This window comes from Mus caroli, unplaced genomic scaffold, assembly GCF_978045245.1.
Source record: "Mus caroli unplaced genomic scaffold, Mus_caroli_1 scaffold_15, whole genome shotgun sequence".
Lineage (NCBI taxonomy): Eukaryota > Metazoa > Chordata > Mammalia > Rodentia > Muridae > Mus > Mus caroli.
The window spans coordinates 83,726,372-83,797,988 of NW_028227270.1; the positions used below are offsets into that span (position 1 = coordinate 83,726,372).

The 71,617-nt window shown below is 46.5% G+C and overlaps 1 protein-coding gene and 1 long non-coding RNA gene across 3 annotated transcripts in view; one reads left to right on the forward strand and one right to left on the reverse strand.

The window, feature by feature from the left end:
• Nucleotides 1-32,195: 32,195 nt before the first annotated feature.
• On the forward strand, nucleotides 32,196-40,191 carry LOC147001021 (uncharacterized). The gene is made up of 3 exons (XR_015045441.1): nucleotides 32,196-32,362; nucleotides 37,178-37,292; nucleotides 39,091-40,191. It is a non-coding gene; the product is annotated as an uncharacterized LOC147001021 (long non-coding RNA).
• A 25,817-nt stretch (nucleotides 40,192-66,008) lies between these two features.
• The window catches only part of Ly86 (lymphocyte antigen 86), a 67,677-nt gene continuing 62,068 nt past the window's right edge, over nucleotides 66,009-71,617 (reverse strand). Inside the window, exons 4-5 of one of the 2 annotated variants that reach the window (XM_085830757.1) lie at nucleotides 69,435-69,487; nucleotides 66,009-66,472 (exon numbers count right to left, since the gene is read on the reverse strand). In XM_085830757.1, coding sequence (XP_085686883.1) covers nucleotides 66,365-66,472; nucleotides 69,435-69,487 — 161 coding nt within the window. In that variant the 3' untranslated portion in view covers nucleotides 66,009-66,364. Of the gene's footprint in view, nucleotides 66,477-69,434; nucleotides 69,488-71,617 lie in introns of both variants that reach the window. The other variant, XM_021180863.2, reaches the window with a different exon arrangement.

Sequence of the window (71,617 nt, forward strand, 5' to 3'; positions counted from 1 at the left end):
GACTAGCCTTAGGTCACCTGCTGTAGGTCAGGGCCAGGGCAAGGGAGCTCTTCTCAACAGGGTGGACATGAGACTGAGTGTTGGGAAGGAGGTGAACAGGGCACCTTGCTTCAGCCTGTGCGTGTTGGCTAGGCGAAAGCTCAGTGCTAGGATTTGGTAACCTGTCACCTTCAGCTTGACACTTTAATCTGCCCAGGCCCTTTGAACTAGAGCCTGTCATCTGAAGGTCTTCCAATCCGGTGACTGTGAGTCAGGGCTGTCCTCTGGGGGCTTGGGGAAAGAAATGAGTAACCAGATTGCACCAGACCCTCAATTGCTGTCTCCCAGTGACCTGCCCCGACCTAGGCTCTAATTAGAGTCCAGACGCCTTCTCCTGATAGAAGCCTTAGTAAAATATAAAGAGGCTCATTGGCAGGAGAGGCAGGAGAGGCAGGAGAGGCAGGAGAGGCAGGAGAGGCAGGAGAGGCAGGAGAGGCAGGAGAGGCAGGAGAGGCAGGAGACCACTCCTAGCTGCCCCTGGGTCCTTTACATTGTGTTCTATTTAAAAAAGAGAGAAAGAAACCAGGCGTGGTGGCGCACGCCTTTAATCCCAGCACTTGGGAGGCAGAGGCAGGCGGATTTCTGAGTTCGAGGACAGCCTGGTCTACAGAGTGAGTTCCAGGACAGCCAGGGCTACACAGAGAAACCCTATCTCGAAAAACCGAGAGAGAGAGAGAGAGAGAGAGAGAGAGAGAGAGAGAGAGAGAGAGAGAGAGAGCGAGCCAAGGACGTGTTTAATAAAGCCAGGTACGGTGTGGTGGGAGAGGATGTCTCTGCAGGCCTATGCTGAGCCATCCCTTTCTCCTGAGTGTAGTCTTAGGAGAGCTGGGTGCTTCAAGTCAAGGTGTTTACTCAAAATCTACATCCAGGACCGGTTCAGTGAAGTAACCTACAGATGTGCTAATCTACTCTCACAGGCACTGCTGCTTCTGCTGGGCCTACTCCTTCCTACTCACAGATGGGTCCACAGACCCTGGACAGCAAGGAAACAGCCAGCTTTCCTAAGACCAACATCCCTACACCCATTTTCTTAGGCTTCCCAGAGACATGTTGCCCCAAAGTCAGCAGGAAGCCCCTAAAAATCACGGCAACCCGATTCCTGCTTTACCATCACCCCTTTCTAGTTTTTTCTTTTAAAAAAATTAAATCAAATTGGAGGAATGTTAGTATTCCTTCTAGGCTCTGCCCCACAGTTACCTGGCAATAGCCAGGTAGGCTTGGCTTACTATAAAAGGGGCTGCTTGCTCTGTGCCTTCTCTTCCTGACCCCATCCCCCTCTTTCCACATGTTCCTGGCCAGCCTTTCCTCATCTCTCTTCCCTCTTCCCCTGCCCCCTCTACTCCTTTCCCAACTCCCCTTCCCTGCCCTAAATAAATTCTATTCCATCCTATCCTATGGCTGGTACCTCAGGGGTTAGGGGATGCCTCCGCATGGGCCTGCTGAGGCACCCCTCCCACCTCACCATACCTGGCTCTATCAAACATATCCTTGGCTCTCTTTTATTTATTTATTTTTTAATAAAACACAACACCTTAGAGTGTGCAGCTGCTGCTGCAAGGGACGCCCCAGTGACAGCTCTCAGTTGTCCGGGTGGAAGGAAGGATGCCATGGTCTTACCTCGGAGGCCGAGGGGTGTGTGAGAGATGCAGTGTGATCAGAGCCTAGCGGTCTGGTCTCAGAACTGGGTCACCTCACAGAACAGCACAAGGACTTGTCCCGTTGGCTGGGATCAGGTTTCGTCCTTCCTTGTCAAACCCAGTGATGCCCCCAGGCTGCTGGCAGCTCCCAGGCACTCCTTTGTCCTAGAGTTGCAAGAGGCCAAGGAGCAAAGTGACACAAAAGGCTGGGTGCCCAAGTTCCCCACCCTCTCTCTTCACAGCAGCGCTGGCTCTGCCAGGGTCCTCGACCCAGGGGGGTTCCGGGGCAGTAAGGGTGAGACCTGCACAGCCACTGCCCGACCTTGCCAAGAGGGGCCTGCATCGGGGATTGGAGGGTGCCTCCCCTTCCACCAGCCTGGGTCTTTCCAACTTGTATTTCTGCTGACGCTGGAGCCTGGTGCTTTGCCTTTAGAGACACCCTGTAATTGAAAGGAGAGAGAGAGAGAGAGAGAGAGAGAGAGAGAGAGAGAGAGAGAGAGAGAGAGAGAGAGAGAGAGAGATTCTTGCTGCCTGGGTTCCCAGACAGACACTTGCTGCCCTCTAATGGCTCCTGCCTGTGAGTTTCCAGGCGCAGGCCTTTCTTCCTGTAGGGTCTGTGGTGGGGGTTTCCTTCCCTCTGGTTAGCAGGCCCTTTCCCCTACAACTGCTGAAAGAGCCAGCCGTTTCTCATCACAAGGAAAAGATGTCAAAAGTCGAACCGCGCTGGTGTGGCTGGCTCAGAGAGCAAAGACTGGCTCGGTGTTTCATTGCTGGTCCCGAAATAACCCACAGTAGCATTTGTGCTGCCTCTGCTACCCTGCTGTCTTCGGAAGGGACAGCTCCTCCTTTCTCTCTCTCTCTCTCTCTCTCTCTCTCTCTCTCTCTCTCTCTCTCTCTCTCTCTCTGTCTCTCCCTCTCTCTCCCCCCTGTTGCAGTTCTTAGCAGCTTCCTATGTTGAGAGAGGAAAGCCACTCTGGCAAAAGCCAGCAATTGTCAGCAAGTTGTGCACACAAAGGGGCTTCCTTTTCCTGCCTGGATGGGGGTGGGGTGGGGCAAGAGCTGTGGACCAGGGTTCCCTCCCCTGACCTTTTCTGAGGATCCTTAAGAACCAACTCCAAAGGTAAACATGGACCTGTGGATAAAAAACATCTCCTGAGTGAACACTTGAAGACCTAGAGACACAAGTTGGACAGAGTCCAGCTCTGTGTAGAGAGGAACCAAGTCCTTAATCGAGGAACCAAGGTTAGAGGTACGGCAGGAAAACCTGGGACACTTGCCTATTTTGGTAGTTGGGAAGCTTGGCCCTGGAGGGAATGGAAACAAGCTGAAAGCAGACAGACAGGGTTTTGCTCCCATCAGCTGAGATCTGGCCCAGAGAGAATGGTGTGAATATATACTATGACTGACTGGGAAGAAAAGAGGATGCAAAAATTACAGCCCTGGAGCTTAGAATGTTGTGAGGAATGAGGTTTCTTGGGGGGTGGGAGCTGGGGGAGGGAACATCATCTTGAGATGGAGTACAGGGTGGACTTTCTTTGATTTTGGAGGGTGGGGGGAATTGAGGGTTGGTGGCCACGGAGGGATGAGGGTTACCAAGGAGCGAGGGAATGCCCTAGGGAGTTCTGTGTGGGGCTAGCAAACTACAGCGCTCCTCTGCAGGATGGAGAAAGGATGGGAGAGGCAGGAAGTGGACCTGCTGGGCTGGAATTTGAATGAACTGATGGAGCATCTTTTCACAAGAGGGCTAGTGGTCCACCCCTTCTGATTTTCCCTTGTGGGAAAGGAAAAGAAGCACCTGCCTTTTTTTTTTTTTTACTCTGGAGATTAGGTTGCGAAGGTTTGCTGTTGAGAAATGAGTGTAGTTTTATCCTTTGGCTGCTCAATCTCCCAGAATCATCTCCCCCTCTCATAATGCTGAACAAGTTTGAGAGAAGTCCATTAAGGGTCCAGTATGGTGATGCAGGCCTTTAATCCCAGCACTAGGAGGAAGGCAGAGGCAGGTGGATGTCTGTGAGTTCAAAGGTTGCCTTAGCTACATAATGAATAAACAATAAGCTCCTCTCTCAAAACAAAACAAGCCAGGCAATGGTGGTGCACACCTTTAATCCCAGCACTTGGGAGGCAGAGGCAGGCGGATTTCTGAGTTTGAGGCCAGCCTGGTCTACAGAGTGAGTTCCAGGACATCCAGGGCTACACAGAGAAACCCTGTCTCAAAAAACCAAAAAACAAACAAACAAACAAACAAAAAACCTAACAAACAAATGAAAAACACTAGAAAAAAAGCTAAATTTAAAAACAAAAAGTCCTCCTCCTCTTCTTCCTCCTCCTCTGTCTTTCCCCCATCTCTCTCCCTTCCTTTCTCCTTGTTTTCTTTCTTCCTTTCTTCTGCTCTTTTCTCTACCTCTTTTTTCTTTATAGAACTCACCTGAAATTCTGGTTTCTGGTGGCCTAAAGGCGCTCATTTGTCTACAGGTTGTTAGTAGCTTTGGAAGCATCTAAGAGCCCGGTGTGCAATTGCATGAACCTAACAGGCCCACAGCGTCTTGTTTCTCAGCTTGAGGGGTTGGTAAGTCAAGAGGAAAGCCAGCTCTTAGTGTTGTCTTACTCAAGGGTGTGGAGGGGAGAGAAATAATAAATATTATTTCCACGTGGAGACTTGGATTGTTTAGGATCACCCCCTGCTCCCAAGCCCCAGTTGGAACATGGCTGGAATATTGTTGTTCTAGGAAGTGGTTTTCCATCTTATTCAGCCAGGATCCCCTTTGTCTCCCATAGTATTTTACACAATGTGAATTTCAACCCTGAAGATGGAAGAATGTCTCTAAAAACTGTGTGTGCGCCCAGTGATACTTATTTGCTCTCTGGGTTTTTTTTCTTTGCAGGGTGAGACAGCATTTGTTTTTTCATTTTGTTTCGGGTAAAATCAAAAGTTGCTGGCAGGCCCTGGGCTTGTATACTACTTTTAAGGCAAATGCGTAAAAGCAGAAGACTCCAAGACGCTCTTTTATTTAATTATAATTTTTTTTGCCTGCAGCACTAGGATGGAATCCAGGGAGGACCTAGGCTAGTTCTCTCTCCCCTCCAGCCCTGGAGGTATCTTTGAACCTCTGAAATAGTATGATTCTTATTTCGTTGTTCTAACCATGACTAGAAGAAGCCAACACAATGAAAACACTACGTGTCCTGGGGACAATGGCACCTCATGGGAGGACTCCGCTTTGGCAGAGTGCATGTGCCTCTAGGGATGCCGGGCACAATGGAGAGCATGACAAACCTCACGTGCCGCCATTTGTTTGTGTTGAGCACAGTCTTACTGCGAAGCCCGGGCTGACTTCCTTGTGTCCAGTTCTAAACCCCATTTCTTTATATTTTCCACACTACAGGGTGGGCATGAAATTGATAATATTGTTGCATGTTGATGATAAAACTCGGGGTCTCTGGCTGGGCAGTGGTGGCGCACACCTTTAGCCCCAGCACTCAGAGGCAGAGCCAGGCAGTTGGAGGCCAGCCTGGTCTACAGAGCGAGTTCCAGGATAGTCAGGGCTACACAGAGAAACCCTGTATCCAAAAGTCAAAACAGCAACAACAACAACCCCTCAGGAGATCACTCACAAAATGGTTCTCATGTGTCGGAACATTTGGTGCCTGGGTGGTGGCAGGGCTTTGGGAGACTCTGAAACCTTTAGGAGGTAGGGCTTGAGAAAGTTGGGTGAGAAAGTTGTGGTCCGTTCCTCCCCTGTCCTCAGTCCTCTTCAAGGTGGCCACTTGTGAGCATCCTCTATGCGTCCCCTTCACCAAGAAGCACTTAGTTGGCTGCTGAGCCTTCCTGGCCACAATAGACTGTTTCCTTCAAACTGCGAGACCCAGTAGAGTTTTCCTCCCTTAAGATACTTCCCTCAGGTTTTGTTCACAGCATCAAGAGCTGTGACACCTTTGACAATCCCTCCGTTCCCGAGCCATACCCCTAAGTCGCTGATGGGTGATTGTTTTTATGTATCTGGGAATGCCACCTAGGGTCTCATTCACTCTAGACGAGCACTCTTCTATTGAGCTTGCACGTGAACTGTGTGTTCTGTGGGGAGTGTGCGAGTATGCCTGTAAAGAGCAGAACTCGGTGCCTTCCTTCTTCACTCATGCTAAAGCTAAGTCTCCACGTCTCAGCCCTTCCTACCTCCTCCTTTTTTCCTTTTGGCAGAGCTGGGGGTGGACTCCATGGTCTTATTTGTGCTTTAGAAATTATCTCCATCTGAGCCACACCCTCAACCTGACACGTCACTTTATTTTAAAAAATATTTTATAAAGATTTATTGTTTGTAATTACATGCAAAGTTAAAAAAGATGTACGTACGCCTTCCCATCGATACATGCACCTGCATGTAGGAGCCATTGAAGGGCAGAGGCGTCAGATACCCTGGAGCTGGAGTTACGGACATGACCACTTGGTGTGGGTGCTGGAGGCTGGACCTGGGTTCTCGGGGAACTGAACTTGGATGCTCTTGAATGTTGAGTCATCCTAAAAGCCCTATTTTTAAATGTTTTTTGTTTTTTGTATTTTTGGCTGGGTGGGTACATGTCTTGCTGTTTCTGTAGGCTTGTTGGGAAGTTAATAATCCTATAGATGGAAGCCTCTTTTCCTGGGTGAAGTTGGGAACGGTCTCTGACAGTGCAGACAATGCAGATCCCAGTATGTCAGTCTCAAAGAAGTCAGTACACTTTGTTTTCCTTTCTTCTCTTCTCCCTTCTATCTGTTAGTATCTGCGGAGATGGAACCCGAGTTCTCATGTGTGCTCAGCAGGTGCCCGTCTCAGAGCCACACCCCCACACCCAATTATTATTATTGTAAATAAAGGCTGGATTCAAAGGACCGAATGGGCCGAAATGTAAACTAGCTTCAGCGAGAGCTCTTGGCTACACTGAAGTCTGTGCTCAGGCAAGAGAGAAAGAATTTGGGATCAAAGCAGGAGAAGCTTTGTAAGAGAGTTGGGAGTGAGAAAGGAGATCTCGGTCTCTTTGTAGAGAAAGCAGCTCAGATCACACACAGCCCAGGAGTGTGTGAAAGGGTGGGTCGCAGTGGCAGTGGGTAAGGAGCAGGGATGCCAACTCTGCGTGGGGCATCTGGCTGAGAATCCACGCCCACAGAACCCAGGCACAAGGTGGGGAAACCTGCAGAGAGACATTTTGGCAGTGAGTGGAAAGCGGGGGTGGGGGGGTGGGGTGGGGGGTGGGCTGCAGGGGCCCCAAACTGGGAACCAGTCCAAGGCCATCAGTCTGCCAAGGAGAGAGAGAACTTGGAATAACAGCGGGTAAACTCCCGATTAATGAATAAGCTGGGGGCTGGTTCAGGTGAGGGCGCACCTGTGATTTACCTAATCCCTACAAAGCTGCACCCCGAGACCCCTCACACTCAAAACTGCAGGAAGAAAGCCTGGATTGTGCTGAATAGCCTTGAGGGGAAGGGACTCTGGGAGGGGGAGGCTTAAAAAGGAAAATCTGGCTCGTAGGTGGGGTGGGGCTTTCGGGAGGGAGGGAGGGAGGGGAGCTGCTCTCGGTGGGTGGGGCTTGAGGGAGGGAGGGAGGGGAGCTGCTCTCGGTGGGTGGGGCTTGCGGGAGGGAGGACAGGGGGTGCTGCTCTTGCTCAGGAGCAGAAGTGCCCATGGAGACAAGAATCAGAGCTGCTCTCAAACTTTGGGCACCGAATATAGGCAGAAGTGAACTGACTGTTGTTTGTACTTATAGACAAGTCTATCCTACAGCCTCGTGGACTGCCTTGTCTACCTTTGTTCCCCTTAGGTTGATAACACTTTCTCAGGCTTTCTAAGTGTGATATGCATTCAGAAAAAGGCAGGAATCCTATCCACAGAGTTTGCTAAAGGGTTGCAAAAGCTCACTGCAAACAGCACAAGGTTATTCTCAGCAGGAGCCTACCTCACACCTATCCTTAGGCCTTCACCACAGCCCAGTGCCTCTGTCCTGAGATCCAGCTATCACATATTAGGCAAATGCCCTACCACTAAATTAACACCACCAGCCTGGGGGTGGGGATTCAATCCAGCTACCTAACCTTTTTTTTTTTTTCTTCTTACTTCCAGAAGAGGCTCTGTACCCACAAACTCCATCTCCCGATCCCAGCTCCAGGCAGCCACCATTCTATTTCCTGTCTCCATGAGTGTGCCTACTCCAGGGGCCCCACTTTACTGGAGTCAGAGGATGAAACTCAGGCCACCAGGCTTGGTGGCAAGCATCCCTGTCCCCTGAATCATTTTCACCTTTGGAGAACCCACCTTCGGCTTCCCAGCATCTGTCTTTCCTTGTTCTTCAGAGTTGTGGAACTGTTCAGTTCATACCCTAGTGTTTGCCTTTCTCACTTCAGCAACAATTTCCACTTCAAACTGAGTTTGTGAAATTCGGTTTTTCTTGGTGTATGGGTGTGTAGCCTCCTCCTGTGTGTGTGTGTGTGTGTGTGTGTGTGTGTGTGTGTGTGTGTGATAATGCTAGAGATAATTCCCAGGGCCTTGTACAAGCTGGGCAAGTACTCCTTGTGGTGGGGCCTAGTCAGACAGCAAGCACCCTTCTCAGTTTGAAAATCAGCTCAGTACCTTAATAATAGAGTACTTTGATCTGTTCAGTTATCCAGATGATAAGCACCTGGACTGATAAGATAATCCATTTCCACACCTCTGAACTCACTTCTGGGAACCCTCTATTCACAACAATTCACCAAGACCGTAAAAATACAATCAGAATCTCCCTTATCACAACCCCTGAGTCCCCTGTGGGTTACATTAAATCCTTTTTTTAAAAAAAAATTGTAATTTCAGATTCCTGGAGAAAGAAAAATAACATACAAACCAGGTGATCTTGTTTAGTTCAGTCCTAGCTTTCATTCTCAACAGATCTTTTTGAAATGTTCCAGTGAGTTCCAGCTACTGCTCGGACAGCCTGTCCTAATGTGGTCTGGGGCGGAAACCGACTGCAGGATGGCCAGCCAGCCAGCACTTCCTCAGAGGAAAGAGATTATGAACAGAGGAGTAGCTGGTGGTCTCCCTGGCCCTCCCTAGGGCCACTAGCCCATGATGATCAGGCAGGGCAACTGTCCTTCCTGCTCTCTGGAATGTTGGGATTGAACGTGTGCAACAGGAGAACGACTGGCACACAGTGTGTGCCGGAGGAACCCGAGTTCTCGGTTTGAATTTTTATTCTGACTCTGGTACCTCAGAGCCTTCGTTTCTCCCCTGGTGGAAATAACTTACTTGGAATCTACAGAAAAACAGTTTTAAAAAATGGTCAATGTAGTTTCCAGGGGGTTTGGAGATTCTGATTGCTTCAAAGTTCTTTTTTTAGCAGATGGTTGTGGATGTTGTATTCATTAGAGAATCGAGTGCAAGAGATGTGGAAATGTGTTATCTTAAACAGCAGTCAGGTCTATGGCGAAGGCTTGAAACCACAGCTGCTCCGGAGGCTGAGGCGGGAGGGTAAGTGTCTGCCTGGGCTGCAGAGTTTTAAGTTGTTCTACTCTCTGCGTCTTTTCTGCACAAATCCAAACTCTGTGGGTTTTGTTCCGAACACTTTAAGTCATTTAGAAGATGATGAGCTTTGGCTCAAGGATGGTACATGCCCCTATGTGTGTGTGTGTGTTTGTGCATGTGTGCATGTATGTGTGTGTGAATCTGTGTGTGTTTAAAGAGAGGCAATTGATGTTAGTGCTTCTGTTTTAGTGGAGGGAACAAACTGCCCAACAGAGGCCAGTAGAAGTGCTTGCCTGTGGCTGGGTGAGAAGAGATCGGTGTTAACCCAGCTTCGAATCACTGGGACAAATACCTGAGATAAATCCTTCTAAGTAGAGGAGAGTTCTTTGGGTCTCTAAACCGCTTTCAGAGGTTTCAGTTCAGATGCTGCCCCATTGCTTTGGGTCTACAATGAGGTAGTATTTCCTGGCAGGGAACAAGGTGGAGTAATCGACTCAGCTGATGGAGTCCATGGCAGAGAGAGGTTGTGAAGGGAAGATGAAGGAAACGAAGGAAGTGAGACAGGGTAGCAGTATCTTCCCCAGGAGTATGTGCCCATGACCATAATCCATTCACCTGACCCCACCTCCTAAGAGTCTAACACCTCCCTGTATGTCCACAAGTTGACAAATCAGCCTTTAGTACATGGTTCTGGGAGACACCTACCCACATTATAGCAGATGGGACTTCCAGAGGGAGCAGGGCGGGGGGGGGGGTGGATCTGAGTCCCATGCTGTGATTTCCAAGTAGTCAAGACATGGAAGGTAGTGTCTGCTGAGAGCTTCGTGTGAGAAATACAGACTTCTCCCAAGGCAGCTGCAGTCCAAGACTGTGACCCATCAGACGATAAGTCCTTGGATAAGCCCTTGGATGCTTCCTTTGTTTTGTGCTATTGGGACCTTCCGATCAACTTTGGATCTGGGGAGAAACAAGACAGTAGCAAAGCAGGCAGAGAAGGGATACCTTTTCTTGTCATTGCTGTCAACTATAGCCTAGGCTGGACTTGAACTAACAGTAATCCTCCAGCCTCAGCCTCCTGAATACTGGGTTTCCCAGCTTGAGCCACCATGTCTGGATGAGACTGAATTTGATTTGTTTTGGTTCTCTATCTCTCTCTGTCCTTCTGTCTCTCTGTGTCTCTCTGTGTCTCTCTGTCCTTCTGTCTCTCTGTTTCTGTTTCTGTCTCTCTGTCTTTCTCTCTGTCTCTGTCTCTGTCTCTCTCTCTCTTTCTCTCTTTCTCAGTCAGGGTCTATATATGTAGCCCTGGCTGGCCTGGAATTTGTTATGAAGACCAGGCTGGCCTTGAACTCACAGAGATTCATCCACCTATCTCTGTGCTGGAGTGCAGGATTACAGACATGTATCATGGTTTGGCTTGTTATGTTTTGAAATGACTCATGTTGTCGGGCAGTGGTGACACACGCCTTTAGTTCCAGCACTTTGGAGGCAGAGGCAGGTGGATTTTTGAGTTCAAGGCTAGCCTGGTCTACAGACTGAGTTCCAGGACAGCCGGGGCTACACAGAGAAACCCTGTCTAAAACAACAACAAAACAAAGCAAAACAAAACACCAACAACAAAACAAAACCAAAAAACCCCAAAACAAAAAACAACCCAGAAATGACTCATGTAACCCAGGCCAGCCTCAAACTTGTTATGCAACCAAGGTGGGCCTTGAACTCCTGTCTTCCTGTCTCTATGTAGCTCTTGAGTGCTGTGCCACCATACGTGGCTCCTGAAGTTGAGTTTCTAACTGCTCTTGTAGTATTTGAATGGAGATATCTTCTATAGACCTAACTTCCAGGGGGCACGGAAGAGGGCCACAAATTTCCTCTTGTCTCTTTATTAAAAGAAGAAGAAGAAGAAGGAAGAAGAAGAGGAATAAGAATAAGAATAATAATAAGAAGAAGATGAAGAGGAGGAGGAGAAGAAGAAGATGAAGAGGAGGGGGAGGAGGAGGAGGAGGAGGAGGAGGAGAAGAAGAAGAAGAAGAAGAAGAAGAAGAAGAAGAAGAAGAAGAGGAGGAAAAAGAAGAAGGAGAAGGAGAAGAAGAAGAAGAAGAAGAGGAAGAAGAAGAGGAAGAAGAAGAGGAAGAAGAAGAAGAGGAATAAGAAGAATGCCTGGTGCAGGGCTCCTGCGGGTGTGGTAGGGAAGGTGAGTGAGGAACATGAGTAACATTTAGTAAGCCTTAAGACTCCATGCAGTCCTGCTGGGTTGGGTGCACCGTTTCCAGGAGAATAGAAACTTTACATGACTGCCCAGAGGCAGGCTTTGCAGGCTGCTGCCTAAGTGCTGGGCCTCTGGCATCTGCAGGCAGGATACTGACAGTGGAGCTGCTTCCTCTGGGATGGGCAGGATGTTGACTCTGGGTGCTGAGGCTGCTGCGTTCACTCAGTTTTTATGGGAGAGAAGAGACTTAGACACTTCTGGGGTGAGTGTCAGCTGTTTACTAACAGGCTTCTGTTCCTGCTACACTCTGGCTGGATGCAGAGAGTGCTGGAAGGTTTCTTTTGCCTGTAGTTACAGTTACAGGGGGAGGGAACCCGCTGAGCAGAGAGGGACTCTAGCTTGAGTCCCACCCCATGCTGAGCTGGGGAAATTAAAGGTGGCTTAGTATGAATAATGTGTTCTACTTCAAATTTCTCAGTAGCTACGTTATAAGAAGAAGAAAGAAAAAAAAAGTTGAGGGCTGATGAGATGGCTCAGTGGGTAAGAGCACCCGACTGCTCTTCCGAAGGTCCAGAGTTCAAATCCCAGCAACCACATGGTGGCTCACAACCATCCGTAACGAGATCTGGCGCCCTCTTCTGGAGTGTCTGAAGACAGCTACAGTGTACTTACATATAATAAATAAATAAATCTTAAAAAAAAAAGTTGAAATGAATTATAGTATTTTAATTTCCCTAATGAATTAAAAATCATTGCAATATAAACAAACATCAAATATAGACATACTGAAATATGTTAGTCTAATTCATAATAATTTACATGGTTTGTTTTTCATTTAAATATTTGAATTTATAATGATGAGATATCTCAATTTGAACTAGCTGGGTTCAAAATGACCACATGTGGCATCTAGCTTAGCCATTGCAGTTTACACTAAGGTTTCAACTAAAGATAATCTCCCACATCCATGGGATGTGTGGCAACATCAAAAGTCATTTTTGTTACAACTGGAGAGGGTTCTACTGGCAGCTAGTGGGTAGAGGCCAGGAACATCACCAAATGTCATGTAGTACAGAGGACAATCTCCACAACATGGAGTGCCATGTCCTGAGATACTGACAGCTCCCAGTTTGAAAAACATGGCTTTAGACCAAGCTCTTCCTTTGCCTAGTGCTGCGGCTACGGTAAGTCTTACCGAAATCTCTTGTGTTAAAGATTTGGTCTGCAGCGTATCGTGGGAGGTGTTAGAATCTTTAAGAGATAGAACTAGTGATGAACTTAGGGGACCCCCTAGATTGCCCTACAAAGAAGCCAGATCAATGGTTGGTTCATGAAACAACCATTAGAGTGCCTGCTACAGGTGGTGACTACTGAGAACGATGTACAGGAAGTGGACAGACAGCTCAAGGCGGGGTCTCCAAAAGTGGCAGCTGCAGAAAAGGGTTTGGTCCACTCAGTCTCCCAGCCAAGAAACCACTGACCAGTATGAAGCCATGCTAAAAAGGTAGGAGGAATAGTTATCCCTGTAAGGAGCTAAGGAGCGTCCCTTCTCAGAAGGAAACAAACCTCTCTGCCCTCTGTGCAGTCCCTCACAGCTGCAGGAAAGCATAGCTCTTCCTCCCCATCCCCCACCCCTGCACCCCGTTCCTACCTCTTTTCTGGGTGCATTTTCCTCAATACATTGGGTTGCACTCTTTCTCTAAAGCTCTCCTCCCCTCCATGTGTCTGCTTGTCCACCACGTGGCTGATCTCCATGGCCGCAGACATCCTGGCTTCCTCTCTTCCTTATCTCTGTCTTCTTCCTCCAGGCAGCTGCTGAGATTTACAGCCTGTCTGCTTTGGAATTTTTCTGTTAAACTCTAATAAAATTGTCCCTGGACTTTGGGAAAACAAAACAAAACAAAAGTGATATAGCACAGAGCCTTCTGCTCACACAGGTCTCAAAGGTTGCTTTCAGCCTGGGCACCATGATGTGAGCAGCCATCATGCTTGACTTTAGCATAGGCTCAACCAGTAAATCAGGGATTAAAGGCTCCAAAACAGTGAGCCCAAATAAACCTTTTCTCTTTATAATCTGACTGTCTGAGGTGTTTGCGACAGTACTGGAACGCTGCTAAATGCATCTTCCCACGGGCAAGAAACAGGGCACCAAGAGTCAGGAAACAGCCAGATTGGTGCTGGCATACAAGTCTCCTGAGCTGAGCATGGGGTGTCGGAAGGGGGCATCTTGTTATAAGAATGTGTTTCTTGCCCATTTAGGAGAGGACCCCCCAAGTAGTATTCTAAATGTCCTAATAAATATTATTCTTCTCTGCCAATGGAAAGTACCTTGCAATAAGAGGAAGCGATATCTTAAGTTGACAAGAACCAATGGTGTTGTTTTTCTCCTGTGTCCCCTTAAAGAGTATTCCCCCCCCCCCCTAGTTGTTGTGGAATTAGAAACTTCTGTAGAGCTGGGCAGTGGTGGCACACACCTTTAATCCCAGCACTTGGGAGGCAGAGGCAGGAGGATTTCCGAGTTCGAGGCCAGCCTAGTCTACAAAGTGAGGGCAACCAGGGCTATACAGAGAAACCCTGTCTTAAAAAACAAACAAACAAGAAACAAACAAACAAAAAAAGAAAGAAACGTCTGTAGAAAGTAGCAGGGAAATCGATGATGGGCCCATGGAATGAATGAATACCAGAAGATAGCTGGAGGTGTGAACCAGAGTTTCCTCTTGCTTCGTTGTTCAATCACCTAGCTTTGGGCAGATGCTCTGGACTGATCCTTGATCTTGCTGGTATCTCCCTGTTCCTCTTGTCTCCTCTCTGGGTCCCATTCCGCTTCCTGCATTTTGATAGATCCATTCTGCATGGAGATTGTCTGGGCTGTCTCCTTGGAAGCCTTCCTCTAGCTAAATCCCATGAATTGGGGTTTGGGTTGCACTCTGAAAAGGTCCTTTCTGTTTCCCTGGGACTTTCTAAGTCTGTGCCCTCTGGGCTGTCAAGGAAAGCGCCCCTTTTATGTTCCTGCTTATCTCCAGTCCTTCGGCTTATTCAGGGGCAGACTTTACTCCCGTGAATGGGCCTGTTGATCAGCAAACCGCGGGCAGTGGTTCAATCAGTTCCTGTTTTACTGGGAGACCAACCGCTCATCTTTGCACATCATCATGTGCTTCCCTGTTTGCTACCCCAGTTGGGGATAAGGAACCAGGCTCAATCCATCTTGTCATTAGTGTGTGTTAAGATCAGAGCTGGAAAGGAAGCAGAAACTAGACGGCAAACTGGATAGCTTTCACGCTGGCTCACACCCCAGCCCCATCTGTGTAATCATAGGTTAACAGTCCCAAGGTGCATATGTCTCAGGAGTGGAGAAACTGCTGGGAATTCCCAACTGACCCACGAGTGCAGTTTTCCTGTTTTCTCTCCACAGATCGTCATTTTGTCACACTGTCAGTACGAGGCTGAGATTTTTCTTACTTGATGGGCTATGGGTCAGCTCTTTGGATTTCAGTCAGCCCCTGACAATGGGAAAGACGGGGTCATAAACCAAGCACTAAAGGATTGTCTAGGGGAGAAGAGAAGCCCTGTGTAGAGTTATACACAGCTGAACAGATCTCCACAGTGTGTCGGCTAGCTGTGGGTGTAAAATAAACTCTTGTTTCCACGGGGTGCTAGATATGAGGCCATGACCAAGCTCCAGCAACAGAACATTTGATAGTGGCCCCTGCAGCTTCCCAGAGACAAGTGCAAGTCTTCTGTCCCCCGCCAGCTCTGGATTAAACTGTCTGTGGTGCAGGCAGCTTCCTTCCTCACTGACTCCTCCTCTCACTTTAAACCATATACCTCTGAAGAAGACGACACCCAGAATCCGAGGATCTATCTGAAAGGCCAAGGGTCAGCCAAGACATCTGCCCCCAAACTAGGTGATTGTCTAGGGGATGCCCAAAACTAGGTGATGGGACAGTGAAGCAAATAGAAACACTGGTCCACACTGTCTTAGTCAGGATTTCTATTCCTGCACAAAGCATCATGACCAAGAAGCAAGTTAGAGAGGAAAGGGCTTATTCAGCTTACATTTCCACACTGCTGTTCATCACCAAAGGAAGCTGGCTTCTCCAGACTTCAGGACATGGCTGCTGAATATTGTGAAATGTTTCAATGTTATGGATCTTTCGTGTGTATGTGTGTGCATGTGTGTGTGTCAGAGAGAGAGAGAGAGGGAGAGGGAGAGGGAGAGGGAGAGGGAGAGGGAGAGGGAGAGGGAGAGGGAGAGGGAGAGAGAGAGAGAGAGAGAGAGAGAGAGAGAGAGAGAGAGAGAGAGAGAGAGAGAACATCTGTTACCCCCCTTGCTCAGCATCTTCGAGACTTGGCTCTGTAGAGCCATGAAATGGGACCCAGACGAGAGGGTGTTTGCTGAGCACCTTCCCATACAGGCAACTCCTGAACCTGCATGTCACTGCATGCTCCTGGGTAGTCTGGCCTTTGGCTGCATTCAGAAGTCAGGACAGTTGTAGAGTCTGCAAGCAAGGGTCGTAATTCATAGCAGGGGAAGGGCTCCTCTTGTCTCTGGGACCCCGATTTTTGCAGTTGTGTTTGTTAATCTGGCATACCCTTTAGCTAATCTAGAAGTGAACGTGGATGACCTGAGATGCTGTCTGCGAATGCTTCATGAGACATCTTCAGAACATGATGGCCCGGATTTTTCCAGGCTTCCACAGTCCGTATGGGAGATCTCTGTTCTGGCTTCCACAGTAGAAATGGAGCTGGAACATCCCAGGATAGCACAGCTCTTTTTTTTTTTTTTTCCTTTTTCACCCACAGTTTCTGCTGCCTTTTGTTTGTATTTTAAAAGTCAATGCCACATTTTAGTGGAAGGTGCACGTGCCTGGGGGGGGGGTGGTTTTTTTTTTTTTTTTTTTTTTTTTAGTGGAAACAAAGAAAACCTGATGTTCTGACTGTGTTTGTTTTTCTGGGCTTTTTCCTATTGTTGCTTAAGAAGCTGGGAGTACAGAAACCCTTAGAATTCCTATCTGGGTGCTTTAATGGCACACAAGTGGATCTTAAAGCCACCCGCCCTCCAACTTGTCTATGTTTGAGGACTGTGAAGCCAAATAGAGCTATAAAAAACCATTTTGTGCAGTGACCCGCCCGATGATGCCACAGCCAGCCAGCATCCCCACCCCATGCCCCCTTCAGAGGGGTGTCTGCTGAGCCCTGACTGCCCGGGCTCCTGCAAGCCGTCACTGTTCACTTTTGCACGCCTCGAAGCATCTCCCCGAAAAGAAAACATACTCAAGACTCCGGGCCTGGCCTCTGTCTTCCAGGGCAGCTTCCAGACTCTGTCTGGCCTATCTTCTTCCTCAGGTCTTCACCCCAGCCTGCTGGTGTGGGCCGCAGGGGAGGGTGGCGATGCGTGCTTGTGCTTGAGCCACAAGTGGGGAGCGCTGGGAGGCTGCAGAATCTTCCCTGTCGTCTTACTCTGTTTTTCTCCTCTCTTGCCTTCTTGGCATTTATCTTGTTCTCTAACAGATTTCCACACCGAGAGTTTAATTCAGGCCAAGAGAGCAGCCCCGAAAAGGGTGTGGGAGGTGGGAGGTGGGAGGTGGGAGGTGGGAGGTGGGAGGTGGGAGGTGGGAGGTGGGAGGTGGGAGGTGGGAGGTGGGAGGTGGGAGGTGGGAGGTAGGGGTCAGGACATATGCTAATGAGGCAGGGGCTCCAATTCCCAGCAGATTCTCCCTGTGGAACTCTGTTGGCTCCCAGGAAGGCCTCCCCACTTTTGCCCACTGCGTGCACGTAGACTAAGAGGGGCCTGCCCCTTCCTTATCTCCACCCCACTGGCAAAGCGGCCTGTTTGCCTTGCTCTTTCAACGGGTACAACTTTGTCACGAAACCAGAAGAGGCCAGATGCCAGATACTTGACAGCTTTCCTGGGGTTAACTAGACTCCAGCGCCCCCCAGAGGAGAGTTAAATGGAAAATACCATCCGATGCAAAGGACTTAGAGCTATTTAAACTGGCAAGTTTATAATCTTTTTTTTTTATAGTTATAATAAGCCTTTAAAACACTAGGGCTGGGCAGATATCTACCCTCTAAGCTATCAGTATCTAATTTCCTATCAATAACCCTGAGATATGACTTGCCATGTTCCATTTGGGTTACTCTTACTCCGTTTTTATTGAGGGCCCAAGAGTCACAGGTGCATAAAGTTGCACTGTGGGACCAAGAAGACCGATGGCAAAGTACCTGGACAGAGTCTCTGCCAGTGTGCTTGTGGTGGAGAGATCTTGATGGGCACCTGGGAGAAGCTCCCTGCCCACTCGACTCTAGGCTTTCCTTGAGTGGATGCAGAGAGGAGAAAGGAGAGAAGATAACAGGGAACTGAATGGTATGGAAATGGAAAAGGTTGACGTCTCTCACCAGCCTAAAGCCAAGGATCCCAACAGGATTGGCATTTACTGTTTGGGGGGGGGGTGCCTACACAGAGACAGTGTTACCTTTATGTACTTTATATATATTTCAAAGAAGACCGTTAAAACGTCGGAGCATCATGTTTAAGGGCAATGCATATATGACCTCCAGTATATTCATTTATATTCCAGTATATATCCACTATTCCTTTCTCAGTTACAAACTTGCAGTTTACTAGGACTCTCCCAAGGACCGCCCCAGTCCCTCCATTTACCTAAAAGACATGCCTTTGCTTTCTTGTACAACCTTAGTCCCATGCCTTGCCTTAATCGATTGCAGCCCTGTCCCAGGCACGTGCAGAGCCCCTCTGTGATCTCATGATCTATAAGGAGATAAAGGAATCCTTCTGAACAACGCAATTCCAAAAGCTGCCCAAATACTATAGACTGCTATTGCTGGACATTTAAGCAACACTGTCCCTTACGAAGCCCCCACCCATTCCTGGGTGTGTCCCATCTGTCCCCAGATGACCCTCTTTCTTCAGCCCCAGTGCTGAAATCTATGTTAATAGTTTTTTCTTCTGAATAAACTCCAACTCTGCTTCGTACCGGCTCTGGCTGAAATTCTCTGTGCAAAGTCAAGGGTCTCTATGTACCAGGTAGAAGTGTGCAAGAAGAACCTGGATGCTGCAGATGGAGCCCTGTCCCTGGCTCTCCTCGGCTGATGACAGGGATGTATAACCCAGACCTCTGACTTCTTGCTTGGCAACAAATATATATATGGAAGAGTTCCCAGGGTGGTGAAGGGTGAACTGTTGCCACAAGTCAACCTGGCAGAGACTTTCGAGTGAGGGGGAGTGATCTCTTTACTCATCTCTCTAGTTCCCTGACTAGACTCCTTTCTCTCCTCAGGTTGAGCCTTCAGCTCTATCTGGGTCTCACTGTCTCTCTCACTGTCAACTACAGATTACAGCCCCTGGGCTACCCCCTGCTCCCCATATATATTTTCTTTACTCCCTTTCTCAGTAATTCTTTTTAGCCCCTCTGGTTCTGATAGCAACCTCTTTCCTTTCTTCCCTTCCAGGGGGCCAGTGGGAGGCTTCAGGGAGAAGAACACACAAGGGACCACACCCTAAGAGTGTGAACATCTCTTTACCCCTGGGGCAAGGGTTATCCTCCAGTCTTGTGGGGAAAACTCCCACCTTCCGTGCTCCTAGGAATGACACCATGCAAGGATCCACTTTCCTCTGCATGGTTAGATAAAAGCCTCTGTTGTGGGTTAAGTTATGGCCCCAAAATGTATATGCACAAGGTTTGATCCTCCACTTCTATAATGCAGAATGGCTGCGAATGAAGACAGACCATTTGAATGTGAAATTGAGTTAAAGTGGTCATTTGAGTAGGCATTCATCCAACCTACCTTTATAGGAGGACATTAGGACTCTGACACACAGGGAGATCAGCTACAAGCCTCGGAAGCAAGCCAGTCCACGACTTGGCCTTAGACAAGCGCTGTGAGGACATAGCTGTCTGCTGTTTTAGGTTGTCCTCTCTGTGGTATTTTTTTATGCAGCCCCGGAAAACGGGTACACTCTCAAATGGTGTGCATGCCATGTGACACCCACAAGACTCCCAAATAATTACCCTTATTTACCTCTGACAAGCCTAGAAACAGACCCTACAGTTATCATTCCGTGTTATTCAACTGTCTGTCCTGCAAATGAGCTAAACACAGAAAGAGGGCTGTCTTGTCCAGGTGACTGATGGCTTTCTCACATAGCAAAAACATGGTACCTGTGTAGCAGCATCCTCAGATACAAAAGTCTAAATGACTCCCATCTGGGGTGCTCTTGCCTTTGGATCTAGTTGCCCTTTTGATCAAAATCCAAGGAGTTCCTCCCCACCCCTGTTATGACTTAGAAGGAACCAGAACCTTGACCTGCGTTCTCCAAGGCCTCGAACTGCTCCCCCTTCTGTACCTGATGATAGCAGACTCCACAGGGAACTCACTTCCTCCTGCCTGAACATCTTTCCATGGCAAAATAGCAAAGATTTGGTTTTCACTCTTAACCTTTAGGCAGGTTGTTTTGCTTTGTTTTGTTTTTTACTTTGTTTTTCCTTGAGCACCTTCTTGCTACATCATAACACAGCAGAAGAGAAAAGTAGCCAAACACATCCTTTGTATGCAGGAGCCTGTTTCTGACATAACTAACCCATTCTCTTGATAGCAGCGTTAACCTACGCATGACTTAGAACTGTCATCACTCAAACACCTCTGAAAGGCCTCAATTCTTAATATTGTTACCATGGTAGTTGATTTCCACAGACATGATGGAGGATGTACTGGCTAATTTTGTGTCAACTTGACACAGCTGGAGTTATCACAGAGAAAGGAGCTTCAGTTGAGGAAATGCCTCCATGAGATCCAACTGTAAGGCATTTTCTCAATTAGTGATCAAGGGGGAAAGGCCCCTTGTGGGTGGTGCCATCTCTGGGCTGGTAGTTTTGGGTTCTATAAGAGAGCAGGCTGAGCAAGCCAGGCGAGGCAAGCCAGTAAAGAACATCCCTCCATGGCCTCTGCATCAGCTCCTGCTCCCTGACCTGCTTGAGTTCCAGTCCTGACTTCCTTTGGTGATGAACAGCAGCATGGAAGTGTAAGCCGAATAAACCCTTTCCTCCCCAACTTGCTTCTTGGTCATGATGTTTGTGCAGGAATGGAAACCCTTACTAAGACAGAGGAGATGTTCAAACCATGGCCATCATTAATTTTGCTAATGGCTAATGATTCAAAAGTAGACATATTATATAAAAATATAATATAGTGTCTGTTTTCACAGAGTACCTTCTTAACAGCATGAAGCTTCCATCATAGAGTGGTCCAAATCAGCACAGTACAAAAGAATGCCTTGTAGGACATAGCTAAGTACAGGATATCAAACCGGGGCAGCCTGTTCCTCCCAGAACCTCCTGAAGTAAGAGATACTCAGAGATGTTGTAAACAAAAAGAACATTAATCTCGATACATGAAAGTGGAAAAGGCCCATTTAGTCCATCGCTCTTGTGCCCTTGTCAAAGGGACCCTTTGTCTTATGTCCACACTAGTGTGCAAGAAGAGACAACTAGCTCCGCCCGTGGGTGCCCAAGGCAACACAGCCCATTGTTAAGTTACCGCTTTTGATTTCTCAGCATCCTCCCTAGGGATGCACGAGCCATATCTATGGTGAAGAATTTGGTCATTGGTCATGGGAAGCCTATATCTGGAGCTGCTTCTTGCTTAGGAGAACCCCAGGCTCTGTAACACAGCTTTCTGCTTAGTTCAACTCGTTGAGCTTCTGAAGAAAAGGCTTTTCCACTGGCCTGTCAGTATTCTCTGTGTCCCTGAAGAGCATTTGGTGTCTCTTGCTTCCCACCTTGTGTATTTACCCTTTTATGGTTGTCATTGGCCATCTAATTGTTCTTGCTTGCCTCAAAATGTCCAACACCCCCCTCTCAAGTACAAACTATGTTACCTAAAATACCTGATTCCCATATAGCTCCTAACTCCATCAACAGACCAAATCTGAGAGTCTGGATTTCTTTAAGTGGAGCTAGAGCCTTCTACCCTGCTTGCTGATCACCTTGCCAAAGCAAGACTCTTATAAAGTCTTCAACCTATAGTGCTAGGCTTCTTTGACAAGGAACACGGAGCACCCCTGCCTAGCTCCTGTAATAGTTTCGTCCTCTAGACAGACGAGCTAAATGAGATACAACTGGTGCAAGGTCTGTAAGCAGTAAGCACAACAGTCAGTCTCGTGTTTCTCCCACTTTCTGAGGACTTAGCACTCTCCCGCCCTCATCTCTTCCTAAAGCCGTTCACTTTACAGTCCATTTAGATTTTGGTTTTTTTTTTTTTTTTTGAGTACACTTTCAAATTCTCCTCATACTCCCCTTGGCCTTTGCATGGAAAGGTGAGTATCTATTTGGAGAGTCATGCTTCAGGACTCCATTGCAGTCATATTTATTTCTCTGGGATCCCAGATGTACAAGATGACCTGAGTAAAGGAAATCCTATCCCAGACGTTCACAGTGCTGAGACTGAAAACCTCTGGTCTTGACAGCAGTGCTAATTCCAGGTCATTCTCTAGTTTAAAAACCAAATGACCACATATATTTCATTTTGCTGATGGGGAATGATTTTTACAGTCCTAGTCTGCCTGTGAATATTATGGGGTACAACAAGGAAATGAAGACAGAATAGTTATCTCATGTTGTTTCTGGCTAAGAATTGGTCTTCTTGGTTGTAGAAATGTAAGTTAGCCCAGTGACTATGGGAGTTAGTATAAATCTTAAAAATGAATACAAGAACTACCAAATGGGTTGGTTACACTGCTCCTGGGTATGACCTAGGAGGATCAAACCATCCCATGAAGTAGACTCTTGTACACCCATCTTTCGCAGGGCACGATTCCCAATAGCCAAGTTATAGAATTAGCCTAGTACTGGTTAAAGGAAATGTGGAATATATATACACAATGGATCTCTATTCAGCATAAAGAATGAAATTGTATCATCTGTAGAAAGAGGGGTGAGTGTAAAGATCATTGTATAAAATGGAATCCATTAGACTCAGAAAGTCAAATGCTACATGCCTTCTTTTCCCCTCATATGAAGAACATAGATGTGAAAAGGAAGACATGAAAGAAAAGAGGGGGCACTATTTTAATGACTCTTGTACTACAGCTGCAAACATGACAGAAATAACTTCTCAGGAGGGTGATTTGTTGACCCGTGGTATCTCAAGTGTTGCCCCATGATAACAGGGGAGGCATGGAGGGACTCAGTCTCCAGTGGTAGAAGAACTTGGCAGGGGTCATTCACATAGAGATGACTTGGAAGCAGAGGAAGTGGGACCTGAACCAGAAATGTGTATAACCTTCAAAGCCCTACTGCTGGGGTCTACTTCTGCCAGCTAGACCCCACTTCTTATGGGTTCCACAGCCTCCCAAACCATAACAGGGATGATTTGAATAGAGGAAGATGGCCTATGGTTTGGAGGAGAGGGAGATAAGAGGCTTAGTGGGGTTGTAAATATGATTTGAATACACTGTAATATATATGGTCACCTTATAATAAAATCCACACAGTGTATGAACAGTATATACTAATTTAAAGGTCTTGAACAATTTGGCCTTGTCACATCATGAAGGGTGACTCTGAGGAATAAGGCAGTGTCGCTAAGACAATACACGAGCACGTTATGAGCATGGTAGCCTGCGTCTTGGCTCTGGCTTCCACAGAGGTTTGCTGAGTAACTCTTTGGGAGTGTTGCTACCCTCTTCGGATGGAACGAAAGCACCTTCAGGTCTTTGCTGGCTTAAACAGAATTTATTCTAGAGCAGGCCCACTCATGAATGTGTTTGCAGAATTACTAAATCGTAAGAAAGTAGGCAGGAGAAACCATCCCAGTTCTGTCCTTCCAGGGCCTGCTGCGGGTGTGCCTACCCCTGACATGTGCTTGCCGTGTGACCCACTTCCTTCCCTCTGCATGAGCTGCAAAGCTAGTTGTTGGGAAATGAGGAGGTCTGGCAGGCAGCAAGGCCAGCCAGGGGTGAGGCTCTGGGTGTGTGAAGATGGGGCTGGCAAAGGCAGTTCTCTGGCATTTGTTCTCAGAATGAAGGCTGGAGATGAGCAGCGACTCAGTACTCTGTACTCAGAGGCTCCACATCTGCGCACCCAACCAACCGTGGATTGACAACAACAACAACAACAACAACAACAATAACAAAAATTGTCTGTTGCCATCATTCATTAAGCAATGAAGAGGTGATCTGAAGCAAATAAGTAGACATGGTAGATAATAGGAGGACACATCATGAGCCTACATGCTTATGCACCTAATGTGTGCCTTGCCTCTGGGGCCAGATGAGGGCACTAGATTCCCTGGTACTGCACTATACCGGGCTATTAGCTGCCACATGGGTGTTGGAAATCCAACCAGAGTCCTCTGGAAGAGCAGCCAATGCTCTTAATCACTGAGCCATCTCTCCAGTCCCCCACCCCCAACTACTGAAGTTCCAATCAGCCAATCAGCCTTTGTAGAATGCTCAGTATAGGCGTGGCTTCTTTCTGGGAACTTTGGTTTGTAGGGAAAAGAGTGCACCCTTTCCTCTTGTTTTGTTTTTATGCCATTTATACTGTTTTGGGTGAGATAAGGTCTCCCTATGTAGCTCAGGTTGGTCTACAGCTTGCACCCTGGCTCTCAGTTACCAGATTATATGTGTCTATCACTGTGCCCAACTGCGCTGTGTTTGACAGTAGTGGATAGGCTCTGCTGGGAGCCATATAGGTAGCCTTAATACCACTTTGGAATGCGGCAGCTAAAGAAGACTATAGGGGCCGAGGTGGAAGTAGGTTGCACAGTCAGATTCCACATAGCATGCCATTCTGAACGACTACCTAGCTAAACTAACCACTTAGTAATTAAGAAGCAATTCATGACCTGGAAAAAAAAAGAAAAAGGAAGAAAGATCGGTCCTATCTCACCTAGGCTAAAGTTAAGCCCAGAGTCTCATTATCTCTCTGTGTTAATTCTTCATGGGTTGAACTTTGTTGAAGTATGCTGAAGAAAGACCTGGCAATGTGATCTCAGAAGCCGTTGGCTTGGCTGTAGGCTGCAGCAAGCAAATCCTTGCAGATAATTCTATCAGCCTGCGAATTTGCCTTTCCCTAGACTTGGTAAGTGCCCACTGGGCCAGGATTGCTTTAACAATGCATAGCACAAAGGCCTCTTGGAGCAGAATGGCTTAGGCTGATTTTACAGACTCAAAGCCAACCCCTCACAGATCGTAGGATCTGTCGGGTCTCAACCTCACCCCATGGCCTAAATCGGTCATGTGTGTCTCAGCTGAAGAATATTTATAGGTAACAGGCACGACTGGATAATGCCAACACTCCGATTTGATAACAATGCTATCAACATTCTCAAGTGCCCACAGTTTCCAGAACCACAGAAGTGTACGGCTGCAGATGCCCAGTGGACGGTACCCGGCCTAGCCCTTCCATGGTTAAAAGGTCTGATTTGCTCGCAGTCATGCAGTCACTGATGACCTGGGGTTAGGGTTACCCAGTGCCCTCTTGGCTCACCACCCCTTAATTCATTCTAAGTTATTGCAGGTCCTCTGGCTGTGGGGCCTTTTAATTGGACCTAGTTACCCTCTAGAGAATAAGATTACACTTTTATTTTCCCCTTATTTACTTCCCACTCCTCCCTCATCTACAAAGCCCGGACGCCGACGCCGACGCCTTCAGTCCCAGCCACTGTGAAACTCTGGCTGAAACCGGTCAGAAAGGCTTCCTGCCAAGTGACTTTTGGCCAGGCAGCGGGTGTGATGAGCTGAGTGCAGAGGAGAGCCTCTCTGGTTTTCTCATGGATGTTCCACGTCAGCCTCGAGCTAATTTGATCCAGCTCAAAAATGTGCCCCAGTTATCCCACAAATGCTTAGAAGGACCGAATTGGCAGGTCTGGAAAAAGGCAATAGAGAATTCAGCCCAAGGCTCTCTTAACTGCTTCAAAGGACTCTAGAAGTTTCCTTGGGAGGGAGCTGTCTGTCTTCCATTCAGCTTCTAAGCATGGGTGAGCTGAGAGTGTGAACAGAGGCTTCGCACGGTTGGTTTATTTAACCAGGACTCCTTGTCAGAGCTCTTGTGTGTGGAGACATTGAGGATGAAAACAATCATGGACAGTTGCAATTGTAAGCCAGCGTTTCCATTTGAAGGGTACAGAAAGAGCGGTTTATTCAGGTCTAGGGGAGAGACAGCGACCACGACCACTCCGTGTGCTGGGCACACCTTGTTGGGACAGGATAGAGCTGGAAGCTGGTTGTAGATGCTGTCCCCTGACTACTCAGCAGGGATGGCCTGGCCCTTCAAAGAACCTTTACTTTGGGCTTCACTGAGATTCCAGCTTCAAGAAATAACATGAGGCTGCAGAGGCTGCTTACCTGGCGAAGGGAAGGGACACAAATCAACACTGAGTGACTTTGGTACCATGGCCACAGACAAGGGCAGATTCTTCAGTTTGAAGGGTTTCAAATGAAGTGGGTTTGGTGTTTCCTTCCTTAAGCCCCATAGGAGCCTGAGAATGTTCTGCCAAGTTTAAAGAGGGGAAGTGACTTTTAGGGCAACTTGGCTCCTAAGAAGAAGAGCCACCTTCATGCGGACACCCTTTAACTCCATCCATGTCTGCTATTCCAGGCACCATCTTGCATTTTTTTTTCTTTTTTCTGAAGACCCAGAAGTCAGCAGCTGCACATAGAATCAAAATGGAACTTGAGTTACCCTATTTGGAAAATGGCTGAGCCCCCCCTGCACGCCTGTCCTCTTGGGGACACAGTCTTTGTTAAGTACGTTTCCAACCTCTTCCTTTTCAGCTTCTCATGGTCCGCTGTTTGCAACCTTAGCCCTGCCTGTTTTTCTTTTTGCTCGAAGTGGAAAATACTATTCATCTTGTCGCTCAGCTGCTGGGTGGATCCTGGAGCAGCTGTCCCTCGGGGACATGGGTGAGACTCAGTGCTGTGCCTGCAAATGCCAGGGATGGAGAGATAATGAATGTGCCTCGGAGAGAGAAACCATCCCGACATTATGATGGCAACCTTCACCCGTGTCAGACATCTTCAGTTGCCGCTGTCCTTCAAAAGACCCTGTGTCTCACGAGGGTGACAGTGGTTCCCAAACAATTTCAGGTCTGCCTTTTTAAATCCCGGGCTGGGGATTTACCCAAGACTCAGCTTCTAGTTATGTAAATCTTCCTCCTAAAAACAAGGAGTCCGTTTTGAATAAACTGGACTGATGTTAAAGACTGAGACCCATGGGCCCATGGGATGAGACTGTTAGGCTAAGTGTGGAATTGGTGGCACCTCTTGCCAGGACCCTGCGGCACATCATCTAGGGCGTGTTCCAGCTGATGTCTTTCATCGGGGAAGCAGGGTGCATGCTGTCCTTTTGAATCGTTGTGTTTTCAGCCTGTTTCAGCCCCTGTATCTGTTGCTCTTAGAAGAGCAAAAGTCGGTGGTAGTGAAATTGGTTGGTGACTTTGACTTATTGTGTAATCTGAATATTAAAGTTTATTCTCAAGGCTTTAGAAAAAACCATTTTTGCCAGCTTTAGAGATAAATCAGCTTCTAGTGTCAAAACTAAACCAATTTTTAAACATTTGAATCTAAATAATAGAGTGAAGAAATTATTTCAACTGTTGTTTTTGTTTGTTTGTTTTAATTTTTTGGTCTTTGTTTTATTTTAGGCACAGAAGTGATAAATTAAAGCCACAGATCACTTGGCACATTCCTCGTTGACCTTAGGGTTATTATTTATGGTAATATTTACATCTGCTTTAAAGGAGTATTCCTCTGCATCTTACTTTTAATTTTCACTTATTCTTAGAGAAAAGGTCTCACTATACAGGTGGCCTGGGCTGGCTCTAGGGACCAGGCTGGTTTTGAACTTTTAGCGTTCTGTAGTTTCTGCTTCCCTGGTGTGAGATCATAGGTGTATTTCACCAAGCCCAGCCTCTGTATTATTTTTATTTATTCATTTTTATATTACTTTTAAAGAAGAGCTAAATACTTTCCTTTCCAAAGCATTTGAATCTAAATATTACTTTAATTATCATTTTTTAGTTCTATAGCATATTAGCAAACATGAAACAAAGGCCAGCAAAGACTCTTTAGGCAGAGAGAGGATCAGTGTCCCCCCTCCTCTGAATGCGAGGACACAATGGGCAAGCACTCTGCCTTCTCACTTGGCGTGCACCTTATTGGAGGGGCGGAGGGGAAGCCACTTCACCCTGTGAAGGGCACCATCCTCACTGCCTCACATAAGGTGCCTCTGGATGCGTTCTCACAACGGAGAATTCCAAGGAGCATCCTGGGGCTGACAGAGCAGACTGTGTATCCGGAGGGAGGGAGGGAGGGAGGGAGGGAGGGAGGGAGGGAGGGAGGGAGGGAGGGATGTCCGTTGAGAGTGTTGCTGCTGTTCATGGGCCACTTCTGATGCTCTCCCCTTCTCTGTAGTTGTAGCGAGCTCAAGCATCTCGCCAAAACAAACGAGATCCAGGGATGACCCATGCTTTCATGGTGTGCTGCACACCCGGGAAGGGTTTTCTTTGTTTGTTTTAGGAGAGATTGGCTCTCCGTTCTCCGCTGATTTGTGATCTGTGCTCCCTCTGTCTTTGAGTTCTGGGAGAGCCATTTTAGATCACAGGATGGAGACGGTGGAAAAAGAACAGGCTGGAGCATCGGGAATAGGCCTAGAACTCTAGGGACAACATTCTTCATGCTCTCTTAAGAGCTTAGAGGTTTGGAACTGGTGGCAACTGGTAGTTTTCAGTGTTTGGTAAACAGCCAGTATCCGGAGCCCTGGGAACAGCTCGCTTAGCTCTTTGTTTAAGTTTTGGGATAGAGGCTCTGAGTAGTTGGTGCAGGGGAGAGAAATTAGCAACCACTGCTCGTTCACAGCTGGGCAGCCAAGTGGACAGCCCTGAAAGACCCAAGCTGACAGGAGAGAAAGAGGCCCCTACCAGTCTTGGACCAATAGCTCTTAGAGAAGGACACTCCCTCACCCCAACCCCCAACTGCTCTGCATCTGCCTGGCCTCTGGCCAAAGATCTGTGCACACTGCAGTGTTGGTATGCTTTGGGTGAGGCTCGTGGTCATGGCAACAGGATGGGAGAGACCCAGTTCCTGGGAGTAAGAACTGTGGCCAAGATACAGATTGGGCAGGCTAGGGGTAGGGAGGGGAAGTCAAGGTTAGTTTTGCCTGAAGAATGGAGCCCTTTACTGTTGTGGACAGAGCCACTTCAGCCAGGGGCTACTAATGGCCCTTCTCAAGTCTCTCCTTTCTCCAAGTAGGTGTGGCTCAGGCTGAGAGTTTGTTAAACTCTGGTGAACGTATTCAACCCACTGACCTGATGATTTTTAGAGAGAATTAAACACTGACCTACTTGCTGGTGGTACACAATCACATTTAAATATGCATGCACCTATTCTTTCCACAAAGGAGGTTTGTTTTTTTTTTTTTTTTTTTTTTTGCTTTAGGAAAAAGAGATGTTCTGTGCACATGTGGCCTGTGATCAGAACCGTGGGCTCACACTGGAGGAGCTTAGTTCTAATCCCAGCATCGACTCTTCTCCTCTCCCCGAGGGACTTCTCTGTGCCCTGTTTTCTTTATCTATGAAATGAAATGATGAGGTAAAAAGCGAGAGGACTGGCTCCAGCTCTGAGCTTCTCTGTCTATAGACCATGGGGTGAAGGATAAGGGCCGTTTCTATTGCTGAGTCTTCTGTGTTTCTGGCTCATATTTCTTTGAAGCCAGCAGGTATAGCGAAGGACAAGAAAAGTCAACACACTCCCTTTTCAACTTTTGATCTCTTTAAATTCTTTATTTCTTTTAGAGCCATTTCGAGCTCACACACAGTTGAAAAGGGGCACGCACAGAGGTTCCCCACACAACCCTCAGGCACCCTCCCCCATTATTGCCATCCTAACAGGAGTGATTGATTTGTCACAACTGATAAATACATCGACAGACTGTGATCACACAAAGGCCATAGTTTACAGCGGGGCTCTGTCTTGGTGTTGTTCCGTTTATGGGTTCACAGAGAGTGAATTAAGCTACGAGTCTACCAGGGCTTAGGGGATAAGAATACTTGCAACGTAAGCATGAGGCTCTGAGTTCAAATCCCCCCCAGCTACATAAGAAGCTGGGGGTAGTCACATGCTCTCCTAGAGCCCTGGTGTGGTGAGGAAGCAAAGACAGACAGACTTCTGGGGCTTGCTGGACACCAGCCAAGCTCCAGGTACAGAGAGAGGACCTGACTCAAAGGAAGGAGGCAGAGAATGATAGACGGCTGGGTACTCAGCAGGATGCCCTGGCCTCTGCATGTAAGTGGGAACATGCAGTAACACACAGACATGTACACACAACACACACACTCACACAGCATAACAACTTAAAAGAAAAAAAAAAGATACCCATCCCCGTTAAGCTGCAGTCGCCCCTCCCCTGCTTCCCCTAAGCCTCTGGCAATAGTGGATCTTTCCTGTCTCCTTGGTTTGGCCTTTCTCAGAACATCGTGTGGCTGGAGTCACACACAGTGTGTGGCCTTCCCCGACTGGCTCCAGATAAGTTTCTAGTTTATTGTTACTGTTTGTTTGTGGTGATACGGGGGTCTCGAGGACCTGGGGCTTCTTCTCTAGCTCAGGTTGCCCATGAAGGCAGCAATCCTCCTGCTTCAGCCTCCCACAAGTGCTGGGAGAGGAGCATGACTCAATTACCCCTACCCCCTTGTCTCTCTTGCAAGTGTCACCTGGCATCGGCATTGCAACTCTCTGGTGGCCTTGTTTTGGTGGCAATTGTAACAACTTCCTCATCTCTTGTCACTCTTTATCTGCTTATCCCCCAAATATCCCAGGATTCCTTAAGGCCAATCTCTCCCTCTCGCTCTCCCTCCTCCCTCTCCCTCCTCCCTCCCCCTCCCCCTTTCTCCCCTTTGCCTCCCCCTCTTCCTCTCCTCCCCTGCCCCCTTTCCCCCCTCCCCCTCTCCCCCTCCCCTCTCCTCTCTGCCTTCCCCTCTCCTTCCCTCCCCCCCCCCCTCTCTATCTCCCTGGATTCTTTTCCTTTTCCCAACTGGTCTCTCACAGAAATCTAAGCTGCCAGGCCCTACATCTTCTCCCTCAGTGACTATCACCACAGGCCCAACAATTATTTATCATTTGGGTTTTTTTTTTCCATCTCACCCCCAACTGCGCAAAAGAATCAGGCAGGAGATTTTAAAAGAAACAGAAAAATCAAGCAAATGGCCCACACCTGCCTGGTTCAAGGGTCTTGGGTAGGACGTGGGCATTTGTTCTTTTTAGTTCCCTGGATATTCTAATGTACAGTCACTTGGGAAGCCATGGTTAAAGGAGAATCAACGTCCTGTTACAGGTTGTAGGACATCCTTGGCTGTGACAGTGGAGGTCATGCTCTTGTATGCTGATGCAGTTGCCTTGTTGAGGCATGGCTCTAGCTGTGACATCACTCCCTGAAAGATGGTCCTGTGAGCCCCAATTCCTGGCATTTCGGATTTTGTGTTATCCTCTCCCCTTAAGCCTGGGCTGTGCCTAATGACTCAGACCTAACCAGGAGCATGTGTCAGAGTTGATGGGAGGGTACTTCCAAGCTTTTATGTCCTGTTTCTCTTGCTTGGCTTCTGGGTCCCTTCCCCAGCCCTTGCAGCGTTCTTGCTCTGAGGGACAATGGCTAACAGTGATGGATGGCTCAGTGACAGGGAAGTGAGGTAGTGATGTCCTAAAGCCTGCCGACTTCCCGGTGAGTGAGCTGGAATTCACACAAGCTGCCCTCTGGTACAGCCCTGCGTGACTAAGGCCCCAAACCTATGCAGACTGCAGCCTCTGTCAGAGGTCTCCAGCTAAACCACACCTAGATTCCTGACTCATAAAAGCCAGAAGATGGAGAAATGCTGTTAATTTTGAAGCATTCAGTTTTGGGGTTTTGTTATAGTTTAAGCCTGTAATGTCCCCCGCCATGCCCGCTCCCCCCACCTCCGGGCTCCTATGTTGAACACTTGGCCCACAGCTGTTGGAGGAAGCTTTAGAACCGTTGAAAACTACGATTCAGCTGGAGGATGGGGCAGGGGGGACCGGCCTGGAGAATTGCAGCTCAGTCCTGTCTTAGGCCTGTCCACGTCTGTACCTCATCCAAGATTATCTGCTACCTTGAGTCTCTGCCATGCCTTCCTGTGGAGATGGACTGTCCTCTGAAGATGGGCCAAAATAAACCTCCCCTCCTTTAAGGTGTGTCTTTAAGGTCAGATACTTTGTCACAGCCACAAGAAAAGTAACTAAAGTCACAGCAAAAATAACTTTATAATTCTTAAGAAAAAAACAAAAGCAGAAACAAAATAACCAAAACAAAACCCTAGCTTCTTAAGATGAAACACCTTCCTATTGGAAAGGACAGACTAAATGTTGAGTTTAAGCTGTGGTAAGGTCTGAGAGAATGTTCTTGGGGGTGGCTGCTATAGAGGCAGTGCCCAAGTTGTTGGGGGGGGGGGGAGGAAAAGGCAGACAATCAAGAAATAGCACCTTGTTGGCGAGGCCATTGCTTCTCCAAAGTGGATTTGTATAGAGAGGTCCCAGGAGAACCTTGTTAAGATGTTGATAATTTCAAACAGAAGCCTGTCGGGGTAGTGGTGGGGACGCGGCGTATTCTGCAAGCTCCTAGTTGGTGTTACCGTTGTTCCTGTGAGGACCGCGTGTAAGGGGCTAAGGCATTAAACTGTATTTTTGTTTCTTTCTGTGCGTGTTCCCCTTTAAATGTCTGCAGGAACACTGAGGGCGAGGCCTCCCAAGGGCATCAGCTGCCTTTGGGGAGTTTAGGAAGTGAAGCAGCGCCCTCTTGAGGCCATCAGGCGGAGGTGCTGGGGAGGAGGTCTGCGGAATCAAGCCAGGTAGCCATGTCCTAAGCCAAAGGATCTTCTCAGCTCGTTTTCTTAAACGGGCCTCATCATGGAAAGACATGAATCTTGGGAAACAGCTTCAGAAAAATTTTTGCGAGCTTTTGCTGCTGCTGCTGCTGCTGCTGGTGGTGGTGAGTTTTTTCTCCATTTCTTACAAATCAGTAGAATGTGTTTATTGCCATATAAATCTAATTTCCCTCTACAGTAAATTTCTACCTTAGCAGGATGCAATTGGTCTAAGCAGTGTGCTCATGGGAGTATGCCCTCCCTCGCTTGATGGGGACTACCTGCCTATCCCATCCCCCAATTCCGAGATTCCACCTCCTCCCCACTTCTTCATCTCCCCTGGCTCCTCTGTCTTGACTTTGCCCATAGCCTAGCAGAACTCTCTTGCCTTTGGTCTCTGCTATGGGTGGTCCAAGGTCAAGCATGGCGAATGCAACATTCCAACCACACCACTCTGGAGAGACCGTTCTCTTTCATAGTCCTGTCTGTCCTCCTTTGGTTCAGTTCCATTTTCCTGGCTAGACACCATCCCTCACTGGACTCCCTCGCCGCCCATGCTATCCCTTCCAAGACCTTGCCCCTTCTGGAGACTGTGTTTTCTGCCTTCTGACTCAGTTCCACCCTCCTGGCCAGGCCACACCCTATTTGCTAGGCTCTGCTGCCTTAGCTAGATCACTCCCTTCCGGATATACCTCGCCTTCCTGGGCAGACCTGGTTAGACTCCTCCCTCCTGGATAAATACACAGGCACACAGTTAACCCCCACCTCTGGTTTTCTTCCCTACAGCTTCCTGGTGGAGGAGTTTGGCCGAGGCAGGGATTCAAAGCGATCCCTCAGGGTCATGCTTCCCAGTTGTTTATGGGTCTCCTTGAGAGCAACGGTTCTCACACTGGCGAGGTTCTCTAAAGAGGCAAGTGTTCTCCGAGCCCATCCTGATGGCATAGATTTCGGGCCACCCCAGTTCTGCAGAATGCATGTCTGGGAATCTGCACTGCCACTCCGTTTACAGGCAGGCTTGAGAAGCGCAGCTGTGGCTAGCCTAGGACCCAGCCCAGACCCCCGTGGCCATTAGGGACTTCTCCAGTCCAGTCTCCCCCATCGGCACCCAGCTGACTGCTGCCTCTTTTCTCACTTAGAAGATTGAGGCCATCTGTTGCGAGCTTCCTGCATTTCCTGCCCCCATCCTTGACATTCTCCACATTTCCCAGTCTGCCTCCTTCTCCTTTCTTAGAAAATAAACATCTTCCCATGGCTGGATTTCTACCCTCCTTGACCATGGAACGATGGAACGTTGACCCCCTCCTTGATTCTTTCTCTGTACATTTTGGTCTTTTTCTCACCAATGGATTTTTCATTTTCTCTTTTTTTCAATAAAAAAAAAATTGCCTTATGTCTTTTCTAAATCACAAAACATCTCTCAGCAAGTTGGCTTCTTCCTCAAGCTGCCAGCTCTCCTCCCACTTCCTTCACGAGAGCATCTCATCTCTGCATGGGTCTCAGCCTAGCACTTCCCCTTTCTGATCTCACAGGGTGCCAGGTCAATGCTGTGCAAAACCCCTGCCAAGAGCCTGGTTCAGTGCCCTGAGCCACTAAGCTAGAAATCGGACTGGCAACGCTGAAGACTAGATTCCAGTTTTGTCCTCAGACTGGGTACCTCCTGAGTTTTGCTTTCTCAGACATTGCTGCTCAGATCCAAGGCTACATCCTTAGAACCTCCTTACAAGCACATGGCATTTAACCACCATCTGTGTATCTGTCAGCTTTCCATTACCATCACAGAGCACCCGAGCTGATGAATTTATAACAAGCAGAAGGTTACGTTGGTCCATGATTTCAGTCCATCGTCACTTGGTTTTGCTGAACTCAAGCATGTGCATGCTGATGAAGCTGCTGGGCTCCAGGAAGCAAAAACCAAACCAAACCAAACCAAACCAAACCAAACCAAACCAGCAACCACCTAAAAGCTAATATCCTCATGCAAGAGCTTAACTGCCTATCAGGATCCACCTCTTAAAGATTTCACCACTTTCAAGTATTACCTTAAGCTGGGGGCCAAGCTTCCAATACAGCAGCCTTTTAAAGGGTGACACACAGCTAAGCCACAGCAACATGAAGACCTAAAGGAAGCCTAAAGAGAATGGATAAAGTGACTGTTACACATGGTCATGAGAGATGCTGAGCTCTACGAGAGAGTTTCTTTGCACAGACTTTGTGTAAGGACTACCAGGAGCTAAGGGACATTGACACAGATTCCACGTGTGGACAGGGCCCAAACCTGGTGTGTCCCAATCTGTATCTGCCAGCCTTGGCAGACGGTTTTTATTTATTGACCAAGCCAGCTCAGTCAGTCAACCGGGTCTCAAGGGACGGAGTGAGGATTGAAAAGAAAAAGACAATCAGACATTATAACGTGACTCCAATCAGACAACATTATAACGTGATTCCAATCAGACAACATTATAACGTGATTCCAATTAGACAACATTGTAGCATGACTCCAACCAGTGCTGAGGCTAAAGCGGGTTTATCTTTCTCCAGCCTGCTTTTATACCGTTCTAAGCACATGCAAAGAATAAGATCAACTATAAGTCGAGGAACAAACAAAGCAATAAACAAAGTCTCATGATCACTGTTTCAAGGGGGCTTATCAGGATCACCAAAATATCTGAGCCCTCTTCTATGTCCTGTCCCAATGTCAAATTCCTGCCAAGTTTCTAGAAGCAGCCCAAGTTTCTAGAAGCAGCCCAAAAGCTCTCCTTCCTTCCCTCCCTCCCTCCCTCCCTCCCTCCCTCCCTCCCTCCCTCTCTCTCTCTCTCTCTCTCTCTCTCTCTCTCTTCTTTCTTTCTTTCTTTCTTTCTTTCTTTCTTTCTTTCTTTCTTTCTTTCTTTCTTTCTTTCTTTCTTTCTTTCCCAGAGACTGAGTCTCACTGTGTAGACTGACTGGGCCTGGTGCTTGTGAGCCAGCCTGGCCTTGAACCCGTAGAGATCCACCTGCCTCAGCCTCCCAAGGGCGAGGGTCAGCACAACTAGCTTAGCGATCAGCAGTTCTTGAAGGGGAGATGGGCTCTCTGTGCTGCTCACTCACTATACCTGAGGTTTGGCTTTCCTCTCCTACATTCTGCCTGATGATGAGCGAGCGTCTTTGAGGTTTGTAGGACACAGAATGAGAAATGAACTAGGAAATCCACATTCACAGACTCCTTGCTTATTCCAATCAGAATTGCAAATAAAAGCCAGGACGGCCCAGGGCCTTGATCTTACCCATGATGGTTCATACTTTCTTCCAGATGAGCTTCTTTTATAGTTCTCTCACTATGATCTATAGGGTGTGGCTGAGAGAATTCTTTATGATAAAGACCCTTTAATTGAAGTCAGATTCTAGGATGAGAATAAGCAGAAAGGAAGATTGTCTGATTGGTAATTCAATTATAATGTGGTGGTTTCAGACTAGACCATTGGGACAGGCAGACCCAGGAGTCTCTTCTGTCATTTCACAGGCATCCTGTGGAACCTCTGGTTAATGAAGAACAGGTCAAAGAGAAGCCTAAGAGAAGAAGAACCTTGGCTTTGGAGGGTAGCTGAAAAATATCACTAAATAACCACCTCAAAAGAATTATGGTTCTTCTGGTGCCCGTAGCATCACTTTACTTGGGAAAGGCAGCACAGAGCCATTGGACAGGCTCTTACCCCCATCTCAAATCTCTATGAGTTTAAACACCAAGTTGCATTCAGTATACTTTATGGCTTGTCTTTTTTGTGTCTGTGGTGTCTAGCACAATTCTTACTCACATTAAAGCACAACAAATGTTATTGATTAATTCTAGAAAGCTATTTATTTTTGTGAATCTGCTGTTTTAATGAAAAGGATATTTTAAGAACATATGGAAAAATTCACAGCCTGTTTGAAATACAGAGACAGACCAACTTAGAGTTGAGTGGACAAATGCTAGGTGACACATTTCCTAAGGAGACTCAAGACAAATGTCTACTTACCCCAAGACAGAACCCAAAACAGAGCAAAGCAATGGTGTAACCAACGCTCAACTTGGTGAACCAATGAATTCATTAGGCTTACTTAGAGTAGAATAATGAGAGGTGACTCACAGGGGCAGGGAGTAGCTCAAAAGAAGCTGCATCATCAAAAAGACAACTCTAGCCTAGGTGTAGACTCAGAAGAGCTATATCTCCACAGCATTTTCCATGATGTACAGGCATTAATAGGCCTGAAAATCTTCTCAATATAGTTCTCCTGATTTGAGATTCTCCTCTCCCAGCCATTGCTTATTGTCAGGAAGAGTTCTGTGTATCTTGTTGATTTCAGGAACTTCTTGAGACTTGTGAGTTGTTTTATGACACCTTTACCCCAAGCCCCTGTGCCCTACAAGAATTTTCCTTCAGGGATGGGATATTTAAATTTAGAGAAAATTGCTAAACAAGATGCTCAAATCTAATGATTTAGAATTTTAGGTAGACAAGATGTACTTACATATGTGTTTAATGTACACATGTGTTTAATGTGTTTAATGAAGATTCTTCCTAATGACCAAGCACCGTCTCTTCTTGCCCTGGTCCAGGAAGCATTGTCCATCATGCCCTCTGCAGGCTTTGTGTTGTGAGTCAGGAAATCCCCTGAGCTTGTTAACCTTGATTCTGAGGTGTCAAGGGGTCTACCAATCCAGATATGCTTTTTGGTTTGTTTTATTTTTTTGAGAAAGGATCTTTTTTTGTAGACCTGGCTGTCTTGGAACTCTTGGTTTCAAACTCACAGAGATCCACCTGCCTCTGTCTCCCCATTACTGGAATTAAAGGCATTGAGCCACCATGCTCAGATTTGCTCTTAATTACAATGGATGTGGAGACATCGTGCTAGCCCAAAGTTTAAGCTGTGCAGAAAGGAGAGCATTTCTTGCTGTGTGATATCTCCCTGATTGCTCTTACCAGGGCCCCTTTGAGGATAGGACATGGAAGACAGGCTTCCATCCTAAAATTCGTCTGATCCCTTTACTGATAACTCCAGACCCAAAGACTCCACCAAGTCACATGACTCCAGAGGCAGGTATGTTTGTCTTTGCTTTGAACTTTAAGGCTCCACATAAACACCCTTCAGTGTTGTCTAATGTACAGAAGGGGTCAGTGTTCCCAGGTGTGGGGTCTGCTGCTGGCAGGAACAAATAAGGTGTTCCAGGTACTGGACTTCCTAACTTGGGATCGGGAGTGTGAGGCTTTTCATGCTCATACAAATACCCTCCATCTTTCCCAGAATGTATGACTTTTATTTACTGCCTTGACATATTGGGGTGTTTCCAAGGGTTTCTATTTGGTACTATGATGGGCCTTACATCACGGCCAATGGAACTGATGCTAAAGCTACCAAACTCCTGAGTATACTTATTACAATTGTGCACTTGGAATCCAAATTTGTCTATCACATACTACTGAATTCAATAGCCACATTTATGAGCAGGACATTAGCCATGATTCTATCTGGTGTGTGGCTTTGGGCATTCACTCTTATGTCGGGGGAGGGGAGCATAATGACACTTAAGAGCCTCACTGACCACTAATCTAGGGATTGACTGGCTTTTCTGGTGTCCTGAGCAAATGTCCAACTTTTCCCTTCTGAGTGACGATTATCATAGGCCCGCCTGCGTTCTCTACAAGGTGATCCACTGAAGCCCCCACTCCCTAGGACCCGTGAATGGGACTTTACTTGAGAACAGTCTTTGCAGCTCTAAGTGAAGAGAAGGTCATCAGGGAGGATCGTGTTTCAGTTTGACTTGTGTCCTTGCAAAATGGTTAAATATGGGCAGGAAGCCACGTGGGCTGCACGAGGCAAGTCCTGAGTGGGCATTTTAGGAGAATGGAAAACATGGGCCCGTCTTCTTTCCAGGGCCAAGGCACAAATGCACTATGACCTTTTTACCCAGGACTTTCAGATAAACATTCTTAGCATCGTCTAGAGCTGGTGGTCTCCAAATGAAATGTTACTTTCAAGGAGAAGCTAGGTCTCTTGTCTGGTCTCGCCTCCAAAAAAACTCATTGTTGAGAATCCTAAGGCTTTTCCAAGGCTTAACTGGCTGCTATGTTTAAAGAGTATATTCCATGACTTCCGGGTATTCTGTTAGGACTTTATTATCCAAACAGTACATCATAAAAACTCGGGGCCCATTGGGAAGGCATTCATTTCCTTGATTTAGGAAAGTAAAGGGTGGAGGCTTTGGTAACAGAGGTGACCGAGCGAGGGCAAGAAGTTGAATGCGCATGCGTAGAAACAGAGTGGGTGGGGAGGTGGATGGGTGTGGAGGATGTTGCGACAGGCGAAAAGGCGTGTGTTCCTCCGCGGTTCCCATGGGGTCGTGGATCTGGTTGAGGAGGAGAAGGCCATAAATATGACTTCATGGCCTCCAAACCCTTCTGGTTCTAGTAGTTAAAGGAGGGTGAAAGGATGAAGGGAACATTTTCCCACCCCCACTCCCCAGCCCCCCCCCCCCCCCCCAATCAGAATTGTCTGGGACATCTCTGGGTAGAGTGGAAATCCATCCTTTCTGAAGCAGCCTGGAGTCTACTAAGATAGATTTGCACTCACACACAAACACATATGAACATACATGTGCGCACACATCAATGTTTGCAGTGGTATTCGCACAAGTGGGGTTGTGAAGAGGGTAGAAAGTTCTAGAACTCTTAAAGCTCTACGCTGTTTTGTGAATTAAAGTCAATGTGCTGATACACAAGGTCTGATAAAGACAGTATTTCATTGTCTTATTTAAGACCTTCCTTCTTCCTTTTTTTCCTCCCCTCTCCCTCCCTCTCTCATCCCTTTCTTCTTTCCATCCTGTTCCTTCCTTGAGCAGATCTCACTGGCTGGATCCTCCAGATTCCACTCTGCCTTAGCTGTGCAAGAGCTGGGTGCAGAATCCAGCAAAGCCGGGGCATGCTAGCAGTGACCGTTGCTGGGATTTGAAGACAACATGGATGGTTCATTAATATTTTTCATGCTCAGAAAGTCTTCCAAGGCCTATTGTGATGGCTTACTCCCTAGAAATGACCTCACACGAGATAGGACAAAGATACAGAATGCAGCTGCCTAGCGTTCACAGTGGAGGATCATTAGTGCTTTAGATGTTATACAATGATGGAAAGAAGGTGGCTGCCATTTGAAGGTGGCTGCTTTTCAAATGGTCCTCACGACCAGTACAGTTTGCTCTTCTCAAATGGTCTCCATGACTGGCACAGTTGTACCAAATATCCACCTCATACTTCCCACCCTCCTTGAACCTGTCTTGGGGCCTGTAAAAGATGGTTTCTGCTTTATCAGAGGGCCTCTATGAACACAACAAGGGCCCCTCTGATAGATGAGGGGTAGCCATGCTTCCAGAAACACCTTCTCAATGACCTGAAACAGCACATGACAGTTTAACAGCAGAGTGTGCCTTATACCTTGGCCTTTGGATTCCCTACACAACTCCACCATGTGTGTGTCAAATGATCATAAGCAGACGTGTAGGGATCTCTGTCACAGTGTCTGCTATGGTTTGTATATGCTTGGCCCAGGGAGTGGCACTATGAGAAGGTGTAGCCCTGCTGGAGTAGGTATGGTCTTGGAGTAGGTGTGTCACTGTGGGTGTGGATTTTAAGACCCTCATCATAGTTTCCTGGAAGCCAGTATTCTGCTAGCAGTCTTCGGATGAAGATGTAGAACTCTCAGCTTCTCCTGCACTATACCTGCCTAGATGCTGCTATGTTGCTGCCTTAATGATAATGGACGGAACCTCTGAACCTGTAAGCCAGCTCCAATTAAATGTTGTCCTTATAAGAGTTGCCTTGGTCATGGTGTCTGCTCACAGCAGTAAAACCCTAACCAAGACAGTGTCCCAAACAGTCTTTACTCTTCACAGTAGCCTACAACTGTAGAAAGGGCCATACAAGTTGAAATTGTGGGGAACAATTTTACAAAGCAGCAAAGAAAATTACGAGTGACCTCATGAAATCTAAAATGAAGATGATATCACTGTTCAGAAAATTTGCTAAAATAAAAATCCTCTTACTAGTGGTTGTGAATATAAATGGAAATTCAAAAGCAGCCAATTTAATCTTTAATTACATTAGAGACATTGAAAAAATTGTGACCCTGCCCCAGGCTCACTTTAGATCTCATAATAACATATTCACTTGCAGAGCTCAGCTTCAGTTACGTCATCAAGACCCCTACCAAGTCTCTTGACCCTTAGGTTGTATGCTGCATGAGAACGCTTAGAAATGTAGCGTAGAGATACCCAAATGGCTGCCTTGCTCACATTCCCTTCACTGGGGAAAACGACGGTTGGACTTAAAGTCTATAGAGAAGAATTGTACAGAGGATCAAGAATATGTGGTAATATCCTCCCCCCGCCCCCATTACCTTCTCACCTCTTCAACAGTGTCTCTCACTATGCGACCCAGGCTGAGCCTGGGCTCTCAGTCCTTCTGCCTCAGGTCATAAGCTGGGATCACAAGAGTGATCTTGCCTAGGAAAAAATTAATATTTATCTAGAGTCAAAGATACACATGTATGTCTGGAGTATCCAATGCACAACCAGACACTTGATTATAGAGTATGCATTTAGAATCTACAATGGATAGCTGGGATCTGTCTCTATAGCCTCAAAAATGGAGCAAGAACTGGTAATAAATCTCTTATCTGAGCTAGCAGACACAGGAGAAGAAACTGATAGATCCATCTATACTCTGGATTTTTTTTTTTCACTCTTAGAATTTTCCATAGGCAAGGCAGTTGCCCTTAATCTATATTGGTAATAGTTTAGAACTCTAATTGGAGAATTTTATCCAGTTCTTACTAATGTATATTTTTCACACATATTAATGGAGTGCTATTTCAGTGCGTAACACAGTGTGACTTAGATGATTTGGGTCATTACCATTTCTCTGTCTATAAACGTCTCTCTCCTAGATCTTCAACTGTGTAACAGTGCATGGTGAGCTATGGTCGCATCATGCTGTTCTCTACAACACCAGGACTCACTCCCTCTCTACAGCCCTGCTTGGTTATTCTTCTATTTCTTTGTGAAGCTTTTTATTGGGAATAACCTGAACAGCACCTTCCCCTCACCATAAAACCCATGGTACAGGCCAAACACCATTTCTGTGGTGTGGTGAGTTGTCATGCTCTTCTAAGTTTGGGTAAGTCATGCTATTCTCAACGCCACGAAATAGCCCCAGAGCTCCTTTAATGTGAACTGCCATCACAGCATCTTTAAACTGTGTCCTCTGGCTTCATCTCAGAATCTCTCAATAGACAGCAGCAGCTTCGCTCGTGGGGCCAGCAACTCCTTCTGGAATTCCATTTATAGTTCACTTACAGCATGATCATTTTTCTTTGTGGCCACAATTCTTCCTCTAGATTACCCTCTGTTTTTAAAGCCTCACATGGGTTTGCCATTAGGAGCCACGAAGGGAATATACTCTACCATTTGCTGCCTGTGCATGAACTGAACACTGGCTGGTCATCAACAGATTTTGAAGGAAGCGACATGATTGGTCACTGACCATGGCTCACACCTATTCTTTACTGATTCGTGGCTCAGTTGTGTAGCGGAATTTGTGACTGCTCTTGGCTAACATGACTTCCCATCTGGTCTCTCACTGGTTCCTGATATGTCTCAGCATGGCCTATCCTTGGTACCTGAGCATCTCTGGTGTCTCTCTCCAAGCTTCCTCTTTTTAGTAGCTTGTCACTTACATCTGGCTCACAGGTCACCTTTTCCACGACATCATTTTAACATAATTATTACCCCTTCAAAGTCACAAACAGTCACCTTCTGGAGCAGGAATCTACATATGAAATTTGGAGGTGGTACAGGTCATGCTAAGGAGACAGGGCACACACATTTCAAGATGAATTAAGATAACTTAGGAGGTGTGGAAGAAAAGGAAAACATAGGTAGAATTAAGAAATACAGTCACTTGCAGAATTGGTTAGAGTTACTTGTTTCAGGTACTTCCCCCAAGTCACCTCACTCCTACAATACCAGCAGCACTTGGAAGACTGGTGCAGGGGATTGACATAAATTCAAGGCCAATCTGGTTTACTTGGTGAGTTCTAGGCCACCCAGGGCTTCTAATGAGATTCTGTTCCCTCCCCTCCCAGAAGGGGGTGTCTATGGATCATACTTAATATGAAGTAATTGAAGTGGCTGGTAAATACAGAGGAAGAAACAGCTCTGCTGTTTTTCTAAGGCATATATAAATATACGTAGTAAAATAAGATTTTGTTTGGGGTTTCTAAACATGAGTTCTGAGGCCCAACCACAACAGCCAGCAGTTGAAACTCTTGCCCCCTGCCCCCTCCAAAAGTCAAGTTTAAAAAGAGCTCCTTAATTGCTGCTTGCAAAACAGTCCTCCCAGTGGGAAGTCGGCCTTCCCTTCTTGGTGCTGTGACCCTGTGGGCTGTCTGGGAGCAGTGTCACACTCCACTGTCATGATTGATTCTCTCTGGCTGCACATAAAACACTGACTGGGAAAGGATGGGAACAAAAGGAAATTGCCAGAAACGTGAGCCAGGATTGGTTTTCTTGATGGAGGTTTGAAGTGTTAATCAGATTTCTGTCACGGAGACAAAATACCTGACAGAAGATACAGCTTTTCTACGGATTTATGTCTGTCTTTTGATTTTTTTTTTTTGACAAAGTCTTATTAATTGTCCAAGCTGGCCTTGAACTCACTTTGTCGAGGAGCTGGCCTTGCTTGATGTTTGGCTCTTTCTGGCTTACTTCCTAAGCAGCTGTGGTTGCAGGTCTGGAGAGTCTGCCTTCGCTGAGATAAGCATCCTCCAAGGAGGAAGGTTTGTTCTGGCTCGGAGGTTGAAGTCTGTGGTCATTGGGCTTCATTGTTTTTAAGCCCGTGGGAGGCCATGATAAGGAGGCCACTCAACTCCTGACAGCCAAGAAGGGGAAGAGGAAGGGAGAGGGAGGGGAGGAGGAGAGAAGATGGGAGCTGAGGAGAAGGTAGAGAAGGAGGAGGAAAGGGAGGAGGAGGAGGAGGAGGAGGGAGAGGAAGGAGAGGAGGAGGAGGAGAGAGGACTCAGCTAGTGGTCCCAGTACCCCACCTATCGAGAGCACATTCTCCAAACCTCACTTTTACTCTACCTACCTTTCAAAAGTTTTTAAATCTTTACAACCTTGCAAAAAGGACTCAAGTTACAAACAAAAACCCTTAACACACCAGACTCCCGGGGAGACTTTTAAGATCCAAACTCTAGTGTCTATCTCTTATTGTCTAAGATTTGAGTCTTATCTCAGTCACAGGTTGGGAATGCATTTGACTGAGTTGCCTTTACCACCGGAGTCCTGCAGCCTCTGTTACCCCAGGAGAAAAGCCTGAGAGGCCCCATGTTGCACGTGTTCATTCTGGAAAAAGGAACCAAAAGGGTCTGGGGACAGGAGCCGAGGGATGAAGGCCCCTTTCCTCACCCCGCAGGCTGGTGATGCTACTGGTACATTGCAAATGGTTGCTATAAATTCCCAGATGTCTCCAGACTTTCCTCAGTGGCTATATGACAAGACATTTATGCCTCTGCTTCTGTCACTCCTGCTCCCTGTACCCCCTTCCTGAGTTTGACTCTCTGTCTACTTTGGGGTAAATCCTAGCACAGGCAGACCAGGCAGGCCTGAGTCCTGAGTCTTTGGGCTCTCTAAATAGTAGAAAGATGTAATGGGATATTGTGGGGGGCACCAAAAAAAGATACAGATGCCCAAAGGGAAAGGATGCTGCTGCCACAGTGGAGAAATAAACCAACGTGGACTAAAAATAGCACCGGGTTGAGGGTGGGGGGAGGAGGAGAGAATGGCCCACTATATTTTTAAACTGTTTTAACAGTGCAGAGAAGTGGCAAAACACCAGTCTCTGAGGAATATGGTTTGCTAAAGGGTGGGGCTGGGAGTTTGCCCACAATTATGCCCTAATGGTATTTTGCACTCCCTCTACATTCCATCCGTCAGTACAGGCAAAACGGCCTTCCTCCCACATTCTTCTACAACACACTTGTAAAGGAAGCGAGCGAGCCTGTAGCTCCCATTGCTGGGATGGGAAACCAAGGCAAAATGACTGGTTGATCTGCCAAAGCCATAAGAGAAAGTCTTGCTGAGTTTGGGGTTACGCTTTGGGCTTCCCACTCTCTGTGGCTGTGGCTTTGGCCTGGCCCCACCTTTTTACTGGATGTGACTCCAGGGCAGACAGTTTGCTAGGTTCCTGGAAGGCCGAGGTTTGCATTTGCACGAGCCTTGTAGTGGACTGGGACATTTCACAAGACAGGAGGAGAAAGCTGCAGCTGGTGTGTCTAAGAAAGGGAGGGGAGAGGAAATCTGAGAGCAAGCTGCACTGGGGTGGGGTGGCTTGAGTCCCTGCCTTCTGTCTTCCCGTGACTGGACTTGCCTCTGCCCACGAAGAGCCTGCATCTCCTGCAGTGGCAGCATTGGACGGGGCTGAGTCTTGTCCAAATATTGTTCTTCAAAACACCACACTGTTCTTGGTCAAATGCAAAAGATAGTGAGGAGAGCAATACTAAGCCTGCCCCCAATGTTAAGATGCGGTTTTCTCTGCATACTGGGGGGAAAAGAAAGAAGAACTATCAAGACAGTTAGTGCCCAACTGTGAAGCTCTGGGCACCTGACAAAGGCGAGCTTCAGCTACAGGCTTCTGCGTCTTGCAAGGTTCTATTTTAATTTCAGCCTCCAGGTGGATGCTTGGCACTGCACTTTGAGTGTGGGGAAGGTGGCTGAACCACAATGCTCTTGGCATGTATCAGTGGCATTTACATGCCTCGCTTACCCCTTCTGACAGTCCTGGGAGGCACGTATTACACCCACCCATCCTTTACAGATGAGCCATGAGGAGTTTAGCAAGGTAAGGTAAGCTGAGTGTCTCTAGGCAGCCCCACCCTAGCCTGTGCAGTTTCCACCTCTGTGGAGAGAAGCCTCCCTGGGCTTCTGAACCTTGGCTGTTTCGTTAGCTTCCTGCACAGCTGACTCAGCCTGCCTGTGAGCCAGAGATATCCTGGAGAGTCCTGGGCATGGTAATCTCAAATCATGGGTTTGTCCCTGGGTTTCCCCACCCTTTTTGTTACGGGAGACAGGTTTTGTTTGCTTCCTAGAGTTTGTCTTTGGGTAACTGTCAATGTACTCAGCTGGAGCAAAGCAGGCAAGAGAGAAGCAACTGTTGAATGTGAGCGCTCAGTTTATTGATGGCAGGAGGGATTCCTTCACAGCCTGAGGACTCCACACTGCTGCCGGCCTGGGATTCTGTGTTGCATAGCTGTAGATGCTGTTGGTCCTCTGGAGATGGTAAAGCTTCAAGAACTGGTGCCACGGGTTTGTTTGTAAGGAAATCCTGAAGACTGACGTGTAGCTCTCCATCTTTGAATTTATAATCCCACCTGTGGCTTCAGAGTTCTGGGATCACTCCTGTGGATCACATTAACCCAAGGCAACGCCCACCTTAAAAATCTCCAGGAAGTTCCCACTGGCTGGTAGACAGAACAACAGTGTCTGGAAAGAGACATGAATCACATGATCTCAAAGTGATTCAACAGCGTTAGATTATGAATAGAAAGGGGGCTTAGGTCTGTCCCGCCCCATTTGTTTACCTACATTTCCTCTTTGTATAGGCAGCGTGGTGCAGAATTTAAAAATATTATAATCAAGGTCTCTACATGATTATTTTGTGCATGTGTTATGCATGAGTGTGTGTGGGCACACCACAGAGCATGTGTGCAGAAGGCTCCTATCTGTCCATCACAAGAGGTGGGGAATCAAAGCAAGATCACCAGGCTTGGGAGCAAACAACATCCTCTGTTGAGCCACCTTGTTGTAGTCTCCAATAAGGTGAAAAGAAGAATTCTAAGCACTAGGGAATCCATGTGATGTGCCTGGCTCCGTATCAATATTTCCCCTTCCTCGAACCCTCGTGAGATAAGATCTCCTATATAGACAGCGCTTTAGGTTCCGTGGAATGTGGTAAGATCTGTGCCTTATGTTTCAATAATTATCAATCTGTTTTTAATGTATTTGTGGAAAAATATGGGAGCCATCTTGCCATTAAGCTATTTTTGAAATCTTGTGGAAATCTGCCAATGGTTCTGCGAGCTAGCTATGAAACACTTGCACATGAGAGGGAATTAATTGTCAGGATGTGTCTCTGGTTGCCTCTGTGGGAAAGTCTTTGTTAAGCTAGTATTATTCTAGAGCCCAGATAAGTACACAAGCAGGTAAAAAAAAAAAAATAGGGATAGGAACAATTAAAATATTCCCACTGCAAAATGTGCAATTTAAGAGAGGATATTGGCATAGTATTTTTGCATTGTGTTTTATTTCTCAGATAGGGTTTCTCTGTGTAGCCCTGATTGTCCTGGAACTTGCTTTATAGACCAGTCTGGCCTTGAACTCACAGAGATCTGTCTGCCTCTGCCTCACGAGTGCTGGGATTAAAGGCATGAGCCACCAGTATGTTTTATGTTCTTAAGAGGTCTTGCTTTGCAAGCTAGGCTGACCTGGAATCAATTCATGATGCTCACCCATCAGCCTCCAGAGGATTGGGCTGAGGGGCTTGCGCCACTACACAGGGCTTGGTATGACTTCCATGTGAACACTTTTTGTTCGGGAGGCTGGCCCATTCGCTCGCATGTTGAGTGGCTTGTAATTCGCAATCCATACTTCCTTTAGCTCTCTTGACTTGCCCCATAGGTACCATTATGTGCTAACTTTATCATTGGTGCTATGTATGTATGTATGTGTACTATATTTGCTTTTAGAAAAAACAGTATTCCATCATAACAGTATTCCCACCAGGACCTTATCCCACAAGCCTTAGCTCCCAAGCAAGTGAAACCTGAGCCTAAAGAAACATCAGTACCTGCTGCCCCTATGATGAACTTTGGTTTCAGTCGTGATCCAGAGGACAACGGATGTTCCCCATAGGCCTTCCAGTCCTTTGATCTGCGCTGCCATTTTGAGCATGGCCACCGAGTTGTCGCCCGCTGCTGTCTCTGGGCTAGTGGTATATTGTCTGGGCTCTGAGGGAACCCAAGTTCAAGAAAGCAGGATGCAAAGAGCCTCCAGTTTCTGGGAAATGGCGTTAAAGCAGAGACCTTCCTAACAGGTGCTTTCTGACCTGGGGCGTGGCACCTGGGGCGTCTTGTTCAAGCATCTCCTCTCCAGATCCCCATGACTTTCTGGCTTTCATGAGCTGTCCCCTTCACATCCATGGGCCCCACACCCTTCCCCCATCAATTCTCTCTGCTTTCCCCAGTCTTCTATAGCTCCCGGTCTGGGTCTTGGCAGTAGATGCTGCATACCTTGAAGGGAAAAAGCATCAATTTTCTTGTTTGTTTGTTTGTTTTCCTGGACTGGTGGCTCCACTTTACGGGATTCAGCCAGAAGAAGGAGGAGGAGGAGGAGGAGGAGGAGGAGGAGGAGGAGGAGGAGGAGGAGGAGGAGAAGGAGAAGAAAATGACCTCGTTTTCAAGAAAATGCTTGTAAGTGGATATCAGTAAGGGGTGCAAACTTAATTACACCCAGAAAGACAAAGATTACAGATGATCTTATTTGTGGAGCCTAGATTTTATAGCAGTAGACACAATTGTGACTGCATGTATTACTTGAAGAAGAAGCAAAACCGACTAGGGCTAAGCGGGGGCAACAGTGGGAGGAGGGGAAGGAAAAGACAAAGCGGTACGTGGGGATACATGGGGATTCGTGGGGACCATGGTCAAAATACATTGCAGACTGCTGTGGGAGCCACTGCGATGTATTATGAATATACACCAACACTCCTCTACACAACACCCCTCGGTCCTCAGCAATAGATTGGGCTTCTCTGAATCTTCCGTCTTGTCCCTCCAATCCTCATCAGTTCTGTAGCCGCTCTGCATGTGGCTCAGTTTCCCCACATGCACAAGGCTTTCCCTCTAGCACAGAGACTCTTTTTTTCCCTGGGCTTTTGAGGGGGGGTGTCCTGGGATCACACTCACTCTTGAGTCTCCTTGTTCTAAAAACCACATTCCATACCTACTTCAGAGTGCGAGGTGCAGAAGGCCACATTCACACAGGTGTTATTAAAGGACTCCAGTTTGTACCCGGACAGCTGAGCTGTTCTGCTCTGTTCCTGCCTCGTGGAGTCCGTGAAGGCAGACACACTCCTTCTCAGCTTTGGAAAACAATACAAGTTCCAGTGAGACTTCAAGGTAAGAGCCAGGTTGCCACACTGCAGAGCTTGCTAAATGATATCTACTTAGTTCACTTGCAAATGACACCCAGGACTGGTTAAAGGCCATTCCCCTAGGTAATAGGTGTGAAATCGGTGTTCATCACCAGTGGCTTTTCATTGGGTGGCTTTGGTAAATTCCTACCTCCTCGCAGACTTGGCAGGCCCTTCTTCCTGCAGTTGAAGTGTTGTTTCAATCCTTCCTTTAAACCTGAGGCTTCTGGTGCTGTGGAAATCAACACTCCTTAGTGATGCTTATCCAAGTCAGCAGGTGACTTTTCTCCGGTTACAAGAAAAGGAAAGGCTTGCTCCAGGGGAGACTGAAATCTACCCCTCACCCTCCACCCCCCCCCCCCCCCCGCCACCCCCAGGAACAGAATTTGAGAAGCTCTCCAGGGGTGCTGTGATGTATTTTCATGCAGAGAGAAGAGGGTCTCAGACATTCTTAGAAGTCCGAGCAAGTCTGGTGGGTGTGTGAGGTGGGGGAGGGACGGTATGGAATGATAGTTGATTCTGGGCTAGGGTAGGGATTCTGACTCCCCCCCCCCCCCGTGGGTGCCAATATTACAGGTGATGGAATAAGATTTTGGGCTTAAATGAATGCCCAGTAAGTTTTCAAACTAGCACTACAATTTGAATAATCTCAATGTCCTATAAGACCTATTAAGACATGAAATAAAACATTATGTAAAATAATAAAAACACAAAATGGAAATGGGTTAAACATTCTGGGAGGCACAATATTTTTCCACATATTTTATAAAGAAATCAGAAACTCAGGGGATGTAGCTTTGTGGTAGCTCACTTGCCTGCAAAGCCTGGGGACCAATTTTCAGTGAGATAACTCTCCAACAAACAAACAAAACACATCCCAGAATCAGTAGAATGTATTTTTCAAGTACAAATCTGTGTAGCAACAACAATAAAAATGCCATTTGGTAAATACCATGGTAGTAATTATTTTAGGTAGAGATTATGAAGATGCAAAAATTAGAGGGCAAACGTACGCTAAGGATCAAGACACTTACACAGTTTGTAACACTACAGCAGAGGACCTTGCTGGCCTCCATCCTAAGCAAGAGCCCAAAATGATCACTAGTAATGGCTAAGCCAGCAGTGAGAGTCTTCCAATACGATGTACAGGAACCTCATTCCCGTCCGACTCCTGCCACAACAGCTTGGCTTGAATTTAATCAAGAGAAAACCTCAGGCACACCCAAACCAAGACATAGTTCATCAAAAGATTGGTAGCACTCTTGGGAAGTGTCAAGGTCACGAGGAAAAAAAGGACCCAGCAACTTTCAAGTTTAAGAGAACTTGAGAGACACAGACAATGGATTCATTGTTTCATCCTGAGCCAGAAAAGGACACCAAGTAACATTTAAATAAGGTCTGAAAGTTAGGTAATACTAGTTCCATGTAAATGTTATTTTCTGATCTTGATTATTGCACCCTGCTTTCATCTTCATGTTCTGAGAACCTCTAAAAGGTATATATATGACTTCTTTGTATAATTACTGAAAATATTTCTGTAAGTCTGGTTTTCAAAATTGAAAGTCCAGTCATCTATGTTTCTAACTATCTGGCTTGAACATCGTTCGGTGGCCAGTTTGCGCTGCCTTCTGACGGTTTGCCAGTTCGGGACTGCCATCTCTAATTAACATGCAGGGAAATGAGGAAATGGAGTTTCCAGAGCTTTCGTTGCTTTTCCAAATCCCAAAGCCAAGTCGCTCTGGTTGTCCAGCTGCTTCCTGCCTGCAGGTGAGAAAGGAGACCGAGTATGTTCTAAACTTTCCTCAGCGTTCTTCATATACACTATCAGAGACTCTCTAAGCACGACCTAGTGCTGAGACTCAAGGATAGAGAGACTTTTTGCCTTCCACCCCCCCATTATCACTTCTTAATTTGATTATGTGATTCCCCCACCCTCACGCTTAACTTTTAATTCTGTCTGGACACTTCACTGTGGCTTCTCCAAACCTTCCCTGTCTGAGCTGCCCCACAGCTGTTCTGCAGTGTGTCAGTTAGCAATAGCCATTTCAATGCCATCTCTCAAGAAGGACGCCATGAAACCTGTGTTTGCGTGCTTAAAGACAGCTGGGTGCTGCATCTGGGCAAATATCTGGATTGAGCTGCTCGGGTCTTGGAAAGTTGTTCTCACAGCAAAAAGAATTGGTCATTCACGCAGCATCCTTCCACCCGCTCTACTTCTCGGAGTTGGGATCGCAGTAGTGGCTGGATGGGTGCTGCCCCTAGACACACCTTCCCACTAGCCCAGAGGAAGTTCGGCTTCTTTTGCTTTGCTTCCTGGACCGAACGTGTAGCTGCTGGGAAAATACTTGACAGTCAAGCCATAGTTGGGAGGATTCAACAACTGGAAAGGCACAAACATCCTTTATCTGTAGGGTGAGGTTAGTTTCTGTTTGGGCTTGTGCTTTTGAAAGGAGGAAATAGTTTTCATAAGCATCAGATTAGATGCAGGAAATGTCCACAGGACAATGAGAAGCTGCCGGAGGCCGAGCAACAAGATTTTGTCGTTGATTACTACTGCCATCTCCTGGTGGAGTTTGAGAACTACTGGGCAATGGGTTTGGCGGGTAAATTACGGAAGCTTGCTTACCTCTCCCCAGCTGTTTTACAAGTTCTTAGTGGCACGAAAGGGAAATGCCAAGAACTATTTTTTTAGATAAGAGTATTTATTGGCATCTTTCACCTATCCTTGAATGATAAATATAAGCACGAGGACTAAAACTACAGCGGGCTTCTCTTACCCTTAACTGTCTGTCAACTCTGGAGAAACCCAACGTTCCCTAAGCTAATCCTCCATGAAGCTCCCAGAGCTTGGGAACATAATAAACCCAGCCCTCTCTGTGGCTTGATAGTCTCCTAGCTCTGTGCTGGTATGGGGGTGGGGTGGGCTTTTTTCTTTCTTTCTTGTAGAGAATAGAGTTTATTTGGGGGCATGAGAAGGGGAATTGAGAAGGGAGTAGAGGCAGAGAAAGAGAGGAGGCAAAGGGAAGAGAAGAAGAGGGAGGGGAAGGGGGACAAGGAGGGGGAAGGGGGGAGGGAAGGGGAGGAGGGGGAGGAGGAGGAGGAGGAGGAGGAGGAGGAGGAGGAGAAGAAGAAGAAGAAGAAGAAGAAGAAGAAGAAGAAGAAGAAGAAGAAGAAGAAGAAGAAGAAGAAGAAGAAGAAGAAGAAGAAGAAGAAGAAAGCAGCAGTTGGCCAGGAACATGTGGAGAGAGGGGGAAGTAGGGAGAAAGGGGTCAGAGAGAGAAAAGGAGCAGAGAGGGGAGGGGTGTTTTCCGAAAGGGTATGCTTATTCTTCCTGATCACTCTCAAAACATGAATTTACACATCAAAGCATTTGGGATCAGTGGTAGGGTGCTTGGCCAGAGTGCATCCTGGAAAAGCAAAATGAAGTCAAAATGTAAGCCTGTTTGATTATGTTGTTCATGATACATTCAGTCAATATATGTATTTTCGGTGTGTCCTTGATAACTTAGAGTTATCAAGTTCTCTAGGTCTGCTGATTGGTTAGCAATGCTAAGAAGCGAGAAGACTCCTGTCTCTGCTGCTCAGTTTCCTGTGTCTATCATAGGTGAATTCTTAGTCTGTGAGCTGTTTCCTACAGTATGGATTTTAGAATAGTCCCTGGGTCAGGGATTGCTACAAAGATTAAGTCTGATGAGCACCCAAAGCCCGGAGTAGGAGGCAAATGGGAAGCACACAGCAACATTGTAAGCAGAAAGTAATGATTGGCAGTTACTGTTGCTTAACCTCCAGCCACGTGTTATCCAAAGTGGTGACAACTACCAGCTTCCTGTGGCCACTGAGAGCTTGAAATGAGGTTAGACCAAAGTGGCAGATGTTATAAATATACAACACTAGGCAGGCACTGTAAACCTGGAATCTCAGCCCTCCAGAAGTGGAAGCAGGAGGATCAGGAGTTCAAGGCCATCCTTGCCTACCAGGTGAGGTGGAGGTCAGCCTGAACTACATATATTTCACAAAATAAAACAAAGGTGCCAAAGTAAAATACAAAGTATAAACTAGCCACAGTTGTGCCTTTAGTCCTAGCACTTGACAGGCAAGGCTCTGAGTTGGAGCCCAGCTTGGTCTACAGAGCAAGTTCCAGGACAGCCAGGGTTTCAAAGAGGCGCCTTGTCTCAAAAGACCAATATATATGTTTTAAACACACACACACACACACACACACAGAGGATTCTGGTTTTTTTTTTTTTTTTTTTTTTTTTTTTAAGATTTATTTTATTTCTATGAGCACACTGTAGCTGTGTTCTGACACACCAGTAGAGGGCATCAGATCCCATTACAGATGGTTGTGAGCCACCATGTGGTTGCTGGAGATTGAACTCAGGGCCTCTGGGAGAAGCAGTCAGTGTTCTTAACCGCTGAGCCATCTCTCCAGCCCAGAATTCTGTTTTTTAAGTTTTTATAAAAGAATTATTTTTATTTTATGTGTATGATTGCTTACTTGCATGTATGTGCACTGTGTGTGTGTGTTGCCAGCAGAGGTCAGAAAAGAGCATCAAATCCCCTAGAACTGAAATTAGGAACAATTGTGAGTGACCACATGGGTGCTGGGAACAACCTGGGTCCTTCGTAAGAGTAGTGAGTGCTCTTAAAGTGCTGACTCATCTTTCCAGGTCCCAGACTGCAATTTAAAGTCTTACTACAAAACCAAAAAATGTGATATTGCTTGCCAGTCCTTTACAAAAATCTTGATTGCAACTGAAATGATAACGCTCCGAGGAGCTGGGTTAAATAAAATACACTTTGACACTTGGCATGTATTTAAAACTTTTGATTGACATATGGATTGCTCATATTCATGGATCGTATCAATACATGGGCTCAGAGTGTGATGTCATGTCTCGTGTCTACCAGCTCACAGAGTAATTATTTTTTGGGTTGAGAATATCTCAAATCCTCTCTACTAGCTGTTTTGTAATATTCATTGTCTTCTCATCCATAGTTAACCGACTGTGCTAGTCCTAATATATATTATTGACATGAATCCTAACCATTTTCTATTTTAAAAAGGAGTTACCAGAAAATTATGACTTCCATGCTTTGTGTACCAGCTTGTTGTTGGACAATTCATCCAATCAGGTGGGTGGATTAGAGGGGTAGAAGGCATGGAAATCGGGGGTAAAGCAAGCCAGGAAATCTCTGTCCACTTTACCAGTATCTTGTGGTTATCATGGAACCAGTCAAAGGAGGCAGTGGCTGCTTCTCTCGGGTGTTATGGGAATGAGCATGATGCAACCCCATAGGTACTATTGCCTGAGGTCACTGTGTGGTCACTTCAGGGAGTGACACTCTGTCCCAGGAGTTTAAAGACAGACTGAACACCTGATAATTGAGACAGATGTGCAGAATCCAAGGTAGAATCTCAGATGCAGAGTGGTGGCCTATTGTTAACTAAGAGTGATGGCAGACTGCTATCAGAGACATAAGCAGAGGAGGGATGTCATTGGGAGCAGGGCATTTGCTTCCCCAAGGCACTGCTGGTACTTAGATTCAATTCCATAGGTCATCACTTGCCAACATGTGCTAGATTCTCTATTAGAAGCTGGAGAAAGCACCATGTCTGCTTTCATGGTGCTCACTGGCTAGTGTCGAAGGCTGGGGACTAAACAGTTGCTTGTATACGATGATCACAGGCTAGAATAGAATGTGTTAGGAACTCTTGGCTGGAAGAGGACTCCATTGTGGTTTCTTCTGAGATTTCTGGGACAGTATCCAGGGACAGAAGGGCAAAGCACATCTTAGACAAGGCCACTGGTGGTGTGTGCTGGGGCTCTCAGATGCATTGTGTGCTGGGGCTCCAAAGCATTTTGTGCAGGGGCTCCCAAGTGCATTGTGTGCTGGGAGCTGCACATGGCCCAGCAATAATGCTGAGGACAAGACAGTGATGGCCGGAGGCTGGAGAGAAAAGGAGACAGGGCAAACATGGAGGGTTTAGGGGCACAGGGAACAGGTGCTTTATAGACCCTAAACAGGGGAGTGGTGTGACTACATTTGTGGTTTAAAAAGACCCTCCTGATTAGACTGTAGGGTTCTGGTGAACTCAGTTCTGGGTCTGCTCCCAAAAGGGTTATAAAGTCTGGGCGTAATGGATGTAAATCAGCCATTTGAGGACTCCAGAAAATGACGACAAGTAGTAGTAGGTGGATCAGGAAGAGGTGATTTGGAATACTGGCGAGCCGCCAGTGTGCCTCTGTTTCTTTCTCCTCTAGGACTTTCTCTAGGTTTAATTAGAGCCTCAACCCAGGAGAGGCTTCAGGACCGAGGAAGATTCAGAAGTGTGAAGAATGGGAAAGGTGTTTCTAATATTAAAAAAGAGTTGGGGAGAGTTAGTTTCTGTTCTCACTTCCTGTCTCCGTTCGGCAATCCAGTCCTGAAGCAATGCCGAGGAGGGGGCAGGAGGGGCACCACCCACAGCACCAGTTTATAGAAGTCCTGAGGAATGAGAAACATCTGGGATTGGAGGACCTGTGGTCTCCAGAGAACAGGAGAAATCCTCATGGCTGTAAAAGATACGTATGTCATTTGGCCTCAGGTGTGTGCTTGCATGAAAACACGTGCTGAAATAATGAGGTAATCGTGGCCCCACATTTCCATCTGGAGGCTGGAAAGGGTGAACCCCAGGGAACTCCCACTGTGGCTGGGAAGAGGGAAGCAGGCTAAAAAAGCTGGGTACTAACTCTTCAGTTCCTGGTGCCTAGAGCTGACTCTACGCAGACTGCTGTAGACTCTGAGAAGCGAACTGTGGGCGAGGACACAGTCCGAGACCCACACTCACTGCTGGGTAACAGGGGGCACATGTAGACACTTTGGCAACTAAGCTTTCATTGAGACCTCTAATAAATGTATCGACACTGAGGTCATATCCGTGGAAGGCAGGCCAGAGCTTTGAGCCTAGATCCAACCTGGTCTGCTGAACAAAACAGTTTGCCAAAGGTTTAAATAGTATCTAGAGGCTCGAGGCATAGCATCCAAAATATTTAATATCCAGACTTTTGTTAATATACAACTTTCCTGGTTGGGGGAGCCGGGGAACTGGAAGAAGCACTAAAGCAGACATGTTTCAGAGTCAGAATTATCTAACAAAGGTTTTAGAGCTGTGATTACCAAAAAGCTCTAAGCAGTAAGGGCAAACATCCCTAAAGTGAAGGAAAAGATAGTTTCAGCAAATAGGAGAGACTGAGGGGAAGAAGGAACCAACCGGGGGTTTTAGGAATAAAACACTATAGTAATAATTTAAAAAGCTGAATGGACTCCATAGAAACAACAGAAGCTACGTGGCAAACTTGGGCTACTTAAGAAGACCTCCTACTCAAAAGAACACGCACACACACACACACACACACACACACACACCCCAAAACACAATCCCAGTCCAAACACCAGGCTCAGTACCTTGCATAACTTGCAGTCTGTGCCTTAATGCAAAGATGTTCATCTAGACCATGCAGCTTGCTGTTCTGAGTAGAAGGGGAGAGATGCAGTGCATTCACACTCGGAGACAATGACATTGTGAAGATAGGCCGGGATGCTTGCTGGGAGGAATATGGTTGCAGTTCTCTGCCTCTGTGCTACAGAGGACCGAGAATGGACAGTTGTCTCTGGTTTCCATCAGCTCTTGGCATAAGAGTGTTGGAACTTCAGGAGCTTGGTGAATAGTAGTTCAGGATTGAGCACCATGGAAGTATTTGTGCTATGGCAATTGGCAGAGCCTTCAAATCCCTGGAGAGACTATTGTTAGATTCCTAGCACAGCAATGCAGTCAGCTAAAAAGGATGTAGGATCTTGTAGGGCATGGACCATGCTGCTCATATTTAGTGCTTGACACTGGGCTAGGAGAGGATTTATGCCCGTGTGGGGTGAGGCAGCATGGTAGCACGCTACAGCAGGATAAAGAATGAGCCTGCATTTTTATAAAGTGCATTGTTTACGTGTGTGTGTGTGTGTGTGTGTGTGTGTGTATGTGTGTGTGTGCGTGCGTGACAGTGATTATATGTCAGGCTTGGCAACAAGTTCCTTAACCCCATGAGCCATCTTGCCAGCCCTGAGACTGAGTCTTTTTAAAAAATCTTACTTATTATTAGTATGTAGAAGTCTTATTATTTATTCATTCATTTAATGTATATGTGTGCTTTATCTGCATGTATAGCTCCATGTGGTTGTTGGAAATTGAACTCAGGACCTCTGGAAGAGTAGCCAGTGCTTTTTTTTTTTTTAAAGATTTATTTATTATTATATGTAAGTACATATAGTACTTAGATACTGTCTTCAGACACACCAGAAGAGGGCATCAGATCTCATTACGGATGGTTGTGAGCCACCATGTGGATGCTGGGATTTGAACTCAGGACCTTCGGAAGAGCAGCCAGTGCTCTTAACCACTGAGCCATCGCTCTAGACCCCATGAGAATCTTCTTGACACTTTCAAGTTGCTCTTGTTTTTCCCATGGCATAAATGCTCACATGGAAAAACAGAGAGAATCTATCATGGAGCCAAATCTGTGGTAAGATGAAGGGTCCTGCTCCAAAGCTTGGGCCAAAGAACAAGCACCCAGAACCGTACAGACCGGCAAGGACTGAGAGAGGCTATGTAAACTTTTGTTTACACAAATATAACTCATGACCTCCCATCCCTACACCCAGTAGGTAGGACAACACATTGTGAAAAAAATGGTTGCAGGCTTGAGACCCTCAGGCATCATCCTTCAAGTGTCACATCCAGCAGGGTGTGTCCCTGGCCTCTTCTCATTGTATACCTGGCTCATAATGAACAGATCATGAAAGAAGCTTAATGAAATAGCTCTGAGGATCTGAGTGCTTATTGTCTTAGTCAGGGTTTCTATTCCTGCACAAACATCATGACCAAGAAGCAAGTTGGAGAGGAAAGGGTTTATTCAGCTTACACTTCCATGTTGCTGTTCATCACCAAAGGAAGTCAGGACTGGAACTCAAGCAGGTCAGGAAGCAGGAGCTGATGCAGAGGCCATGGAGAGATGTTTCTTATTGGCTTGCTTCCCCTGGCTTGCTCAGCTTACTTTCTTATAGAGCCCAAGACTACCAGCCCAGGGATGGCACCACCCACAAGGAGCCCTCCCTCTTTGATCACTAATTGAGAAAATGCCTTACAGTTGGATCTCATGGAGGCATTTCCTCAAGGAAGGCTCCTTTCTCTGTGATAACTCCAGCTTGGTCAAGTTGACACAAAATCAGTCAGTACAGTTATACTGTAAGTCAGCAGAGGACTGACAGGTAAGCCAGCCTAGCCATCCGGGACACACTGCCTCCCAAACAAACACACCAGAAGTGAGTTAGCTGCTACTTTCAGGGCTATACCAAGAGCCCCAGAGTGGAGACACCGCCTTCAACACAGGCTTACCTAGTCTCCACGCTTTCTCAAAACCATGACGCTTGAGGAGTATACCTTCCGCAGCCACCAGACTCTAACTTCCATCTTAGTTAATGGGTAGTTGATTTAACCTCTTCCAACCTTACCTTTAGGACAGGCTTTTAAGTGGAGATGGTTTTCTTTTCACAGGGCAATGGTGGCTTCTACATTATAACTTAAGAGAAAGCACCTAGCCTAGTGCCCTTAAAAGCAAACCGGGGACAAGTATTTTAGGATGGAATAAAAGAAATTAAGAGCTGGGGTGAACTCAGGGCAGACACTCTCAACGTAGGATTCTCGTGGAAGTATTTTACAGTGTTATCACATCCAGTGTCCGGGGGTCCTGGAGTATTTTATTTGAACCAATTCATTTGTTTACATTGTGTCAGAGACCTAGAGAAGGGATGGGGCTTTCTCACTATTCCAAAGCTCAACTTCTCCAGTAAAGGATACCTACCTACCTGCCTGTTCCATTGAGAGCCTTGTGTCTGTGCCCAGCCTCAGTTAAAGGGACTGTTACTCTTGTAAAGAATAAATCGTTCTGAGAAAAATTTAGAGAATCTGTTTGCACAATTACTTTTATTATTATAGCGTCAATGTCTGTCAACATTTCAGGATCAAAGGCATTGGAGACTGATACAATAGCAGACACTTGGTTAAAAAAAATGGATGAGGATCAGGAAAGTCATGCCAAGTGAAAGAGGGGCCCATTTCCTTTTCTTGGCCTCCAGGGAAAATAAGTGCAGATCAAACTTGATTTTACTTAAAAAAAATTAATGCAAACATTTTAGCTATAATATTTTACATTAAGATTAGACTGACCACCGGGACCCCAATGGAGGAGTTAGGGGAAGGACTGAAGGAGCTGACGGGTTTGCAACCCCATAGGAAGAACAATACCAACCAACCAGACCTCCAGAGCTCCCAGGGACTATGCCACCAACCAAAGAGTATACATGGAGGGACCCATGCCTCCAGCCACATAGGTAACAGAGGGTGGCCTTGTCAGACATCAATGGGAGGGGAGGCTCTTGGTCCTGTGGAGGCTTGCTGCCTCAGCATAGAGGAATGCTAGGGAAGTGAGGCAGGAGTGGGTGGGTGGATGGGTGGGGGAGCATCCTCATAGAAACAAGGGGGACAAGGGGAGGATGGGATAAGAGTTTTTTGGAGAGGAAACCAGGAAGAGGTGGGGATGACATTTGAAATGTAAATAAATAAATTAATCAATAAGAAGATATAATATGTAGGACAAAAAATGTTTTGTTGTAACTTTTTCAGTGTTCTCTGGTATTAACACAATCACAGCATTATGTGACTGTCACTGCTGGGCATCCCCAGAACCTCTTTCATTTCTGCACATTTGTCTTTCAAGGCTTTTAGGGTTGATCTACTGTGTGTGACACACAAGCATGCTTTTGTTAAGCTAAATCACCTTGGGCAAGCACAAGGCAGCCTCGAATTAGGCCTTTGTTTATGTCAGTCCCTTGTGACCTGTGGCACAGAGCATAGAGGTCACACAGTATGGAGCTCTGCCCCTCCATGTCCCTGAAAGCCTATGAGAACCAGAACTCTCCCTTTGTCCCTTCAGGACCCCATTGTTCTGTCCTGGGCATGGTGCTCTATTGCTTCTCATGCTCTTCCACCAGAAGGCTTGCCACTGGGTATCTCTGGTCTGAGCTTTCATATAGATTGACTAATGCATACAAAGTCAAGGCTACCTATCTCCTTTCTTTTCTTTTTCCTTCCTTCTTTCTTTCCTTCCTTGTTTCCTTAGCACAGAAAGTCTAGGGAATGATGATTCTTTGTGTAATTGCTAACAAATGCTCGTTATAAATAGTATCTACAATGCTCTCCAAAAATTTCCATTCTTGTCATATCCTTAAAATCAAATACTTGGTACATTATTCCAAATTTGTGGTTTCCTTTTCCACCCCATGGATTAGATTTGGAGCACGATACCTGGATAGGCCATAGGACCTGGGGGATGTGCTTTGGCTCAGAGTGGCACAAATCCTAGGATCGGAGGCTTAATGTCAGGAGGGGGAGGAGGGACTCTGTAACAGGAGTCCGTCTGTCTTTGAGCGGAGGGAAGCGCGGCGCCATGGGGACAGTGTGGGTGTTTCAAGTGGACTTCCAGATGGCAGTAGGGGAGAGAGAGAGGAGCTGGGGGAGCAGATGGGGGAAAGTGGGGTCCCCATTCTGCTGGGGATCCTGTTCACCAGGAATGGTGAGATCTGATGCGCTTGTAGTCTGTTGTTGCTAAGAAGATGCTTGAACAAGTGACCTTTTAAGAGTCCCAGGCCTGTGTGTGTCATGGAATGTCTTCAGGCACTCTTTCCAGTTTCTACCTTTGCTATCACTAGGACCCTATTGTCATTGTGACACTGATTCTTTCCTAGTCTACCCTTTAGCAACCTCTTCCCCAGGCTGCCATTTAAGGTCTTGAATCTCCTTGAAGGCCAAGGTTCATCACCCGTGTCTTGGGAGCAACACGATGCCCATGCTCACGGTTGGCTTATCCCCGTCTTCTTTGTGTGGCCTTCACGCTCAGGTTCATGGAACAAGCTTCACTCTCCTATCAACGGGTCCCCCACAGAATGCTACAGGGGCCTTAGCATCTCACCATGACAAGTGGGAAAGCCCAAGTTTTGTTCTTCAGCCTGCTACAGGGAAGATATAGTGGTTGGAACGGCTCTGATGGCTGCAGAAGCGTGAGGCTGCTTGTTCATATCATGGTGGATCAGGAAGCAAAAATGGGGTAAGACGTAGTGGCAGCATATACTAACCTCAATGCTCACCCACCAGTGACCTAGCTCCTCCAAGGACTGCCCCACACCTTAAACGTTTCACAGCTTTACCGGCTGGAGACCATGTGTTCAAGCCCACGAGGCTGGATTGATACATAACTCGTTTTCCTGAAGAGCAGAGAGACCAAGATACTGAAGTAAAGAACTTACCTCCTTGTCATCCAGAGACAACCAGATCATAAAGGGGAAAAGGTAATTATTTTTGGCTCAATTTGGGCATTTTAGTTCACGACGAATGGTTTGAGTTGCTTTGGGCCCTTGGCGAGCAGTGCATCGTGGTAGGAGCAAATGATAGTGCAAATCCATGAAATTCATCAGCTGTAAAGGCAAAAGGGAGATAGCTGCTTAGAGCTCATGATCCCCCAAGCCCTTCCCCCAATGACCTAAAGACCCCCCCTGCTATGTTCTGCCTCTTAAAATCTCTACCATACCTCTCAATAGCATTAAGAACACAAAAGGACCCTATAAGAGTACATTGGTCTTGAGGGGCACACATGTACCAAACTGTAGCACATATTAAGGGAAAGTTATTTTAGTGAGGAAAGATAGTTACATAGATACATTTGAAAGGAGTAGAAGGTTCCTTTCAGTTCCAAACTTAACAACTGCAAATACATGCAGACTAGAGGGAAAATAACTCTTTTTTTTCAACTCCCATAATGCTCTGCCTGCGTGATCTAGTGATGGGGAGCATAGACAGAGGCACTGGCCTTGCTGACTGGGAAAGCCAGTTGGTTTGCATCTGAGCCATAGTACCCCAGCTGACGGGCCGACAGGCCATCCATGATATAATGAGGCTAAGAACCTTGGCCATTTCTCAGCAGCTATTTCTGGCTGTTAAGTAATTGTTAAACTGTCAGTCGCTACATTTTGTTCTTCACGTCTTCAAGGTGTGTCTTTATTTGTAGGGAGTAAGGTGAATTAAAATATCCGCAAGATCCTTTTGGCCTTGTTACGGTATTTCCATTTTGGGAGAAAACTTCAATTTATCTTTTGGGGAAATGTATTTTTTCATATTTATTTTTTGGAGAGCTCCTGGGCTCCAGCCTGTAACTATGAAACATGCTACCACCCTTGGTTTAACAAAACTAGCCATAGCACGCTTAGATAAAACAGTGATATATGTGCGTGTCAAACTGACAAGGGCTCAGTTGTGTTGGTCGATTTCTTTGCCAGCTTGACATAAACTAGAGTCATTTGGGAAGAGGGAACCTCAATTAAGAAAATGTTTCTACTGTAGAGGATTGGCCTGTAAACAAGTCTGTGGGGACATTTTCTTGGTTACTGACTGATGAAGGAGGGTCCAGCACACTGTGGGCAGTCCTACCCCTGGGCAGGTGGGCCTGGGTTGTATGAACAAGCAATTGAGTAGCAGTGCTCCTCTGTGGTCTCTGATGACTTCCTCAATGATGGGCTGTGATCCAGAAGTGTAAACCAATCGACAGTTTCCTTCCCAAGTTGCTTCTGGTCAGAGGATGTTGCTATAGCAACAGAAAGCAGCTAGGCTAGGCACTGTTCCTCAAGTATGGCTAACTCAACAGAAGAGGGATGACCTTCCATTGTTTGGTGTCATCATGGAAGATGATAGGAGGAAGGTGATAGGAGATGTAGGGTAGGGCATGAGGCTTTGCCTCCACCGTTGAGTGGCCATCCTGACACATGATGGTGTGGTGGCATCCCAAGCACTGTCCTGAGCTGGACATCGTTTGAATCATTGGAATCCCTCATGGGTGCATGAGTTACTGTCTTGGGCTGAAGAACACTGCTGTTGAGAAGCAATATTACTTCAACAAGTGGCCCCTAGCAGGGGGAAGTCAGGCCACTGGTGACATCCCAGACCTGTACCTCACAGCTTCCCCAGGACACAATAACTCCCTTAAAAGATGCTTCAATAGGGGCCGGAAAGATGGTTCAGTGGTTAAGAGCACAGAATGCTCTTCCAGAGGCCCTGAGTTCAATTCTTAGCAACTACATGGTGGCTCACAACCATCTGTAACAGGATCTGATGCCCTCTTCTGGTGTGTCTGAAGAGAGCAACAAGTGTACTCACATTCATAAAATAAATAAGTAAATCTTAATAAAAGAAAAATAGGGTGCTTCAATAATGTTGTATGCAGAGAGGTTAACATTTCCCTCAGAAACTAAAGTAGGGCTGCTGAGGATGCTGAGGACTGTGACCACCACAGGTGGAGATTCCCAAAGAGGCCTTTAATTCTGGCGAACAGTGTAACCTCACTAAACTGGTTTTCTTTTTCTCTTCAGAGGCTGGGCAAGTTCATGGAGTTTTTCACGGTGATTTTGAGACAGCAGCAAAGTCTTTTTAGGAGAAGAAAAGTGGACATAAATTATTCGATAGACAATCTGGGTTCCTTCAGAGCTCTCCGGCAGCCGGACCATGTCATCTAGATGTCTGGCTTTTGGTACCCATGTAAAAAGAAACTTCATTATTGAATTAAAATATATTTGTATTATGCACCCCACCAACTCCAACTTTTCCCACATCATCTCCTCCTCAAATTCTAGGTCTTTAATTACTACTGTTTCATGCATATGCAAATAAATACGTAAATGCCACGGGCTGACTCTGTTTACTGCTGTTTGTATTTTTAGGATTGACTGATTGGGGTTGGATAATCATGTAGAAGGGTGTCCCTGGGGAACATTAATTCTCTTTCTCTCAGCAGTCTTTAATTGCTTGTAGTTCCTTATCTAGTGTCCCATGAGAATCCCCCATCAATGCTGTCATGTCAACTGGTGTTGTCATTATTTTGGTCTTCCTTAAGCAGCCATGATCTCGAGACTCCATGGGTGTCCCTTTCCTGTCATATTTAGAAGACAATCTTACAATAGATGTCTTCCTGGTCCTCTGACTCTTACAAGCTTTTTGCCCTGTGTTCTACAATGTCCCCCGTGCCTTACATGCAGGGATTGTATTGTAAATGTACTGAATGAAAAAAGAAATAAGGAAAGGACATGCCTGCTCCTAGGTATGGTGGAGAAAGATTTACCGTAGATAAAAGGGAGAGCACAGCCAGAGGCAGAGACAGAGTCCAGAGTTAACCTGACCAAACTGAGTGTGGCCATGTGAGGAGAGGGGGAGGGAGAAAGGGAGAGGAGAGAAGGGAGAGGGGGGAGCTAGACCAAGAGGCTAGGAAGGCAAAGGGTAGACAAAAACAAAAAACAAAAATAAAACAGAAATAAAAACAAAAAAGCAGGGCAGATGTAGAGAAGGACAGCTGGGGGAAGGGCAGCCCATCCCCTGGGCTGGGGACATTTAGGGTGGGGATGGGGTGTGCCAGCCATGCCCTGTAACAGGTAGAGACTGAGGGATGCTGGGAGAACCTGGAGGCCAGGTCCACTCTGATATGTATGTTTCTCTGGGGTTTGAGACCTAATACCTCAGTTGGGGACAGGCACCCAGTCAGTCCTCTGTGTTTCTAGCAGCTGTGGGTCCCTGTAGCAGTCACTGTGTGCTGCAGAAGGAAGCTTTAATTTTTTTGTTTGTTTTCTCATGAGAAGTGGGAGGTCCACTCTCCTGGGAACCCCTTCTTAAAACCCTCAGTCGTCTGCCCACCACACCCGGACTTTGGTACTGCTTTCTGTCAGAGTGGGCCTGGCCATTCCTCCCACCAGGTCTAGTTGTGTTTTGTAAGAGACTCTTGCTGGCATTTTGACTCACCTTGCAAAAATGAAACTCATGGCGAAAGCCAAGGCTTAGGTATGACATTAGGAAAGTCAATATGTAGGGACAGAGGAATATTTTCTTTTTCTCACAAATCATATTCTTAGTGAAATAGTGAGTGCATTCATGCAGCCCTGATCAGGGTCAGCTCTGCAAATGAAAGTCCCTATTTAACCCAAACTTAGAGAATCTGAATAAATGTCTATGTCTCTGACATGAGGTGTGCATGTCACACACACACACACACACACACTCACACCCCCCACATATACATACACACACTCACACATACACACCCCCTACATACACACATTCACACCTACACACATATACATACACATACCTAAACACACTTACACATACCCCCCACATATATTCAAACATACACACTCACACATACACACCCCCCACACACGTATACATACTCACACACATACATACACACCCACATACATACAAACACACACTCACACACATACATACACATACACATACCCCACACACACATACACATGCATACGGCCCCCCACATACACACTCAAACCCACTCACACATATACATACACACATACATACACATACTCACACATGCACACACATATACATACACACACATACACACACCCATACCCACCCATCCACTCCCCCACATACACACATATACATACACACACTCACACACATACACACATGTACATACACATACAGGTACACACACATACTACACACACACATACACACATACACACATATACACACATATACATACACACACACACACACACACACACACACCACACAACTCACAGAGGTGTCAGCTTTAAGGAAAGCAATGGGAGAAAGATGGCTGGGACCCTCTCCTGCCTCTGGGAGCCTGTGACAGTTGTTTTGAGCTGTTGGGAGTGTGAGTGTGCACAAGTCTCTTGAGGGCTTTTCTCACTCTCAGGAATGCACTGAGAAAGGCATGGGGCAGATGCCTGGAGAGAGAGGGGGCGGGGAAGGGCAGAATGGTTCTGTAGTTAGAGGCTCACTCCGAGGCCTGGCATGGCTGTCTTTGTCTTTTCTTGTGAGCAGCATGGATCCACTGCTATCATTCCTGTCTGCTCTCAACTCAGGAACCTTCAACACTGTTTCTAAAGCCCTGACTTACTCTGCCACACACTCCTGCTGTAAGGTCAAAGCAGAAGGGCCACGGTCACCCTCGGAAACATGCCAAGCTGTGAGCCAAGCACCCAGTTCCCTTTTGTAAGTTAGTTATCCTAGGGATTTGTTACAGAGATGGAGGGTGACAGACATAGAGGATGAAGATAAAGGAATAGGTTAACAAGTGGCACAGCGATGTCACGCTTGGTGGGGTTTCATCAGCTTCTCCTGGTCACAGTCTTAGGGCCCAGGAGCAGCTATGACACTTAGAGCTCTGATTTTAGGGAGGCCACCATCCTGGCTTTCTGAGAGTTACTTGTGCAGCACCAGTGGCCAACACTTGTATCTGAAGAAAACATCTCTTTAACTGCAGGCAGTACTTACAGTCATTGAGCAAGCCACAGTGAATAGGTGCAGGGCAGATTTTATTTTATGATTTTTATCATTTATTTTATTTTATTTTATTTTATTTTATTTTATTTTATTTTATTTTATTTTATTTTATTTTATTTTTTACATCCCAGGCAACTTCAAGGAAGTGTTGCTAAGGAGCAGGCAAGGAAGTAGCTTTGATGAAACATAATTACATAAGGAGAGGTGCTACAATAGGGCTTCAAGACTACTCAGGGTCCTCAGAAATAGATAGTTTTTGAGGGTTTATTACATCTGTTGGGCCTGGGAACATCTGCCCCTGGAGCTAAGGTTGGAAGAGTGACCCACAAGAAATTTCTTTGTAAAACTTCTCTTGGTCATCAGTGGTTCTTGCAGCTAGGTGAGTCCAGGGACCTTGGGATCCCCTGAGATTGAGTTTATTGTGCATTTTCTTGCAGACCATGCTCAGGATGAGGTGACGGTGGCATTGGCACAAGCCACAGTAGCACGGTTTTCATTGTACAGTTCCAGCAAGAGCTGGTATTCTCCCTGTAAGGGACATAAGCAACACATTAGGACATGCGACCCACAATACCACCAACTACTTAATAAATAGAGCATGTCCCTCTCTCCTCAAGGATCGTGTATCTGCCCACCCCACTAACTATAGTATGAAAACATTCGCAAAAAGTTTCTGTACTGAACCTGTGTAGACTTCTTTGTCTTTGTGAGGATCTTCTGACAATCTAGTGTGACACTCAACATGATACACAACCACACTAGTCAGTATATACCACATACTTATATAAGTAAATAAATAAATATATTTCAGAAAAATAACCAAGGTATTGGTTGTACATGCCAAGTGGGAAGAATTTGGCTAAAGAGAAACCTCCATCAGTTCAGAGCCCATCTCTGGGGGTCTACTCACAGGGTGTGAGTAGGCCTTCCGTTAAAGTGCCCTCAACTAACAGTTCTTAGGAAACCAGAACCTTTCCTAAAAGCTGGGCAGAAGTTCTTTCCAAAGCTGTGTGGCAGCCAGCTGTGAGCTGATGGCCCTGGGCACACTGTGGCTGTTTGTGGCCAATGTGGACAGCCCCTCTTGGGATCAAGGCCCCCAGTTGTTCTGCTACATAGGCCTGTGGGGAAGGTGTATGTCCTCTGTTGGTTCTGGGTGTGGGTTAGAAGCTTCTCTGGTGTCTACTTCCCACGAACAGGCCGCAGAAGAGGAGGTAACCAGGGTCAGGACACCTGGCTTCCTCTGGGCTACATCTCTAGGAGCACTATTACTGGTTGAAGAAGGCAGGCAAGGAGTATCCTGCAAGCACTGCAGGCTTGTTGACTATATATTGTTGACTACAGTATGGTGCCCGATTACGATGGCTCTATTTACAGTGGCAACAGACGAAAAGAGGCTCAGTAGCATCTGTACTTGGCATTTTCAATCTTCATTTTTCCAGGCCTGTGGCATGCAGTTCAAACCTCCTTCCTCACCGAGCAGTGGCAGTGAGTCACAGTGCCCAGTCATGAGAAGACATGATCAAATGGCTGGCACTCTCCTGGGTATCTTGCCACTAAGTTATGAGGTTCTGCAGGCTGGATGGAGTCAATGCATTTTCCACTTAAACTGTTTTCAACTCAGGCAGAGTTTAGCGGATGTAATCCTGTAATCCTGTATAGATGAGTAACATCTATAATGTTCTTTATATCTATTTCTGAGGGTAAATTTCCTTTCAAAGAGCTTCTATGACTTTAAGAGCCCTCCCTCCACTGATTGTGCCTTCATTGTATAGGGATTGGGAAGGGTAGCTGATTGTAAAATGCCAGCAAGGCAAAATGAAATCCAATTGCTAGCAATTATTACATCAGTCTCTAGTGGGGTATCAGGAGAAAAACGAGGAGGGGAAAAACATTCAAGTAGCAAAGATGTGAAGTAAAAGCTCCCTGGGAGAGTTCCTCAGGGAGAGACTGAGTTTCCCTTCCTGGAAGAAGTTGTGCCTTTCACAGAAAGGCAGAAGACCATTGGAGACTTCTGGAGAGGGAGGGAGAGAGATTCCAGTTGTGAGGATTCCTGTGGAAACCAAAGTGGGTCTGTTTAGGACTCTGTGACTTCGGAGCTCACAGGGTGGGAGAGGAGGGAAAGAAACTTAGAGCTGAAACTGAGCAGAGGAGACACCTTATGCAGGAGACAGTGTCTCTCCTTCATGTTTCAGACGCCTGAAAAGATGAAGCTGAAAGCAGGATGTGTGAGCAATGACATTTTTATGATGTTCCAGATTCTCCTTTCAAGGGGCACCAGGGAAATCCTCGTCTTGGCTTTGAGTCTTGCTCGTGGATGCTCAGGATGGGCCACGATGCTTTGGCTTGACTGTCCCTGCTATAAAGTCTGTTGACGCAATCCCCAGCGTGAGATCAGAAGATGTGGGATCTTTAAAAGAGATCTGCCCTTGTGAGTGGATTCATTCGTTTATGGACTAATAGATTAAGGAGTAATGGGTTTTCTTGGGAGTGGGTGCATTATAAAAATTTTGACTCCTTTATCCTTGAATGTCATGTCTTGTGTCCCCTAATGTGCTGAGTCCTCACCAGCAAGGAGACCCTAGATGTGCCCCCTTTACCCTGGATATCCCAGACTCTGGAGAGGTGGGCTGGGTTTATGCCCTTATTCTTTGGTCACATGTGTCATGTGGTCATGTTTGTGTGTGCAGATGCATGTGCACATGGAACACATATAATTGTGTGTGCACATGCCTGTGAAGGCTAAGGACAATCGTGGGTGTCACTCCTCGTGTGTTATCTAACTTTTTCCTTTTTTTTTTTTCTGAGTCAGGATCTCTCACTGAGCTGAAACCCCCTAGGCTGGCTGGCCCTCAGGTCCCAGGAGCCTGCCTGTTTCTGCTTCTCCAGCACTTGGATTATAAGCCTATACTGTCTCATCTGGATTTTTCTAACATGGGCTCTGGAGATCAAACTCAGATCCTTATGTTTGCAAGGTAGCCCTTTCCTAGCTGAGCTATCTCCCTATCCCTGATCTTTATACATTGTACAGTAAACAGAAGCAGGCTAACATCCCAGCTTGGCAGTCATAGTGTGGCATGGTAACCAGTGGGCCATTGAAACCTTTGGGATTTTGTAAACTCTCCTTTCTCTAGACTGCCAGAAGCTAGTTGCCTCCTACACACCCCACACAACGCTAGCCATATGGAGTTCCCCCACACAATCCCGATCCTGTGGACAAGATGCCAGAATTTCAACTCCAGTAGGTTTTGTTCTGGTTCAACCGAAAGGTTCATGAAGCATCAAAGTCAGCGTGTTAGCATGCCTCCTAATTGTGGCATGTGCCAACACTTTTATTATGTAAGTCTAGTTCCCCTTTTTCTTTGCCTCCTCCTCTTCTTCCCCCCTCTCCTTTTCCTTCTCCTCTTTCTCTTTTTCTTTCTCCTCCAAGAGTTGAAAGTCAACTCTTCAACACAATAATACACAACAACACAAAACAAGAAACCTTACCTGTGGAACATCAAGTCCAGGGTTATTGACAGGGCCGGCATAGTATATCTGTTCTGAAAAATATATAGATCACAGATAATGCTATTCATTCATTTAAAACAACCCTCCAAATAAGGTTATCATATCATCTGTGGCCATAGAGATGTAGATCAAGTCTGGATAATAAAATAAGAATAGCCATTGATATAAAAGCTTTAATTTCCTGACTTCAAATGGACCTCAGGTGTTGATGAACAATAGTCTCTGCCCATGTACATGTTTCTTGCTTCCCAGTGATGAGGCTGACAGTACAGAAACCTCTGGATGGAGCACTGTCCAGATAGTGAGAAGTGCGGGAAGGAAGCAAGCAGGTCGTGGAAAGACCCTGGCTGACTGAGAGGTCAAGAGTCTAGACTGGTGCTGGAAATACAGGGTGAAATGTTTTGAGATCTGTGGCCAGGTACTCAAAGACACGACATTAGTCTCAGGAGAAACACCCAATACTTGTGATACAGGTAAGGGCTGGGTTGTAGTCACTTTTGGCTTTGTTTTGTTCTCTTCTCTAAATACAGTGTCTGTTACTACTTATTGCTGAAGGAGCCGTGTGGCATCATTTTCACTATGTCCGGACACACTGAAGACAGTGGATTATCAGCTGTCCTCTTTTCAAGAAAAGAAGAGCAAAGAATTCAGGTTCCTAGCATAATGGTGGTTGTCTTCCTGGTCATCATACTTGGTGGTGGTTTGAATATGCTTGGCCCAGGAAATGGCACTATTTGGAGGTGTGGCCTTGGAGTAGGTGCGGCTTTGTTGGAGGAAGTGTGTCACTGTGGGCATGGGCTTTAAGACCCTCATCTTAGTTGCCTGGAAGCCAGTCTCCTCCTTTCTACCTTTGGAACAAGATGCAGAACTCTCGAGCCGGGTGTGGTGGCGCACGCCTTTAGTCCCAGCACTCGGGAGGCAGAGGCAGGCGGATTTCTGAGTTCGAGGCCAGCCTGGTCTACAAAGTGAGTGCCAGGACAGCCAGGGCTACACAGAGAAACCCTGTCTCATAAAAACCAAAAAAAAAAAAAAAAAAAAAAAAAAAGATGCAGAACTCTCAACTCTGCTTGCAACATGCCTGCCTGGATGCTGCCATGCTCCCACCTTGATGATAATGGACTGAACCACTGAACCTGTAAGCCAGCTCCAATTAAATGTTGTCCTTTATAAGAGTTGCCTTGGTCATGGTGTCTCTTCTTTTCTTCTTAGGAAACCCTACCTAAGACATACTCCATCACTGTTTTTTTTTGTTTTTTTTTTTTGTTTTTTTTGTTTTTTGTTTTTTGTTTTTTTGAGACAGGGTTTTTCTGTGTAGCTCTGGCTGTCCTGGAACTCATTCTGTAGACCAGACTTGCCTCAAATTCAGAAATCCGCCTGCCTCTGCCTCCCAAGTGCTGGGATTAAAGGCGTGCGCCACCACGCCCGGCTCCATCACTGAATTAAGAAGAGTATTTTCATTCTTTCTTCTGCTCACTTCAGAGGCCTCCCATCTCAGTCACGTTAGAAGCCACATTAAATGGTGGTGGTGGTGCCCACGTTTAATCTCATTACTCGGGAAACAGAGGCAGGTGTGTCTCTGGGTTCAAGTTCTACAGAGCAAGTTCTAAGATAGCCAGGGCTATACAGAAAAATCCAGAATTGAAAAAAAGTTAAAACAACAACAACAACAACAAAACAATTAAAAAACAGACCAACTGCTTGTTTTTAGTTAGCATAAAAAATAATCGGTTACACCATGACTTTTTGTTTGTCAGTTTATTTTGAGACACAGTCTCATATAATCCAGGCTGGCCTTGGGTTTACTAAGAAGCTGAGGATGATCTTGAATTTCTCATCCTCCTGCCTTAGCCTTCCAAGTACTGTGAGTGCAGGTGTACCATTGCCAGATGATTTGTCCATTTTCACATATGTATATTGTGGTAAGAGAGTTGGATGGAGGGGGGGTCTATATGCATCATGATTAACATGGGAAACAATGACAACAACAACAACAAGAAGCCACTGGTTGAAAGACTTGAGACCATTCCTTACCAGGGATACATGTGAGAGACAGCACGTGTGAGAACATACTTCCAAAAGCCACGGAAGGTAGATGCTATGTGAACAACTGAAAAGTCAGAATCTAGTGGCCTGGGGGTCAGTCCAAGGTGTCTGTTTGCCTC